The sequence below is a fragment of the Ixodes scapularis genome, unplaced genomic scaffold (assembly GCF_016920785.2).
Source record: "Ixodes scapularis isolate PalLabHiFi unplaced genomic scaffold, ASM1692078v2 PGA_scaffold2__306_contigs__length_199485367, whole genome shotgun sequence".
NCBI lineage: Eukaryota > Metazoa > Arthropoda > Arachnida > Ixodida > Ixodidae > Ixodes > Ixodes scapularis.
The window spans coordinates 152161780-152233868 of NW_024609857.1; the positions used below are offsets into that span (position 1 = coordinate 152161780).

A 72089-nucleotide genomic window follows, 5' to 3' on the forward strand; every position below is an offset into this window, starting at 1 on the left:
AAAAGCGCCAGGACCGGACGGTTTGGGCGCCGAGTTTTACAAAGAGTTTAAAGAACAACTTGCCCCATTTTTGCACTGCGTCTTTCGTGAAGCGTACAGACTTAATGTTTTGCCTCCATCGTTTTTATGCACGCACACCATTTTCATACCGAAGAGTGACGACCCTATAAAACTTCGTTACGTTGGTTCGTACCGCCCGATCACACTAACGAACGTTGATTATAAAATTCTGATGAAGGTCTTAGCGGAACGTTTGCAAAGCGTTATAGGAGTTATCGTCGGCCCACACCAGACGTGTGGAATAAGAGGGAGAAGCATAGTTACAAACATACATGTCGCCCGCAGTATTTTGGAGTGCTGCGACGCTATGGTGCGAAGGGTTGCTATGTTACAGGTAGATTTAGAAAAAGCCTTCGACCGCGTGTCGCACGAAATTCTTTTTTCACTTTTAAGCTATGTTAATTTAGGCTCTGTTCTGTGTAATGGCGTGCGCATGGCGTACAAAAATTCTGCGACTAGACTGGTGGTAAACAAGTCTGTCAGCGAGCGCATTCGGCTTTTTTCTTCAGTGCGACAAGGCTGTCCACTTTCGCCTTTGCTGTTTTGTATTTTTCTTGAGCCGTTTTGTTTAAGTATTATTCGGAGTGAGTTCATCCGGGGGTTTCAGTTACAAGCTATTGAAGTGCGTATTTTGTCGTACGCGGACGATGTGGCGATTTTTTGTGTGGACAAAGAAAGTGTCATCAAAGCCATAGAGCTGTCGGAAATGTTTTGTGACAATACATGTAGTTCTGTTAATTGGGAAAAGTGTTTGGGGTTGTGGCACGGCAATTGGCCTTCAACGCCGGTTGTCTTTGAACGTGTTGTATGGACCGAATCGCCGCCTCGCTATCTTGGGGTTCCCCTCGAGTACTACCGCACCAACGACGAGTATTGGCGCGGTCAAGTTGAAGCTTTACGCGAAAAGGCGACCAAGTTGAAAGGTGGGGGGTTATCAATCTTCGCTCGCGCAGCTGTCTGCAATGCGTTTCTTGCAGCCAAAGTGTGGTACATCTTGCAGGTGCTGCACTGCTCGCGAATCAATGTACAACGTATGCACCGTGTCTTTGCAGTTTTTATTTGGTGCTCTGTATGGGAGCGTACGAGCCGCACTAATCTTTTTCGTAGTCTCAAAGCCGGTGGTCTCGGCCTGTCTCATTTGTTTGTGAGGCAGTTGGTCAGTAGATTTATTTTTCTCCGCGACCAAAAAGACCCTTTTTTGCGAACCATCATTCAAGTTCGGCTAAGCAGAGCGATTCCTAGTTTTGTTGTTTCATCGAGCGAGGACTTCAGTGCCTGTGTGCGGGGTTTTTTGAAAGAAGTTGTGGGGGCGTATTGTTTTTTAGTCACTCGTTTCTCGCTTGAATACTTGTCCGAAGTGTCACGTAAACGACTAACGACAGATTTGATTGATGTACTTTTTCCCATTCCCATGTATCGTTTTTTGTATAGTGCAGGCCCAGGGCAGGACGTGTTAAAACGTGTCAAAAGAATGCTGGTGCCCCCGAACGTGAAAACCTTCTTTTTCAAGCTGCACAGTCAGACGCTTCCAGTCAAAGCCTGGTTGGTCGAAAAAGGCCTGCCAGTTGCATGGTCTGACAACTGCATCCTTTGCAAAAAGCAAGAGACCGTTGAACACGTCTTTCTAGACTGTTGGGACGCTGTCTTTTTTTTGGGATGTCCTCCAAAAGACCCTCAAAAAAGACCTCCCATTAACGCCACATGGCATACGCTACTTAGCTGTAGAAGATGAAAATGGTGTTCCTTTGGACATGCTCCTGCTGCTCGGCCTGCACAGCATATGGCGATGCCGCATGGCTGTGCGACACGCAGATGTTGATGTGCGTCCTGTTTATAAATACTATGTAGTGCACATGTGCTTCTTGAAGGAAATGTTCAAACCACTGCAACCACCCCCAGAGTGGTTGCCTCTTCTTGATGGGCTCTCTGCCCTCAAGGACTTTTAACAGTTCCCGACGTCAGCCAAGTCGGCTGAGGTCTCTTAGTGTCTTATGTGCGTGTGCATGTTCAACTTGTGCGTTTGACCTACATCATGCAATAAAGAAAAAAAAAAAAAAGCCTAGTGTGCTAACGCGCTATCTTGCAGAGCGTGCGGACGTTGGTTAGAATCCCGGAAACACTCTTTTCTCATGTGTTTTTTTTTTTGTATTAGTTTTTATTATTTTAAATATTTTTTTACCTTTTGTATGAGTTTTTATTACTTTAAATATTTTTTTCTCGCCTTTTTGTATTAGTTTTTATTATTTTAAATATGTTTTTCTCACCTTCTTGTATTAGCTTTTATATTTTTAAATATTTTTTCTCCCCTTTCTGTATTAGATTTTATTATTTTAAATATTTTCTATGTTTTTGCAGTCGTCGGCACCGTTCTTAATGGGTAATAATCACGGAGAAGGTGAAAACAAAAAGTGCGAGCCTAAGTTTGAATCGTTGCAAAGCACAAACCGTGGCCCTCTTGTTTTGCCGGGATAATTCATAACCGTAGGCAAACAGTACAAGTCCTTTCAAAGAAGAAAGAAATGTAATAATAATGAGCATATTGCGAGCAAAATGGGAAAATGTGTAAGTGGTAAAACTGCCACAGTAATGCAGCTGAAGTTTGTCTGAAAGCGGCCATCTTCACCCACTGTCGAATCAAAAATACCGTCATTTTAAGGCAGTATTTTAGCTGAGCTCATAGCGCGCTACGTATTAAGCACATCTCTTAATATTCTGACTTCCGGAAAGTAGTATTTAATTTGTTCTCGTAGATCAGTGCTATCCCCCGCGTGCCGCCAGGTTTTATTTATACAGGTTGCGCTCCGCAGTTTTACTTTTTTATTAGGCCTAGACACGTTTTTACTCCTGAGATTCAAGTGCAGCACGGATAATTAAACTAGCTTTCAGAAATGGCATCGTTCAACCTTGTAACAATCATTTTTCGTAGCGTCAAGGGGTCACATTCACAAACCCGGCAGTGTGAACATCCACAATGCAGTGGTGTTTCTCGCTTTTTTGCGTTAAAAAAATAAGTTTCTATATTCGCGTTCCTCTGGAACGGTATGTCGTATAACATAAGTTATCAAAGCGACAAATATCGTTTGGCTATGGGAACATTCGAAATATTTCTGTTAGATAATCGTAACTACCACAGAAAGCAGTTGATTCCTGTCTGAAATAGCATATTTTCGCACTCAATTTAGTAGCGTCATAAGCAATAAACACATCTCTTACTTTTCTAGTCTCTGGAAAGTAATGTTTATTATTGTTTTTGTAACTCAAAGCGCATGCTCAATCATGCCACGTTTTTTGTTTTTTTTCTTCATTTTTAGCCTCCGTTATACCGTTTTTATTTTTTATCAGGGCCAAACACCTGCGTATACCACCGGACCTTAAGTATAGTACATCAAATTAAACTAGCTTCCTAAAAAAAGTAATGTTCGGCGTTGTAAAATTTATTTTTCGTGGCGTAGGCGGTCATATTCTCAAATCCTCTGCAGCTAATTTTCTTCACCGTATTGTTTTTTCTTGCGTTTTCGCGATAAAACACGTCAGCCTTGCCATGCTGGGATAAAATACCCTAGCGTCGGCAGTCATTTAGGAAGGATTGATCAACGCAAACATTTCCACTCGCTATCCATGAATTGCCACAGTTTGTCAGAATTTCAATGACTTGACTTCATAGTGAAAAAGGCGAAAAAAATAAAACGATGCCGGTCAGTAAACGGATCTTCCATGACGGGGCTCGCCAGCTTGAACACCAAAGCGCCGATGCCGGCCAGTCACTGAACTTCCATGTAAATACTGGCCATCAAAGGATATATTAGCTTTCACTTCACAAAATAATTTTAATTTTTGTGATTGTCTTCTGTTCAGATAAATTCTGGATCACGGTTAATATGAAACATACACTTAACGCCAATGTCAAACCTGTCACATTGTTTTTTCTTTCTGTGTTGTCTCAAAATCGTCACTGGCGACGTTTCAGACTAAATGAATACCAGGTTTTCTTTTCCGCCAGCTCTGCATGACAGTCAATTTACCTCGTTTCTTCATACTGGCTACTGCATGTCAGGAACATTGGTGGTTTTGATAGAACCGAATTGGATGGACATCTGAGAATTCTAACTCATTAGTTATTACACTGAAGGCGACACGTATTGACACATGTAGCGATGTAGGAGTGTGATAGATTTAGAAATAGACTTTTTTTTTTTTTATAAGCACGACTACTGATTCTGACCAAGTATCCTTAATCCTAAAGTTAGATTGAACGGAAATTGTATTACCAGAAGCACCACTCGCTGAAAGTAACTCTGTCAAATTGCCACAATATTTCAAGATCCGTCCTCCAAGTCATACCTGAGAAAAAAAAAAAATTTTATTTTTCGGCTAATATTGGTTAAAACCAGTTACCGGTAAATACTTTACGGTTACGCTTACGGTTACGTTTTATTGTTTTTTTTAATTTCAAATAACAATTTTCTTCCTGTTACGGTTAATGAAAATTTTCGTTCCTAAATGGTTTTCGGTTTCGGTTACGGTTTAAATCCCTGCTTTGCGTACCTATATTGATAAAAGCCCATGAAACATGCATGTGCACCATAATAGAATGTTCAGCATGCAGGCATAAACAAGGAGACCGCAGGAAAGCTGTCAAAGATACTGAAATGACACTTTCCGATTGTGTGTACATCTAGCTGTGGCATCGAATTAGTTCTTGTTTTTGTTTGTTTTTATGTGGAGAAAACTATATAAAAAAGGTTATTTGACAGTTATCAAGCAATTATTTAAAAAATAATAAAAAAATAACAAAACGTAGTTTAAGCTTAATAATGAACAAGTATTGCGGAGTGCATAAAAATGCTAGACGGAATCAGATGGCGATGACTTGCACAAAAATCGCCGTGATGTCGCCTTTTTGGCGCCGCATATCGGCTGACTGTCTTCTGCAGTCTAAGCTTTGATCGACGCAGCAGCCCGTACGTACGGTATCGGGATGGATTGTTTGCAACTCGATATTTCAACCATACGCTTGAAAGTCTTCGGCATCAGGCGGCTGATCCGATTTCCTTTGGAACAAGATATGGCAAAGTATGGTTTGTGCAAAGCGGATATTTTCAGTCTAGACTTTGTCCAATTTGTTTTTTAACCGAATTTGACAAGGAATGGTTTGTTCGAACCGCATATTGTGTGTCTGGAATTCCTTCAATTGTACTTTGAACCGGACTCCAAAAATCACGGTCTGTTCGAACCAATTAGGAAAATCACGGTTTGTGTGAACCGGAATTTGACTGTCTGGAATTCCTCCAATTTGACTTTGAAGCGGATTGGGAAAATCACGCTTTGTGCGAACTGGAATCTGTCTGTCCGGAATTCCTCCAATTTGACTTTAAACCGGATTAGGAAATTCACGGTTAGAGCGAACCGGAATTTGCCTGTCCGGAATTCCTCCAATTGGACTTTGAACCGGATTAGGAAAATCACGGTATGAGCGAACCGGAATTCGCCTCTCCGGAATTCCTCCAATTTGACTTTGAACCGGATTTGAAAATTCACGGTTTGTGCGAACCGGAAGCCGCCTCTCCGGTGTGACTCCGGTTTGATCTTAGTCCGGATTTCACTTTCCGGACTGATTTCAAGACGTTATTTTTGCTAGGGTCAACAACCTTCTCTCCCCCCCCCCTCCTTTTTTTTCTCGCTCAGAAAAAAAGAAAAGAAAAAGAAGGGAGATCATTTAATGGTGCGACTTTTGCCGACGGTGCACGCGCGCAAAAGTACATGTCAATCGCAAAAGTGTTATTTATAAGATAAAGTACACAGGAAAGTGATTGTCGCTTTAGATGTCATTATAATTGGTTTTAGTAGTGCACCCATACAGTAGCCTAACCACATAGTTTTAACCCAACTACGTGAAAACGATCAGTTCTTTTGTTGACCCGTTCAAGACAGGCAGTTGTTGAAATATTTTAGCAAAGCGAAAACCGGGTATCGGCGCAAATGATAATCTACACGCAAACCCGAGCCCCTGAGACTTCAACAGTGCCTCCGGTATATGTGTGCGTGTGTTCACCTCGATTAGAGAAGTCATTCCAGATATAGTCACGGCAGTCCGGAAAGTCGAAGTGCTTCCGTCGCATTCCAATTAATGCTCGGAGCCTTTATTCTTGGCTGTAGGTATAGGTTAGGTTAGCTCGCACCTCACGCGTGAACCTAAGAACAAACGATTCCGTCAAAGCATTTTATGCTGCACAGGTTACGCCACCTCAGCTTATCGGATATCAGTGATACATTACAATAGACTTGAGTAGCTCTTGCTGTGTTGCAACTTACAAGCACAGGTAGAGAATTAAAGAAAAAAATATTATCTTCTTTTTTTATTTAAAACGAGCTTGCGAGAGCACGGTTATGGTCTCATCTCATATGTTGCGCTGTAGTACAGCATGGCGGCACCGCTGATTCAGATACTTTGGAGTTACTAGCGCATCGTAAAACCTCGTTGTCATCGGCGGCTTCCTGAACAAGGTTGCGGCATGACAGTAATATATTATATTGCGCCTACATTGCACTGTTTGCAACAGCAGACTGATATTTCATTATCGACAAGCAAACTCTACCTGCAAAAATTAAATGTAATACGAAGAGAATGCCCATAGTTTTAGTAATCAGTAAAGGCCCGTTCACACTCTTGCAACCGAGTACGACCGAGAAAGACCAGACCGGTTTTTAAGCCTTTTGCGACTTCTTAAGACCGGATGCGATGCAGCGGAGCTGGTCCTAAGAGATCACAAGAGGCTTAAAAACCGGTTTGGTCTCTCTCGGTCGTACTCGGTCGCAAGAGTGTGAACGGGCCTTAATTTGTAATGTGATATAATTAAATTTTAGTGATTTTTAAGAAAGGAATCGGTAATGTAAAACAGTTAGTTTTGGAAAATGCTTTTGCCATCTCTCGCCTAGAAATCTCAAGAGGGCGACTGTACTAAAGTGATTAACCATTTCGAGAAGAGATAATGAGTTGAGAAAAATTAACGCAATATTGCGTTTGACGGGTGAACTTGTACTTTAAACTTTCGTTTACGGAAAGGTGGAGTTCTAGTCACCGGTGTGGCCACGTGCAATATGACGTCTAAACGCGGCACTGGTCACTAGTAGGATCTCAAAACGCAATATAAAAATGCAAGGAACCGAAAAAAAAAAAGAAAAAAAAAAGGCTCTGCTTCGTATTATGGATTTTTGCAGATCTCAATATTTGGAGTTTCGGTCAAATTTCAAAACAAAAACAACGGTCTGACAGCCCCCAGCACTGTTTATTTCAACGTGTGTCCCATTTAGGCAACACCAGGTGGGTTGGGGTAAGAGCACCGGACATGTTAGAGTACGCACGCTGGCATGAATTCCCGTCCCGTAAACACTTTTTGTAAGGCTCGCCACTTCCTCTTCAAGTACCCAGGGTCACAATACACTCTGTAGTACCGTATTTTTCGGTCTATATAAGTTTAAAAGTTGGAAATTCACCCGATGCGGACTATCTACAGGTGCGGACAATACAATGATGTAATTTTTCTAGATCCTTCACTATGACAATCGTGAAGGATTTTATGAGTAACGGACTATACTAATGTTGATTTACGTACGATAAAGCTTCATCGTGAGCTAATACAGTAGGTGTTTGTCAAGGTCTGCTGAGTATGATACTTTTTACGTTCGGACTAGGTGCTAAGTGCGGGCTTTGCACTGGGTGCCGTTTGTGTAGCGGGTGCGGACTATCTAAGCAAGCACTTTTATTTTTGACGCAAAATATTTCCGGGTCCGGGCTATAGTCCGGAAAATGCGGTAGTTCCTTCGAACTCTAGGGTTCTTGGACGATGGCCCTTAGCCTATGCCCATCCTCACATGGCCTTGGGTCACTTTACATGGACGGCAGAAGCAGTCAAATGCTCGGAGTAGCCAAGCATGCTTATCGCAAAACAAAACAAAAATTCAGAGACAAAACCGAGAGGCTAGGCTCTGAAATGCTGCAGAAAGGAGAGTTCGGTTTCGGGCGCTTCTCTGGTATCGCCGGAGGAAAGGGGTCGCTGTGCCTCCCGCCGCAAATCGCCCATTATGCGCTTAGCTTGGCTTATCTGGCCCCGAGATGCAACAACAGAAGGAGTCTCCCCGCCGTCAAGTCAACTGTGGGAGAGGAGGAAATAAGAAGTGTGGCGAGGGGAACTTTTTTCTGGTTGAAAAATATTCTGCAGGTTGGTCTTTGAGCGCCGCGTGGTGGGAAGTTTTGAAACTAGCCCGAATGTCCCGGAATCTTGGCCTTGTATGGTTAGAAATCGCGTCCAGAGCGGAAATGACAGGGTCTTTCTGATCTAGAGTGTTGCTGACGAATACTAAGTCCAACGTAGACCTGGCGGAACCACACACGCGAGTTTCACACTTCATTAGCTGGGTCACGTTGTGAAAAAAAGCCATGTCAACCAAAGGTTCAGTCTGTGACGAAAGCGGAACTGGGTAGGTGGACGACCAATCAATATCAGGCGTGTTGAAGTCCCCTGCAAGGATCAGGTTCTGCTCCCCTAAATTATTGTTCGTAACGTACTCGTTTAACTTGATAAAGAATGAAGAATCAGAGTTAGGGGGGCGATAGCATGCTCCTATTACTATAGTTAATTCTCCCAGACCTGTCTTAACCCATAGGCATTCCAGATCGGGAATGTCAGCTAGTCTGGTTACGAGAAGTTCGTCCCTAAGGATTACTGCAACACCTCCCCCTCGTCTGTCACAGTCTTTTCGCAGCATCCGGTATCCCGGTGGAACTATTTCATGGTCTGCAATGTCATGGTTCAGCCAGGTCTCCGTGAAAACAATAACATGAGGCGAGTAAGCCAAAATGAGGCTCTCGAGGTCAACAACCTTGTTTACCACACTTCGTGCATTAATGTTTAATAAAATGAATTCATGGTTACAGCCAGCTACCTCCGAGCCCGGCCTTTTTTCTGGTAACGCTCGTTGTCACGCATTGCCCTCAGCGTCATTGATAGGTAGGGACGGTGACGCGTGGCACATGTATCTGCTCTGGGTATTTTCGTCCCAGCTATAGGTGGTAGTGTTGACCTTAAGTTTATCATAGAGCAACTTTACTTTGGCTCCTTGCTTCTTTCCTCTGCCGCACTGTCCCAAAGATTCTTACGAATCTCAAGAAGTCTTTTTGAGTAGTCATCAGATACACTTATCTTACTGCCTTTCAACTTGTGACAGTTTTTCATTTATTGCGGCCTTTTCTTTGTGGTCTTTGAAAGTTATTATGACCGGACGATCCCTGTTAGGCTGCTTCATACCCAACCTGCGCATTCTTTCAATAGTCTCTGCCATAGCACCCAGAATACCCCGAAAGATGTTTTCATTAATATTGTTTAGCAAAGTATGTTCTGTTTTGTGCTCCGTCTCTTTTATGCCTCTAACTATAAGGTTATTTTTCCGAAAGCGATTTTCTAGGTTATCAAATTTTATCGTAAGGGACTTCATTTGTGAGTGAAGATTGCAGACTTCATTTTCCAATGCTTGGACTGTTTTACGTGTTTCACCTACATCAGAGAGCTTGCCTTCAATAGTGCAGAGTCTGGTTTTGAGCTGCTTGAACGACGCGTTAGCAGAGTTCTGTTTTTCTCTAACTTCCGCTACTGTTTTAAGGATGTCCTGCTGCCTGTCGACCACCTTGTTAAGAATCCCTTTCTGGGACTCTATCATTTTTTTCATTTCGCTGAACATTTCCTCAGTAGTTGGTCCAGGGTTCCCCTCGACATCTCCCGAAAGGCACAGCAGTAGTTTGATAACAGAAACACAGTCGCAGGCACATTGAAAAACCGTATGTGGGCACAGCAGAACAACAAGACCGAGTTCATCAGAACAGTAACAAGATTTTCTGTCACCAACCTGAACGATAAGAATCGGCAGCATTTTAGACGACATGATCGCGGGGCTTTCGCCGCTCCCTTTGAAGCTTGCAGTTGCAGTAGCTGTTCTTATGTCCGTCGCTGGAGGCCTCATTCGTAGATCCCCCGCCAGAGTGCGCTTCAACAGTGTTTCCCAGTCGCCATCGCGCATGCGTGCAGGGAATGACGTTGTTGATGCGTTGATAGGAACCATCGATAAGCTTGTCATCTCCGCTGGGACCGTCCCGTCGAAGATTAGGTTTTCGCTGGACACAGCAAAGATTCCGCCCAGCAGCACCTGAACGATAAGAATCGGCAGCATTTTAGACGACAGGATCGGGGGGCTTTCGCCGCGCCCACTGCTTATACTTTGCTTATATACAAGTCCCATCACATCAACTTATCTGTGTCTGGCAGCAATTAGTTCCGCGAAAACGTCTTTCCTGGTACAAAACATAGATATCTCCAGTGGCATCTGCCTTTAAGTAAGTCTGAGCAACAACGCAACCTCACGGATAAATTGTCGGTGTGAATGCAAGCAATTCAGAGAGCTATAGTCAAGAGCTACTTGTATTTACGCCACAAATCAATCTGAAATTATGGTATATCTCACCTATGAATGTTGCGAATGAAATCATCCTGTGTATCCATACAGATGATTCCTGACACAAAGACACACCACGTGCACGGCACGACTTGCTGTTGAAGCGCACACAGACAGAAGTTGGAATACGGCACAAATGTTTCGACTGAAATTCACTACGTATCCCGGCACGTGCACACTCGTGTATCCATCTTCACAAACGTCGAGAAGCCATTGTTAACAAATAGAGACGTTCTCGAATGGTGGCGGTGGCGGCCACCGCCACCGGCCGCCGGGGCCATGTCCTTCCCTCTCCGCCATCTTTGCATCCCGACTCGCAAGCACTGAGGCCTTCCAGTCTAGGAGGTGTTGGCACATGCGCGAGAAAGAAAAGCGGAAAAGAGGACCGTTAAACCTCGCTTGACAAAAACTCGCCTCGCGCCGTAAATATAACGAACTCAACTCTGTTACGTCACGGCGCGGTAGTGGCGCTTCGGGCGCACTTCCGGTCTGGGGCTGTGGGCGGAAGTCCCCATGTGAGACGTATATTCCTGCGTTGTTCTGAAAGGAACCAGACAAAGATGAAAGCCGTTTACAACTCCCTGTAACGCCGAACTAGAGCGCAGCTCTTGAGGAGGAGGAGGGAAGGGTACTGAGATTCACGTGTTATCGGGGGGAGGGGTGGTCAGGTAACCTTGTAGGGGTCACGACCCCCTCGCCAAGGTCACGTGGGGGTCACGTGACCTGGGGGTGTCACGTGACCATGGGGGTCACGTGACCTCGGGGGTCACATGACCTGAAGAGAAAATTTTCCGCTAGATTTAGCGGGGAAATTTTTCCGCTAGATTTAGCGGGGAAAATATTCCGCTAAATTTAGCGGGGAAATTTTTCCCCTAGATTTAGCGGGGAAATCTTTCCGCTAAATTTAGCGGGGACATTTTTCCGCTAAATTTAGCGGGGAAATTTTTCCACTAGATTTAACGGAGAAATTTACCCATAATGCACCGCGCGGTTACGCCGACGGCGACGGCGACGGCGACGCCGACGCCGACGCCGCTTAAGCCGGAAACGGGCGCCTAAGAGCTGCGCTCTAAAAAGTGAAAGCCGTTTACAGCTCCCTGTAACGCCGAATTGGAGCGCAGCTCTTGAGGAGGAGGAGGGAAGGATACTGAGGGGAGGGTAGACCCCTCCTCGTCCTCCTTCTCCTCTCCTCAATCTTTAATATGCTCCGGGGGGGTCACCTGACCTCGGGGGGAGGAGGTCACGTGACCTCAGGGGGAGGGGCTCACGTGACCTCGGGAAGGGGGGCCACGTGACCTGGGGGCCACGTGATCTCGGGGGGTCACGTGACCTCGGGGGGACACGAGACCTTGGGAGTCACGTGACCTTGGGAGGGATCCCGTGAACTGGGGGTCACGTGAACTGGGGGGTCACGTGACCTAGGTGGTCACGTGACCTTGGGGTGACCTTGGGAAGGGTCACGTGACCTCGGGGGTCACGTGACCTTAGGGTGACCTTGGGGAGTCACGTGTCCTGGGGTCACGTGACCTTGGGGTGACCTTGTTACGCCGACGGTGACGCCGCTCAAGCCGGAAACGGGCGCCTAAGAGCTGCGCTCTAAAACCTGCCCTTTTGTCAAAAACACCGCGACGGTCTGTACCAAAAGAGTCGAGAAAGGTTTGAAGGTCAGTTTTCATGTGCTCGATTCGTCCGAGAACGTAGATATGTGCCGTGAAAAGAGAAAACCAGACGCCGTCGGACCACGATTGTTTGTGCTGGAAGCACTTTGGGTTCAATTCACGGATACCTGTGGTCATCACATTTATTAGTTTTATTCCAACACGAACGCCAGAAACCGTCAAGTTTCACGCACCACCTGCGGACTGAGTTCAGTGCGTCTTCTAGTTCAAACGGCCGCCTGATCGTTCGACCTGCCGTCTGCTCTTTCAAACGTTTCTGCTTGTCGTCTGCTCTTTTAGACGACACCGGTCCGTAGACCGAATGTTGGCACGGTGCTTCCGATAAGGAGTCAGTGCAGGCCTCAAAAGATTTAAGTTTGAAGGTTGGTAAGCAGGTTCGATGTAAACAGTAGATACTAGGAGATGTTGATCATTATTACCAGTGGCCGTCACCGACTTGTAATGCCTGATTCACTTGGTCCGATTCTGCTTGCGATTTTCAGAATCGACGTCGACGATCTCAGCCACGGTTCACGCTTTTGCAGCCCGAGCGACGTCGCAACTGAAAATTGTGAGCGAAATTTCATCATGCGAATCAGACTTTAGCGTATATTCTGCGGCGTCCACGTGGAAGGAATCGCCGCATGTCACATTATTCACGAGAAGTTTTGCGGTGCAACGAGCCTCGTTGATTTCGATGAGGCCTCTCAAGTAGTCAGACATTGCCAGGAAGACGAAGAATCAACAATTCGAACCGGGAAAAGGGCGGGAGGATTCACACGGACAGCCGACAACATCGCATTTCATTATAGGTTTGTTTACGAGCGACGGCGAGCAATTCTTGCCCACACTCCATCCCGCATGCGCGGCGCCGGTGGCAACTGCTAGGGGCGCTCCAGTTTGTCCGTAAACATGAGTTGGTGTACAGCTTTAAAACTTTGTTTTCGTTGTAAATTCATTTTATGATATCCTTTTTCCATCCAGTCTGTTTATTTTTTTCCCCATTGCATATGTCCTTTAAATGAACGCTGTGTCTAAACATACGTCAGACGTATCCCGATCCCAGCGTATAAAGATACGTCGGCCGTACCCGGAACCTGGAGTCTAAAGATACGTCGGACGTATCCGGATCCCAGAATCTGAAGATACGTCGGACGTAGCCGGTGAATGGCCACCGGTCCGTCGGATGCACCCGCTCCACGCTCGCGAGTGTCGCTTTCTCGCACTTTCAATTACGACTACTAGAATAAAAAAAAGGTTTTATCAACTCAAGCTTAAATCAATCCATTCCAATCCAGTTCGAGTAGCCGCAAGCCATCGAGCTCTGGCGCCTGTCTCTCCATGGAGCCTCGCTTCGCCTCCTAGCCTGCGTGCTTAAAGGGACGGTGAACCGAAATTTGGATCTAAACACAAACAAACAATGCAGGAGCTGCAGACGGGATGCTACAATCCCTAGAACGTTACTCGTAAGGCGATATCTCGAATGGAGGGCCGTATTTTTGGAAAAAGATGTCCAGATTGAACCAGGTCGACGAGGCGCGTGACGTCAAGATATCTCGTTTCCTCCTCTCTTCGCTTCGCCCCCTCTAGGTGGCGAAGCAGAGAAGACGCGAGGCCGTCCAATCGCTCTGGTGGACCACTCCTTGGACGAACAGAGCGTCACAAAAGTATGTTCCTCCCTTGAGCAACCGAGCCCTGGGCCGGTTTGCTCATCTTCCGGCTGCGGAGGCGGCTGCGGCCAGGAGGGATTTTTCTGTCACATGACCAGCTCCATGGGGACAAGAAAGTTCCTAGCGTCCCTTCCTAATGGCGGAGAAATCCGTGTCGCTTCGACTACAAAAGTCTAATTTCGCTTTCAGAAACTGACTGCACAGGCTTTCAACTGAGGTCCAATTGACCGCCCCATCATACGTTAGGAGCGGCAGGTAAAGTTACGACCAGGGAACGTAAATATAAACCAAAATAAAGGAAAAATCACGCAAAACAAAAGCGGTGGTTGTTTATTTATATATACGTGCCAGCGAAGTCTTCAGCATCGGGCCGCGTAGCTACTTTTAACTGCATAAGCATCACAGCGAGGAAGAGAAAAGCGTTTTTAATGAACCTATTTTTGTCTCCTAGAGACAAAAATATTCTCTCCAGAAAAGGCGAAGACGTTCGTGGGGTTTTTGGCCACATTTTCTGGTGCGCCCACACGCTAACAGCGAATCACGCCGGCGGCACCGCCGTCCTTATTAGGAAGGACACCAGCATCCGGATGATCGACCCCCAGTTGTGTGCCGACGGACGCTTCGTGCTCGTTGACTGCATCGTCGGGAATCGGCTAACGCGGCTTGTCTCCGTCTATGCACCGAACAACCCGGCCGAGCGCAAGGATTTCTTCCTAAGGCTGCGTCTTCTCCCGGACACTCCGGCGGCGCTCGTGGTTGGCGGGGACTTTAACTGCGTCCTGGACGGCCGTGACAGGGTCCGAGGATCGGCGGTCCCTAGAGCTGACATGGGGGCGGGTGCGCTGCGAGACGCTGCGCGCGACTTCGACCTCATGGACGTGACGGAGATGCTCGACACCTTTTCTTCGCGGTTCACGAGGTGGACGGGAACGTCGCAGGCGAGGCTCGACCGTGTCTACGTCTCCGGAGAGCTGTCCGGGGGGGTTGCGACGTACGACGCCAAATTGTGGCCTTTTCCGATCATGGCTTTGTTTCCACCGTGATGAAATTCGGCGGAGTGGGGGGTGACCAAGCGCGGCGCGACGCACCGTGGAAAATGAACGTCGGCCTACTGGACAGCGAAGAGTTCATCGAGGAGGCGCGGCGTGCTCTCCAGAACCTGGAGGAGGGCGGCGCGGACGCGGTCTCGTGGGAGGAGTTCAAGATCAAGCTCCGGGATGCCGCGTGCGCGCTCGGCCGCCGCAGGGGCACAGATGAACGTAAAGCTCGGATTCACCTCACGAACACCCTCAAGGCACTACTGGAGGAGGAGGAGAGCAGTCCAGGATCCTTCTGTGACGACATCAAGCTCTGCAAAGAGCACCTGCGGGCCATGCTGAAGGAGCGCTACAAGGGAGCCCAGGTGAGGAGCATAGTCGAGACACTCGAGGGAGAGACGCAGCCCTCAAAGATCTTCCGTACACACGAGCGGCAAAGGGCGACAGAGAACACTATCAAGGAGCTGCGGCAAGGAGCTCGTGTTTTCACCTTAAGGGAAGACATTGCGGGCGTCTTCGAGACGTCCTTCAGGGAGCTCTTCCGGGAGGAGAGGCTTGACGATGTCGCCTTCGAGCCCTTTCTCCGGGGATCTCCTTCGGTTCCTGAGGAAGCAATTGACATTTTGAGCTGTCCAATCCGGGAGGCCGAGATCCTACATGCAATCAAGCACCTGTCCCGTAACAAGGCTCCCGGCCCGGACGGCATCGGGTCAGAGTTTTACCAAATCTTTTCTGACGCTCTGTGCCCCATCTTGGCTCGAGTCTTCAATGACATCCGCAGACGAAAGCTACTTCCTCCGACCATGCGGCAAAGCTTCATGGTACTCATCCAGAAGAAATCTAAAAAGGGCAATATTTCCGAGGTCGGGGACTTTCGGCCCATCAGTCTTCTTTGCTCTGATCATAAACTCTTGGCCAAGATCCTCGCAAGGCGACTTGACACAGGGCTCAAGTCCATCATAGGGCCCCATCAGACATACGGCCTTCGCGGGAGGAAAATATTCAGGAGCCTCCACATCATGCGGGCGATCGGCGAGGCGACGGCGGAGGGTCACCAGCCCCTGGCGGTCCTGCAGCTGGACCTGGGGCAGGCCTTCGACCGGGTGTCCCACAGGTTCCTCCTGGCGGCGCTGGATCGATTCGGCGTGGGGGAGGAGCTGCGGGAGTGGATCGCGCTCTGCTACCGAGACATCTCCACGCGCCTTCTCATCAACGGTCAGAGGGGAGGTCCCATCTCCATCGGGAGGTCAGTTCGGCAGTGCTGCCCCCTCTCGCCCATCCTCTTCGCGCTGCAGTTGGAGCCACTCTGCCGGGCAGTCAATGCGGACCCATCCATCTCAGGTCTACGGCTTGGGGACGAAGACGTCCGCGTGCTGGCCTTCGCAGTCGACGTCTCGTTTATCTGCTCGCCCAAGGTGCAGGTGCAGACCATCCTGCGACACGTGGACCGATTCTGCGCTGCCTCAGGGGCCATGATCAACCGACAGAAGTCGGCGGGGGCGTGGCTCGGTGCATGGGCGACTACGCCAAATACTTTCGGAGGTATAGGATGGAGCACTTCGCTCGACGGCTACCTCGGTGTGCCGGTGGACCCGCAGCGATCAATGGCCGCAGTGTGGAGACCGACCGCCAACTCCGTTGCCGCCAAGCTGTCGCCCTGGCGGTGCAGAGGCTTGTCTTTCTTCAGCCGGGCTCACGTGTGCAACACAGTCAGCTACCCCGCCGTGCTGTACAAGGCTCAGGCCGTCTGCTGCCCGGGCAGCCAGGCCGGAAAGGTACACCGGAGCTGGGCCATGTTCGTGTGGAAGACCGCCATGGAAAACACACGAAGGAACAACCTCTTTCTGCACCAAGAGAGCGGCGGTCTGGGCCTCGTTAACATCGTGCTCAAGCTGCACGTGCAGCGTTTTCTGCTTTTCCGGGATGCAAGGACCCGACATTCATCGCCGTGCTGCACCACCTTGGATTCCCACATCTCGGAAATCGGATAGTGAGCACGAGTGGCCGCACGACCAAGGGAGCCGCCCTGCGGTCCTACAAGGAAATCGCCAGCTCCATCGAGTTTCTGCAGGCCCAATTTTCCTGGGAGTACCTGGCGACCGTCGGAAAGAGGCGGCTGTACTGGGATGCCGTTTCCGCATCCTTCCCGCCACCGCTCTACAGACAACCACCAACGCCCGACGACGCGGCGCGACTTTACAAACTCGTGCGAATCCTTCCCGTCCCTGTGGCGACAAGGGACTTCTTCGTCCGGATGCATATGGAGGTTCTTCCAGTTAAAACCTGGCTCCATCACAAGGGGTTCTTCGCGCCGGGGTCCCTAAACTGCGACCTTTGCGGGGCGCCCGAGACCCGCCAGTACGTCCTAGTAGAGTGTAGTAACGCCTACCTCTTTTGGGACGAGATGAGGACGACGTTTGAGCTCAGGGACTCCTTCGAATTGGAGTGGAGCGCTTTCAAGTATCTGCAACTCGAGGAGAGGGATAAGACGGAGGTGGCGCACGTGATGGTGCTGCTGGGCCTGCACGCCATCTGGCAGTCGCGTACCGCAATGGTGCAATGTCATCTCGACGCGCGTCCAACCTGGAGCTACTTCGTGTCCACGTTGGGGTGGGTGCTCTCGGTGACGTCGCGGCAGGCGAACGCGGGTGATTGGGAGTGCATCGAGCGACAACTCGAGGAAGGGCGTCGCCGCTGTGTGCAACGACGTACGTCAGGCGTGGGAAACTGGCGAGTTCCTGTGAACTGTAGGCGCGTTGGCGTTGGCTGAGGTGCGCGGTGCGCGAAAGTGGACCATGGCTCTTCCCCCTTAGAATTATGCGTCTATATTGTTCGATCCATTAATTCTTGTTTCGTACACATTGCATAACCTCTGACGCGGTCTCATACTGTATCGTTTACGTTTCCTCTCAATCGTTTCCGCACAGTCTGGTCTAAGCACTTTAGGTTTGTGTGACAGCTATTTACCGCACGGAGATAGTGTATTATTTCTTTTTTTCTGATTTCAGAGTATCTGTTTTCTCATTCGTCTACAGTTTGTATAACGTTTCTATACGAGCTATCCACCTGTCATTTTCTGAATTATTTTTCAATTTGACCTTGTATAATGTTTGCGGAACCTACTGCAAGGATGTCTGTAAATAACATGTAAATACACTTGTTTCGTTTTGCCAAAAAAAAAAAAATCGGCCGCGTAGTTGAGCGGTTAGAGCGCTGGGACTTGTCGTCGCGTTGAGAAAGTTCCGGGTTCGAATCTCGGTGGACACTTTTTATTTTTTTTTTTAGTATTGCGCGTTTTTTTTTTATTTTTTAAGTGTGATCTTTTTTACTAATCATCCACTAGGAGTACTGCGCCTTACACGGTTTTTAATGTTTGCCCCACCTGTTGGGTCGACAAACCGGAAGAAAAAAAAGAATACGGTAAGCCAAGTTAACGCCCTACTACAATCGTTTCATAATGTTCATTGAAAGGAAACCAAGACCAAGCGATGTTGACGCGCAAATACGAACGTTTCATAATGTTCGTTAAAAGGACACGAAGGTTACAGCATCGGTATGACTTTCACACAAACGGGTTCAAAACAAGCATCCTTTCCCAGCAAGTACAATTTTATGTGTTTTTAAATATACAACGCTCTTGCTACGGCTGTTTTCAATAACAGGAGGCGCTCATTTAGTACAAATACACACTGCAGTCGTGTCAATTAAAATAAATATATATATTCTCCGAAATATACACACACACAAAAAAAATAACAGCCGTGGATGCATTGATTGAGCGAAATCCTACAAGCAAGGCAGCAAGTCAAACGTCTGACGAAGTCGTAAAACCGAAATAAAAAAGATTATACTTTTACTTACTTGCATTGAATGTGATAAAAGTTATATTTTTACTCTTTACACCTCGCTTTGGCAATCGTTTTGGAATATTAACAAATTACTTGTTGAATTTTAGTATGAATAGCAGACGATCACAACCGAATGCAAAAATGAGTCAGGCGTCGACATCGCAAACCATCTCTCAAACGCAAACACCTAAAATGACTTTGGATCAACAAATGGAATTAATTAGAGCAATTGGAGAACGAAAACAACAAATTCTAGAGAAATTCAGCAGCACAGTTACCTGGCGAACGAAGGGACAGGCATGGGAAGATATTGTCAATGACATAAGCTTCCCGCGGGGTGCACGGCAGCTGCAGGAGGCATGTCGGAAGTTGGTAAAGAAAGCCAGAGACATGTATGCGCTCTTCCGAGCGCATGAACAACGAACTGGTGAGTCAGAACTGCCCCCCCCCCCCCCCCCCCCTCAAGAATGTTATAGAGCTCATAGGGCCTTGTCTACATTCATAGTTGGAGTGCAGTCAGGCAAAGTGTAGAACTTTAACCTGCGATAAAGCAAATTTCACTAGAAAAAAAAAAGCACGGTAATACCAACAACCGTAGGATATAAAATCAAATACGCGCCATAGTGAGTAACAAGCCCATGAAAATTTAATTTGCTCATTACGCTTCACCATAGGCACTTTAATATAGCAAAATATGTGGAGGGCTAGTACTAGGAAACGATGTGTTGTGTCTACTGGGAGAAAACTATAGTCGATGACAGGTCAAGAATAAAGGGAGAGAGAAAGGAAGGGTGGGGAAAGGAATCAGGGGGCTCCATAGAGGAGACGAGGTTTCCCCCCGGGGGCTCTCTCTAGATTGCTTTCTCCTTCCCACCTTTCATTTTCCTCTGCTTTCGCTCTTGACCTATCATCGACTGTTGTCTTTACACTTAGAACACTCCTCTGCCTTAACTCAACAGGTGCTGGCCCCAACCCGCATGTAGTGACGCCCATCTTCCAGGCTGTGCTGGACGTCATTGGGCAGGACTCGCCGAATTTCGGTGGCCTGGATGACGTCATTGTCGGCGACACCGAGACGTATGCAACTAGCGTTCATTCAATCTTCAGTAAAATCAAGCTGCTCACTGAGGCTCAGTTGCCAATATCTCTATTTTCAGTCATCTTTTCTGGATAAGTCCTGAATTTCTGGATGCACAGTGGAGCTTATCACCTGCAAAAGTGTTTAATTGGTATTTTCTATGTAATCTTCCGTGCTTTTTCTTTTTTCTTAACTCGAAAGGTAGCTGAAAAACAGCGGAAACAGAAAGTCATAAAATATGTATTTATCAGTTTGGGAACATGGTGGACATAAACGTTTTAATTCAACAAATGAGAAGCCTTTTTTCTTTTGTGGTTGCACAGTCGATGTAGCAATCCAGGAGAATTTGAAGTTGTGGAAAGCTTGCGAAAAGGGCTGTTTGCACTTTTATAGTGTGTGAGTGCACATATATTGTAAAAAAAAACAGAAAGAAGGACAGCCGATACACTCGTGAGTTATTTGAACAAAAAAAATTATATTATTTCTTACTTATACATGCTGCTAAAGAAATTACCTCCAGCCGCACATCGCCTAGTGAGGATGAGAGTATAGTAAGGTAAAGTTCAGTAATCTTTTCACACCGACCAAAATGTATTCGAGGTGAGAGTAGAGTGAAGGAACCGATTATTAACAGATGTTTCTCAAATGACACTGGCTTCACTATGAACAGGCGGCACAAAACTGCGACCGAGATAAGTCCTTACTACTTTTCCCAATACTGCGTAAACATACCTAACACAAAAATGGGCTGCAGGAAACTGTGAATTATTTTAACAACGCGAAATGTGTGCCTTTTCAGCACTCGGCTAAAATCAACATCCATATGGTTCTGTAGAGTATTGGCCCTGCTGAAGTTCTGCTGCCACCGGACGAACGGGCTGCAAGGCAGGAGGCTGGTCAGCCCGGAAACCTTGGCCTTAGGGCAGACGAGCCCCTCCCTCCTCCAGGCATCCGACCAACTCGCTGGTGCAGGACGGCTGCGCGTCGTTTCCAGCGGCGAAGTGAGGAACTACAAGAGTGTGAAGCAGAGAATATTGAGCTTGACAAAGCAGCCGCTAAGAGGGCACTGGATGCCGCTGAAGCAGTAATCTCAGCCGCCGCGGCGGCGAAAAACTATTACGAGGAGGCTGCGATTGCGCAACGGATGGCTCGGGCGGAAAAGGCAGAGTTATTTAAGTTAAAAAAGCTCAAGCTCGAGCAAGAAATTAAGAAACTTGAAGCTTGAAACTTGAACATGACAACTAACAAAAAGCCTTTTTTCGTAGTGGCAGCCGTCAGGGCCGGCTATATATACACCCACAAGAGCTCTGGGCAAACTCCGGCCATGCCCCTCATCCCCCCCCCCCCCCCCCCCCCCACCACACTCCACCTTTTTATATACGCCCCTATTTGAAGCTTACTTTCTGAATGGCGTAGAAGTAAAAATTCTGTTGCAAATCAGCGCTGTGTCTGTGTGTTTCCTTTTAGTGGTCCTTCGTCTTTAGCGCTGTTTTAACCCATTCCATCATCTCCTATCTACTAGGTACGACATCACGTTGTTAGTAAACATGCAGTAGTGGACGGTGGTGGCCCAACAGGAGCGTCTTGTCAGACGAGAACCACATTCCAAACACGAACGGCGATTGAGCATATGTGCCGAGAAAGTGAGGGAGAGAGGGAGACGAGAGGGATCGTCAGAACGCTAACCTCCGATACGAATGATCAGTGGGTAGACTCAAAGCTAAATGCCTTTGTCTCCACTGCGCTCGCCGAACGCGTTCGAATACGAAAGCCACACGCCTGACGTCGGCGTTCCGCGTTTTTAACGCGTTCGACGAGCATAATGGAGACAAAGGCAGCTAGCTTTGAGTCTACCCACTAATCATTCGTATCAGAGCTTGACGTTCTGACGACCGCTCTCGTCTCCTTCTCTCCCTCAGTTTCTCGGCGCATAGCGTCGTGTCGGGCACTAAGCTCAAATAATTAAAAAAAAAAAATTGAAAGGAGGGGCGCGGCGGCGCCTTCCTATTCATGGCGCCTTGACCGCCCAGGTAGCCCACCCCTAGGGCCGGCGCTGGCAGCAGTTATTACGTATATGTATAGCAATGCTACGCGACTTGCTGCCAGACATAACTGTTAAATAAAAACACTGTGATATTATTTTAGAACTTTTTTGGCAATGTGACATTGGTGTTATGTTTGATGCAGTATCTTGTAGTCTTTCAGTATGCAAATAAAAATGCTGCTGTTTTTATTTATCCTCTTGTCACATTCCTACTGTTCTCTTTGAGACAACGTTAAAATACATTATGCGAAAGAGGTACAGTTAACAAGTTCAAATAACAAAGATGAATCATTCACTTTAGAACATAATGTCTGCGAGTGCCTGTCACGCAATTTAGAATAAGTCTACTTACATTCACGAAAAAAACCAGGCCACAATAGCAGCTCGGGCTGCCACGCTGTCTGGCCGTATATTGCTTCTATGGGATCGGTGGGGACCTCACTTGGCAGGGAAGTGCTGGGAAGGCTGCACGGAAACCATTTGGCGAGGTTGTGGAGGATGCAGCAGGCCACCACGATGTCGCAGCATCTCTTGGGTAGCATCCGGAGCTCAGCGTGCAGGCAGTTAAAAATTCTTTTAAATTGGCCAATGGTCCTGCAAAAGTGGCCGGATGAAGCAGTATGTATAATGAACTACAGGGGCCAACATTTTAATTGGAGGGCACTTCTGATTGCTCCTCGCATCGTTGTATCAAAACAAAGGTAAATTTTGAAGAATGAGCAAATGGCACCCCCTGCACTTTTGCACAAACATAGTCATTTTTTTTAAAACCTATGCATAATTTGCTAGATATAAACTTGTTAGGCTGATTAGATTATCCTCAATATATGCGAAAAGAGTGTAAAAATTTTAATAATTGGACGCCAAAGAATGGTTTCTCTCAATCGCATTCCGCACCATAAATAACCAAAGATAATATTCGAGCTAAAAGCTACGTTGTAAAAAAAGTGGAAATGAATGTAACGTGCACTTTTTTAGTTGATATAGTTAACTTTTAGCCAATTTTAAGCGGGGAACAAGGCAAAAGAATAAGACTAAATTATTTTAAGGTTTCATTTTTATTTAATTAGTGCCGTCATCAACTTTGTTTATGTATTTTTCACATTCATATTAGATACACTTAGCTGTCTTTTTGTCAGCATTCATCCTACCAATGTCTGACAAATGCTTTAGGTTTCTATGTGACTAAGATATAAATGGTTTGAACCACTTAGATGGCGATAATGGACAAATCATATTAATGTATGTGCTTACCTTTCTACGATACACCTGGGCGTGATGTGAGCTTTGTTGTATTCCTCCTCTGGCGATGACGAGGGCACCAGGAAGGGTGTCATGAGCCATGGCTCGCACGCATATCCGCTGTCGCCCAGCAGCAAGCCGTCGTAGGTTCCATTGGATAGCTTTACGGAAAGGGCGCTCTTCTTGAAGATCTTGGAGTCATTTGCACTGCCAGGCCACCTTGCTACCACATGGCGAATTTGGTATGCAGCGTCCACCACTAGGTGCACGTTGATGGAGTGGTAGCCATGGCGGTTGACGTGCGCTTCTTCGTGGTCCGACGGTCCTTGAATCCGAATGTGCGTACCATCCACAGCACCCAAAACGGAAGGGAAGCCCGCCACCTCAAAGAACTGCTGCAGCACTTCAGCCGCCTCAGCTTCATTTGGCCACCTGCATTGAAACATTTGCCGTCTGCTCTGGAATCTGTGCACTGAAATTATTGTCACATACACCCACTTTGTGAAGAGTTCCAAGAAGCACTTTTTCGAATACGACCAATCACTGTTTCGAAATACCAAAGTATATCCATTGTGTGGACTCCTTTTAAAAATAATAATTGTTGTGGTAGATCAAAAAATGCTTCATTCGTCATTGTTCAAATTATCGAGAAGTACGAGCTCATAACACAGCGAGTACTTGTAAAGGAATGCATTTTCTAACATTGTAGAGAGGGAAGTACAGCTGAGAAACTTTATATTGGCCAAAAGTTGTTCCTTCTGTTTTTTTGTTTTTTTAGTGGGAATTAAAACATAATCATATTGGTGTTTGAAAGGGGAAAAATAACATTTTGTTTCTAGGGCTCTGTGATCGCCAATTTGTTTTATTATTTCCTCCAGGTATTAGGACCGATTGCGAAAATATTAAGGGTTTACAATTATGAATGCTTCAACACTTTCCACTTCGGTTAGTATTGCTCTCGTCATTCATACACTAAAGGCTCGTTCGCACACTTGCAACCGAGTAGGACCTTCTGAGGTAAGACCGCGTTTTGAGCCTCTTGCGACGGCTTTGGACCTGCTCCGCAGCAGCGCATCTGGTCCTACGCCATTGAAAGGGGCTTAAAAATCGGTCTTGTCTCACTCGGTCGTATACTGGGTCGCAAGTATGCGAACGCGCCTTTACACTCGCTTGTGTGGGCAATCTTAAAGAAACACTGACAGGGTATTTATGCTGGCCGAGGTTTTTAGTTGTACGTGACATGTGAGAGCCCAACTGCCCAGAAAAGAATTTGTGGCTCGGAATTCGGTTTCTTTCCGCCCGAAAACCGCCGATCGAAAACTGGACTATTCGAGTCGCGCTCACTCTCTTCAGCGCGAAACATATGTAGGACGAAACCGTCCGATCCCACTTGCGAGCAGCCGAAATGACCTTTGGGGGCGAGGGTTTTCGTAGCACCGGCAAGCGCTGAAAACCCTCGCCTCCGAGCGTCATATCGCCTGATCGGACGTCAGATCGGACGGTTTCGTCGTACATGTGTTTCGCGCTTTCTCCGCGGTCACATGCCGTTTTCTGTAGTTTAGACACAACCACCAGATATGATCAAAGTCGTAAGTCATCGAAGGCACAGACTGAATATTAAAACTAGAAAAGAAATATGAAACGCATTTTTTGTGTCTTGTAAACAACAACATTTACATTGATTAAAAAAAAAAAGTTACACAGCCATTTAGTTGCATTGCCGTCTAGTTTGAACTAGGGAGCCTTCAAAAAGGCTCCCTAGTTTGAACCAGATGGCTGTGCATCTAGCCATCTCGTTTGTAGGAGATGGCTAGATGCACAGCGAGAAATATAGAGGAGGAGAGAGTTGACTTACGCCAAACTTCTCCTCCTCTGCATTTCTCCTTCCTCCCCAGTTCGGTTTCGGTTTCGAGCAGGTTTTTTTTTTTTTTACTTAAAAATATACGTGATGCTGTAGCAAAATATTGATTGTGTAGTATTCTGACACCATCAAGAATCGCCTGGCAAAGCAAAAAAAATATTCTTGAAGTGTGTCACTTTGGCACCACTGAACACATAATCCTCCATCAAGTTACCTGGCATGACATCAAATAAACAGGTAAATCAAGGACTTTATTATAGCCGGGTTAAACGCCACTAAGGGTATAAATATGTTGCCACTTATCGTATGAACCTCTCTGCACGACGGGCTAGTGCTGCAGTCACCTTCCTGACTATCCGCGATGCAGTGGATACGTGGACGTGCACGTAGTCGCCAGCCGTGATGAGAAAGTTCCCGGTAGCGAAAAACTGAAGCGCAACAATCACCTGCAGCTCCGTAGAAACGACTTGACTGCGGCGCGTCTGTGGTTCCAGGTCTGGCCGAAGTAGCTCTAACAGATACATGATGCCGTCGTACCCGAAGCGGAATCGCTGCTGCAGCTCGAACTCGTCGAACACGTCGAGAGGATTAAGGCGCTCTCGGAATACGCGTTCCCTGCCTAGCATCAGAATGCCATACTGCCGAAACATCCGTTCTCGCCGAGCAAGGTGTCTCGACCTAGATGACATGTCTCTATGTTGGCACACACAGACAGAGAGCGTTGATAAGTCCGTAAATCAGTCGTATAGTCAGTCCGTCGGTCGGTCGGTGAGTATGTCGGTGGAACGGTTTAGCAATCGGTCAAGAAACGGTTGAAAGAAATGCAGGTGCGGCAGAACCGAAAATGGCACAAAACACGCAACAGGTAGGGTAGCCAGACGTTTTGGGACGCAAAAGTACAGTCTCTGCGTTTAGAACTATTAAAATAGATGTTGAGCAAGAAACAAAGACTCAGACATAGCAAGGACGGTTTGTAAAAATTATCACAGGCAAAAAAACACAAAAAACAACGCGCAGAATAAAAAAAAAGAAAAAAAAAATTCTCTCCCAGATTTGAACCCGGAACTTTGACGCCGCGATGGCAAGTCCCGGCGCTCTAACCGTTCAACTACAGCAGATTTTTTTTTCATCCTTTTTCAAGCAGTTGTTTATTTACAGGTTAAAAACATAACTTACATAAGTAGCAAGAATGAAGGAAATGAGGTATATGCATATGTTAGAGCAGAAAAAGAACGTTACATAAGTTAGACATTGCACTAAATGACCGAGGTGCAAAGCAAATCAGTTAAAGGTTACAACATTGTTAAAGAGTGCAGTAAACTCGGCTCTGGATGTATATTGCACTCAAAGATGTTAAAAGTGTATTAGAGTGAGGCATGTGCGAAGGCGACGGATAGTCTTCCTGAAGCATGAAAATTTAGTGCTACCTTCTGACCTTTCAGCAGAGTGTCTCTCAGATCTTTTTTCTATTTCCACTGGTTCTAATATTCTAATAGTTCACTCCAATTTGCTAGCAAAGTGTCGCCACGCAGGTTTAGGGTTCAGTGTGCACACTGTCATGTCTACTCTTGACCGCCATAGCGCATGTAGGCCTAAAACCATGATTATCTCAGTCAGGTCAGTCAGCGTCCTTTGGTCGTGCCGCCGTAGGAATTTCAAAGTACACCAACTAATCTGTAAGTCCAGATCAAAGAAAGACTGTAGTTCGGCCCAAAATATTTCTGCATTGGAACAAAAAATAAACACATGCTCGAGTGTTTCTTCTTTACCACATAAATCACAATCGCGTGACCATGGCACAAAGAAACCCTTGGCCTGCTGCCACACTTTGACGGGAAGGACTTCCGTACGGAACTTGAAAAAGAAGTATTTCGATGATGTGGCGACTGGCAAACGTTTTAGACGATGAAATACGTCACTGTCGGTTGGCTGGTTTGTCAAGGGTCTGTAAAGGGGAGGAGGAATCAGCGCGGAGACTGTAGCCCAATACAGTTGCTTACGGTTGCTTTCCAGAAGAAAGTCCCACGAAAAAGTGTTTTGCAGCAGTCGGATTGACTGGGCGATCTCTTTGTAAAAGAAAAGCACTCGAGAAAAGGGTGTAGGGGTAGCAGTGGTGACTTGCCATGCCAAAAGTTGCGACGCACCAAGGTGGTGAAACGCAGACAGTATGAAGGGGTCCTGCTGATCTCGGAAGAAGAGGAAACGATGAATGACAAGCTTTAGGCCGACATTGATGAGAACTAAGCCTCCTTTTGCAAGACTTAGAAAGAGGTTTTGACGTCGCATTCACTCCATGGACGATTTCCATATAAATACAGCCCAGGAACGCTGAACTCTGTCTGCCGTGGTAGTAGAGAAGGGCATCACTTGCGCAGAATAGAGGATGGCTGGATATGATATGGCGTTGCACAAGTAGCTTCTTGTAAAAAAAGAAATGTGCCGGGATTTCCATGGAAATAGCTTCGCTCCTTGTGCTCCGATGCGCTTCTTCCATAAGGACGCCGCACCTCCACGAAGGTCTAAGTTGGTCCCCAAGTAGGTCGTCACTGATTCTGACCACTGATTACCCATAAACTTAGAAGGTTTGGTTCCCCAGTCTCCGAGCCAGGCACCGCAAGACTTTTTTCGATTCAAAGAAGAGCCGGAATATTTGCTATAGCTCTCTACAGGTTCAAGAGCAATCTGCACTTCTTTCTTGGATGAACATACAAAGGTAATGTCATCGGCATATGCCAGAAACTTCAGGACGTGTTCGGAAAACTGGAATCCAGCGATCGAAGTATTGTGAAGTGCAGTGCGACAGAGTGGTTCCAAATATAAAGAAAACAGAAGGGGCGAAAGCGGGCAGCCCTGCCGTATTGATCTGCGCACAAAAATAGAGGTTCCTACATTCCCATTGATGACGAGTTTCATTGTGATGTCCGTGTAAATTATTGAAATTCATTTCTCAATGTAATCTCCCAGTTCACAGTGTCGTATAAGGGAAAATAGAAATTTCTGGTCGACTCTGTCGAATGCTTTACTTAGGTCTAGCTGAAGCGCAGCTAGGTGTGCATAACCTTGTTCTGCAGCTTCGCACATGATGCGCATCCGGTGAAGGTTGTGTGTGATGAAACGACCTTTGAAGCCGTAGCTCTGGTGGTCTCCAACGATATGACGAAGTCCTATCTCGAGTCGTCGTGCCAGTATTCTTGTAAGAATTTTATAATCTGTACAAAGTAAGCTGATGGGACGAAAATCGGATACTTCTGAAGCTCCCTCATTAGGGGCTTTCTTGAGTATTAATACTACGTGACTTTTCCTCATTGACGGTGGCAGGAGCTCTCGTTTCCTGATGTCTTCAAATACGTGCACGAGAGAAGCGCCAATAATAGCCGCAAATGTTTTATAAAATTCAGCACCAATGCCATCAGGACCAGGACTCTTGTTTGTGGGGAGCTCTTTTATCACTCGCTGTATCTCTCTCGGTGTTATGGGAGAGTTTATTATTTCTCTCGCTTCTTCTGGAACCTTAGGGAATAAGGAGAGCACCTTCTCTGGAATAGCCGACAAGGTTTCCGTCCTTGCAAAGAGGTCTCCATAAAAGCTTTCAAACGCAGCGCATATCTCTGATTGTGTAGAGGCTATTGAATCTTTATGATGAACCACGGTGATAGCATTACGCTTGCGTCGTAGTCTTTCGAATGTGTGAAAAACTTTAGATGGCTGTTCCTCGTGTTCTAGTGTCAGCTCTCGACTTCGAATGAGCGCTCCCCAGTGTCGTTGTTCAATAAGTTGTTGCAATTGTTTGTTTATGTTCTTAATATCTTCAAAAAGTACGCCTGGGCGTCGTTCTTCTTCAGTGACGAGGGATCGTAAAGCATTTACGAGAGCTAGTTCTTTGGACTTTTTTCGTGCACTCTCTACAGAGCTTCGGATGACCGCTTGCACTTTCACATAAGATTTGAATGCTTACCATTTGCAAGCGTCGATCGGCTCACTTTCGGCTTGAACGGTTAGCTCCTTACGAATTTGTTCGCGAAATACTTCATCTTCCAAAATTGTATTGTTCATCTTTCAAGATTCAATTCCTGAACTACGTATGAAGCGATCTGTCTCTTTTAAACGAGATGGACACTAGCGCATGGTCTGAGAGGTGAGTGGGATTCGTAGTATATTGAATCTTGTCACTGGGGATTTCACCTGAGATGTAAATTCTATCAAGCCGCGCATGAGAAGCACCTTGCCAATGGGTGAATTTGGGATCAAAACATTTTATGTCTTCTGTCGCGTCCTTGAGGTCGAAGTCATGAAGAATGTTTTTCAACTCCACTATGCTTCCATCACTTTTCCATCCAGAAGTTGTGCAATCGTTCCGCGACACTACGCAATTAAAGTCCCCCGCTAAGATAACTTTACTTGGGGTGTCTAAAGTTAAACGTAAGCTTTTGAAAAACGTTAAACGATCAGAAGAGTTGTTTGGTGCGTAGATGGAAACTATTCCGACTAATTCTTCGCCAACCAAAACGTCTATGGCAGCTGTGCGACCATCTGTTGCTAGCTCACAATCAACGAAACTGCAGTGACGTGAGGCTTTTCACAGAAAAATAGCGGTCCCAACACTTATGGCAAGAGGATGGACCGTGATGGAAGTAGTTGACAAGATCAATTTCTTGCTCTCTAGTTGAGATTTTGGTTTCCTGTAGACATATTATATCAATTTTGTGTTGATAAAGAATCTCTTTTAGCCATATCTTACGGCGTTGACTTATAAGGCTGGCTACGTTAAAAGTCCCGATTGTAAAAGCACCATAAGGATCGTCGTTCATTGAACGTATTAGGTGATGGAGCAAAGTAAAACGTCTCTTACTGACTCTTCGGGTCCTCGTGGCCGGACAGGATGGGATCCTGCTCGGTGATGGGAGATTTGGGAGATAGAAATTTTGTTCTCCTCTTTCTTCTCCTCTTTGACTCTGCCCGCTCCCATTGAGCTGTTGAGCCAGGATCTACGGTGCACAGAATTTCTTCCCCCTTTCTTTTCCCGAGCATTTCTTTGTCGCTGGTTTTGTCCATTTCGGATGCCTCTTCCTCAGGTTGCATTGACTCTTCAGCTTGGTCTTCAGGAACGAGAGCACTGAACGAGTTGGTGATGACAATATTGCTCACTGTCTCCGTTGCAGAGCATGACGACGCCGACCTGTCTTCGCACTTCTCAGTCCGCGAGGCTGCCTCGACGCAGGCTGTCCTGTGAGCGGTGCTGACTTCTGCCGAAACCTCTGCTTTTGCTGTTTCTTCTGCGTCCATCAAGTAGTCTGCAGGAATCTGGAGAGATGCAGTCGTTCGGTTGGCGTACGTTGGGACACAGTCTTCGAGATCATGGCCGAATTTTCGACATGCGCTACACCAGGGAGCGCGGCACTGGCCTCGGACGTGTCCGACTTGCCTGCATCGCAGACATTGCGGTGCTCTGCCAGGGACGGAGACAAGGACGGTTGTTCTCAAAATCCTGAGCTGATGCGGCAAGCTGTCCGCAGTAACACCTTCGTTCAATTGATAGTATTCTTGTGGTCGTCTCCACATCCTCGAAGCCGGAGTAGTGCCACTTGTCTCGAACGATGCTTTTTATTTTTCCAAACGTAGAAAAAAAGCTGCCCACGTTTGCATCTGGGACGGTAGTTGGAACCCAGTGCACCTTCATGGACAGCGCAGTCTTGCTCCCGTCTATTATCAAACATCTCTTGTTCTTTACATGGATCTCTCGGAGCTGCAGCAGTCTTTCTTTTTCCTTGGCAGAACGCACTGTGAGCAGCCACACATGATTGTATTGGAAGGCCCCAAGCGAAGCTAGCTCATTTGGGTTGATGATTTTCTTCAAAGCAGGACCGAAATCCTCGATGCGGTATGGCCGGGCTGATGGGTCCCCATGAAGAATCAGTGAATTTTCAAGCAGCTTACCGTTGGGAAGGGGTGGCAGTAAAATCTTGTATACCGTTGTACTTGGTGCAGAGGGGGCAGAAGCAGAAATAGTTTCAAAATATTCCCGGCTAGGCTTAGCCATTGAGATTTCCTTTACGGAGCCCATTTCCAACGCATCCATTCAGCTCGTTGTCTTCTTCGGACTCCTCTCGACTACAGCAGACGCTGCTCGTGCCGGCGCTGGCACCATATATATATAAATACACAACCACCGCTTTTGTTTTGCGTGATTTTTCCTTTATTTTGGTTTATATTTACGTTCCCTGGCCGTAACTTTACCTGCCGCTCCTAACGTATGATGGGGCGGTCAATTGGGCCTCAGTTGAAAGCCTGTGCAGTCAGTTTCTGCGAGCGAAATTAGACCTTTGTACTCGAAGCGACACGGATTTCTCCGCCATTATGAAGGGACGCTAGGTACTTTCTTGTCCCCATGGAGCCGGTCACGTGACAGAAAAATCCCTCCCGGCCGCAGCCGCGTCCGCAGCCGCAAGATGAGCAAACCGGCCCTGGCGCTCCCCCCCACGCGCTGTTATGCAAGGGCCTTTTGAAGAAAAAAAGCACATAAAGGAATTCTTCAAGTGTGCAACCCTCCACCTGAAAAAACTATAATGAGACATTCAAACCTTAATCCAGTGTACATTTTCAGTGTGATTTACTATTTATTTTATTTATCTGAGTGCGGGTACAGTGAGCCTCAATAGTATGGGTAAAAGCTTTTTTTTCTGTTATCCGGGTTTCATAAACCGAATCAAGCATTATTATTATTATTATGATTATTATTATTATTATTATTATTATTATTATTATCATCGCCCACGACAAAAGTGTTACGATCACAAAGAGGGTACACGTGCTTCGCACGTGTGACCAATTCTTCCATTGGAAATTATTATTCTATATGTAGCAGAACCACAATAGGATAGTCTAGTCTGGTATACGTAGCTTGCACGAGACGTCAAAGCAGTTCTACTTGCTGGTGGCAGAATGCATTGGAAGCTGAGCTGACTCGTTTCTAGTTTGTATTAGTACAGTTTTGCATTTCCAGAATCATTAATGGCGAAAAAACCGAAAGCTGCTCGGCAGTGCTCGCTCTTCGTCGATTTTTTACGTCAGCAGGCGCAAGTAAAGGAACGTATCATACAAACGCAGAAAGCGGTAGGAAGGAACCGTGACCCGCCAATCCTTTTTCACACAGTGCATGCTTCGCACGTCTGTGCGAAACGAAACTTCGAACGCCAGCGAAGGAAACGACCGGAAACGTCACACGACGGTTCATGTTTCGTCAGTTTCATACCCTCTTTCGAACATTGCTCTCGAAACTCAACAGTTCAGTCCGTCGAGCTCGGGGACGGCAACACGTCATACTACTTGGTGCCCCGAACACCAGAATGCGAATCGCGGCTACATCCACAGACTCAGGTCCCGGGTACGTCCAACGTAGCTTTAGACTCTGGGATCCGGATACGTCCGACGTACCTTCAGACACAGCGTTTTACGCAAACATCATAGAGTGAATTTCAGAACTAGTCTGACTAAATACACGTAAATCTAAGAAATATTAGGTTCCGGCAATCCTCTTAAATAAAATACGCAAACAATATTTGCTTAAATAGTCTCGAGGAAGAGTCATAAAACTATTACGGCTTTAGCCTTCTTGTTAGTCAACTCGCGGAGGAATAAAGAAGTCCCCGGAGTCGAAGAAAAAAAAAAGGATGCTCGTTGCGACTGATCACACTGCGGCTTTTCTTTGACTCGTGCAGTCACGTTTTCTTAAAAACTTGAAACATATAAAGTCTGACATAACTTGAACAAGAAAGAAAAACCAAGCAAGAAAGACATCCAAAAAGCGAAGTCATTTCTAAAATTCGCTAAAAGTTAAAATATATCAATCCCGAACTTAAGATTGTTGATTTCAACTTTGAGGTAATTTTATTAGTTAGATGCAGCATACAACTTTGGATGTTATGTATGTAAAAAACAAAATGACAAACGTTCGGAAAAAAAAAAAAAGACACTTACCGACTTTCCAACGTAGAACTCTAAGGGCCGGTTGCACCAACGCCGCTTATCTTAACCCAAAGCGGCACTTTCCTAAGCCGGCTTAGCGCCCTAAACCGAGCTCAGGTAAGCACGGGTTTAAATTCCGGTTGCACCAACGTTAAGCCGGCTTTACAGACGCGCCCCTAGCTAAACGCTGGATTTGCGTAGGGAATCTAGGGACAAACAGAGCGAACTAGGGAACGTTCAGAGGGACGAATACGATTGGTGGAGAGGAATCACGTGATGTAAAAAAAAGAAAAAAAAAAACTGCCGCAGTAGTTGTCGTCGGCGTCTGCTTTTCGCTGTATTTCTTCGGTGAGTAACAAATTAAAGGTCGCCAAATTCAATCATTTTTTCGTTTAACTTTCAATAACAGAAGTCAAAGCTTCAAATAAACACGAATGCTCTTAACATCTTTGATTGTGTGTTTAATATCGGCTGATAACAGGTTATTTTGACAGTGGTAGTAGTTTTCGTGCTCACATTTTGAGGCGAAGGAGCCATCGGGGGCCCCAAATCTCACCGAACGCGAGAAGGACACTACTCGCTACATCGCTGAAGACAAAACATCATGGATATAAGTAGGCAGGTAAGATGACTACTAAAATCAAGTCAAACCTGAGACCGATGAAGTTCAAAACAGTGACGAACTCGCCACGGCAGCTGCGAAAATGCCCGGAAATCGTCGAATAGAAGTCGTCGAGAGGTCAGGTCACGAGACCTTGCATCGACGGTACTCGTTGCTATCAGCAAGGTGGCAGAACTGCACTGTACCGTCGTTGAACATCCGCTGCAGCCTCAAACGGACTTCAGTTTCACACTGTCGAGTTCAGAAAAAAAAAAAAAACTCCCACTAGTACATCACATCGTGCCGATAAGAACAGTCGTATCTTCGCATCGCCTGCCCCAGCCTGCCCTGATACAGCAATGAACGAATCTAGCATAGTAGTCGTTACGATTTGTCGTCGCCACGAATGAAAGATATAAAGCAAAAATATTCCTAAAAAATCGCGATCACCAAAAAAGTAACGGTTATGGAACGATACAGTTTTCTGAAGCCAAGATTCTACTCGCGAGGTTAGGAAAATTCACTGAAGATTGTCTCAAAACTCAGAAAACGAAAGAAATTGAATTTTCGTCGTTCTATTACTTAAAAGCGCCACAATCTAATGCGAACGGCAGAGGTGTCGACAATCAGCTGATCGCCGAGATCATGTTTCAACGCGCTGATCGAATTGAAGGATACAAGCTGCAAGTGTAAATAAACAAGGTGGTAAATAACAATACGTTACGGTTATGCGAAAATTAGTGAGTACATACGAATAAGCTCGTTGACAGAAGAACCAACGGGAAGACAGACGTGAGCCCCGTGAGCCCCACAGACACACAGATCCGTACGTATCTCGGTTAGGGCTAACACGCCCTGAGAGTGGAGAGCCAACTTGAAAACAGGGGTCGATAAACACTTCACGCGACAATATTTTGCATCCTTGTCACAATCGAAGGTCATTTTGTCGAGACTTTCACGCTGATGTAGCCTAAAACACTTTGCACAACCAATTTCGTCCACCGCGTCGACCGCGACAAACCAGCCGCCATGTTTTTAATCCAGGATTAAGAAACAACCAAAAGCAAAGCGCCCAATGTTGAGCGCTTAAGTTAAGCGTAGTTTAGTGCTAGGTTTAGCGATAAGCGAGTTTGGTGCAACAGGACGAAACCGAAACTAAGCTTAGGTTCCCGGCTAATCTCCGCTTTGCGCTAAGCGGCGTTGGTGCAACCGGCCCTAAGTGATTTGACTGAGTCTTAAAGGGACACTGACACCCCCCAAAAAATTGTTTTTATTTTTTGCCAGGCGCTTTATTATGGTGTCGGAGGACTACCCAATTAATATTTTGCATCAGAGTAGCGTATTTTTTTAATAAAGCCAAAAGACGCAACTGCTCGAAACCGAAACCGAAACCCGACGGAGGTCGGAGAAGTGGAGAGAAGAGAGTGACTGGCGGAAGTCACGTGGCTACACCCGACCGTGCGTTTTTTGTTTTTTTTCTACTCTCCGTAGCAGACGACACGACATGCGGCGTGCGATTCTTTAGCAGTTATGTTTGTTCCGCTCGTTGTTCTGTACTCCAAGATGAGTTGCTTTGTACATTGAGGAGTTGGAGATGAGTAGTGAGTGCCCGTGGTGAATTTCCATGATCGGCTCCGAAAAGAATACACCCAAGATGTTGCGTGAAGAGGTGGCTCACATGTCCTGCATCCGAAAAAAAAAAAGTGGCATTGTGCGACAGAGTTTCCAAAAGATCAGCGGGATCGGGACCAATGGCTGGCTGCAATTCCTGTAGAACATTTACGGGCACCTCGGAAAGCGGACGCTACCTGATTTATATGCTCCTTGCATTTTGTAGAAAGTGATTACATTGAGTTCGCAGGTGTCAAAACGGAAATCTGATACCATTTAATTCAGCGAAGTATCGTCCACAACATTTGCTTGTTATTTTTGTTCGCTTCTTCAGTGATGATTGTAAAAAAAAGAAAAAGATATGTAAACATCAAAAAATGTTTGAAAAAACAAAAAAAAACAAAAAAACTTCACGGGGGATCGAACCCGGTCCTATCGCGTGTGAAGCCGACGCCTTCCCCACTGAGCTACTGAGGCTTTTTTTTTTTTTTTTTCTTTATTACATGGAAGAAGAAATTATGGGATCACAACGTTGTCGTTCAGGGTACACTCTACAAAATCATACTACACATGTTAAAACTCTCTAATGTCTACAAGACTGTTAAACAGAGGCATCCAATCAGGAACTACAGTTTGGATATCATACACGCTTCTGACGCGGATAACAAGTTGAATGAAATGCAGGCGTACTGTTTTTGGATGATAATTCTCATTCCTTATGTCAAGGCGGGACTTCCACATGCTATACAACGCTAGGAGCATTACAATGTCATACGGAAAGTTATCATAAGATGATACAGGCAGGAAACGAATTGAATAGGGTGTAATATCAATATCCTTTTTTAAAGTGCGCTGTAGAATATCCCAGAAGAAAATGGCATCCCAACAGTGAATAAAAATGTGTTCAATGGTTTCAGGCGTTTTACATAATGTACAGTTTGTTGACCACGGGACGAATATTCCTTTCTCTCGTAGCCACACCTTCGTGGGTAACACGTAACAATGCAATTTGAAAAAGAAAGTTTTCGCTGCAGGGGGGATGGGCATCTTCTTTACCCGGCGCAGTACATCCCGTTGGGAAACATTGCTAAACATTGAGCGGTAAATTGGCATTGGAAATAGGGTTTTCACAAGATCCCTTGTCAACTTTTTACGTGAAACAGTCACTAAGTATTCTTTTGAAAACCTTACTGATAAAAACTGAAAAGCATCGACTACTTCTTTAAGATATCCTACTAACAAACAGGTTTGGTCTCCCACGGTGGATACGATAAAGTCAGGTAGGTAATATGCGAGCCTATCCTGAATGACTTCACGAAGAAAAGGGTGCTTCTGGTCCCGTAGGAAAAGAAAACGTGAAACCAACTGACGTATAAATAAATGGGGAAGGCCGAGTCCACCATCTGATACACGACAGAACAAATTGTCACGACGCATGGGTTCCCAAGTGGACTTCCATACTAAAACAGCAAAAACCCTGAGTAATTTTTGAATACTAGTTCGTGTACAGTGCAATACCTGCAAGACATACCATACTTTAGCCGCCAGAAACATATTACAGATGGTCGAAAGTGCAAACACTGACAAATTCTTTTGTGACCAGTTATTGGCTCGTTGTTTCAATTCAGTCGCAACTCCGGACCAGTAGGACGTGCTATTTCGGTAGTGTTTCAATGGTACCCCTAGATAGTTACACGGAGTGCAGCTCCAATCTATGCCTTCGTATTGCTTGGGCGTTGTCGCCCAGGTCCCATGCCAGAATCCGCGACACTTATCTAGATTTACCGAGGCTCCAGTGGCCTCACAAAATCTGCGAGTGAGATCCATGGCATGGGTCACGCTTTTCTTATCATTACAGAAGTATGCGACATCGTCAGCATATGCTAGAACTTTAATTTCAGTGTAACTCAAAGTAAAGCCTTGTATTTTTCTACTTCTTATTATACTTTGGCACAAAGGTTCTAGATATAGAGTGAAAAGTAATGGAGATAATGGACAGCCCTGTCGAACTGAAGAACAAATTGGAATGCTTTCTGTAACTTTGTTATTTATGATTAAGCGTGTACAACGTTTGTGTACGACATTTTAACGCCATGAAGTATCATATCACCAACGCCAATGTGCGACAAAATCATAAAAAGAACATTGTGACTAACACGGTCAAATGCTTTTGCGAGATCAACTTGCAGCATCGCTACCTGAGAGCTGCTGTTGGTGACACACTCTAATACGCTTCTGGCAATATGAATATTTGTCTGAATGGACCTTCCACGAATTCCACACGTCTGGTGATCCCCTACTAACTCGCAAATGACGCGCTGCAGTCTATTTGTCAGTATTTTAGCAAATATTTTATAGTCCACATTGCATAATGTGATTGGTCGATAGCCAGTCACTTGTGAAAGTTTGTTTTGGTCATCTGTCTTTGGAATAAGAATAGTGTGTGTATGCAGAAATGAGGGCGGAAGACTTTTGTTTCTGTAGGCCTCTTGAAAAATCTCCTGCAAGATGGGACATAAAGTGTTTTTGCGAAGTTTATAAAATTCTGCAGTAATACCATCCGGTCCTGGGGTTTTGTTTGTTGGAAGGGCATCCACAGCGTTTTCTACCTCAGCTAAACTGATCGGTTCTTCCAATTCTTTTGTGTGTTTTTTATCTAACTGTGGAAGCAATGTTACAAGCTCCTTTAGATATTCTATATCTGTAGAGGCAATCTTTTTGCCGAATATATTTTTGTAATGTTCAGAAAAAGCTTCGACTATAGCTTCGCTATTTCTAATAATCATGTTGTTTTGCCTTATCTCTTGAATTTCTTTAGTCATCGCATACCTTTTCTCCTCCCCTATTACCTTCTTTGTTGGCTGTTCTCCTAAAAAATATTTTACAGCACGAGAACGTATAACAGCGCCTTGATAACGCTCTTGGTGAAATTTATCAAGCTCGGCTTTTATGCGGATAATATCTTCCAAACCCTGTCCAGAGTTTTGACATTCAAGTTGAACCAAGGCACGTAAATTACTTATCAACGTCCTCTCGGTCTCAGACTTCTGGAATTTTAATACACTAGCTCTCTCAATTGCCATCTGTTTAAATTCTTGTTTGAAAAGCTCCCATTTAACAGATATATGTTCAGTTGTTCTTCCTATTCGCTCAAAAAGATCGGTCACAGCTGCGACAAAGTTTTCATCTTTTAACAGTTGGTTATTAAGTTTCCATACTTTCCAGTTTATACACTTTTTTCTTCGTTTCCTTCCAATTGTTATTGATACCATGCAATGGTCTGTGAAGAAAACTGGATCTACGGCATAACCATTTAAATTGTCAATAAGGTCTACTGAGCAGTAAATCCTATCAAGTCTTGCGTTTGATGTGTTTTGAAAATGGGTATATGGTAAGTGTTTTTCCTTTAGCTGAAATGCTGCAACATCGAAAATATTAGACTCGTCCACAATGTCCTGTAGCAGTCGTTCACTTTTGTCAATTCGAAGTTTATATGGAGCTCTGTCTGCTCCGTCGCAAACGCAGTTAAAGTCTCCAAGCAGAACTACCATTCTATCACAAAGTAAATAAGGTCGCAGGTGATCAAAAAAAGTTACTCTAGCATTCACGTCATTCGGCGCATAGACACATATCACTCTCCACATTATGTCGGAAACTCGGAAGTCGCACATAATGAAGCGCCCGCAAAGGTCTGTCATGACAGCTAAATCAGACAAATGAAAAGACTTTCTAATAAACAATAAACATCCGGCAGAGAGACCTACAGCATGGCTGACGCATACCTCGTAGTCATACAGGAAATGTTGTATGGCCTGTTCTACCTGTTCTACCGTTGACAGTTTTGTTTCCTGTACGGCTAGAAAGTCTACCTCTTTGTCTTCAAGTAGACGTTTCAAATGATATTGTTTCTTTCGGGAGTTAAATCCTCTTACGTTTAGGGTAACAATACGAAGGCTATCACTTAAAGGCAATGGAAGGGGAGGAGGGGGGTGTGGATAGGATAGAGGAGGGGGAGGTGGAAGGGCAAGGGGAGGGGGGTGGGTGAGGTTTGGTCATGTACTCTAGTGTGCAAGAGAGGTTTTTCGCTTACTCGCGATGGTGTCAGGCGGGTGTTTTTTCCTCTTGGTGTCACTATTGTCCTTGCACGTGCTGGGGCTTAGGTCCATTGCTGACGGGTCACTTTTGTTGTCAAACGTTGTAAGTCCGTCTGCAGACACCGCTGACTGTTACGGTGCCTCCGTTTCCGGTGTTGACAAGGTGTCCTTGATTGGTCCTTCCTGGGAAAATTCTTTCACGGCTTCTGTCGATGTTGTGTCTTGGAGTACCTCCGAAGCTTCTTTTTCAACTTGCGTTTCGCTCTCGCCGGAACTCTGAGGCAGTGCCTCTCTGGGCTGCGCTTGAGTGGAGAGAACATCTCCGCTAGCATCCACGACCTCGAAAATATCCATCAAAAGTTCCGGGTTGGCGTCAGGGTCGTTTCCAGAACCTCGTACTACAGTTGCATAGCTTGAAAAGCACTCGTCGCTCTCATGCCCAAATCGATTACAACGTGCGCATTTTGGAGTACGGCACTGTCGTCGAATATGACCGACCTTCTTGCATCGTAGACACAAGGGTGGTCGTCCCGACATCACCAGAAGGGATTGTATGCCGGAAACCTTCAGTAGGTGAGGGATGTCTTCCGACGTCACGGTGTCGTGCAGCGTTAGGCAGACCTCCCTGTTCAGCGTCTCCATGTTCTCCATTCCTGGCACGCGCCACTTTTCTCGCGCCATGCTTCGAACCGTGCCGAACGGTGCTAAGGCTTCAACGACCTTTTTATCTTCTAAGTATGACGGCAGCCAGAGAAGCTTGAGCTTCACGTCCTTTGAGTTTGGGTCGATGATTAAACACTTTTTCCCTTTCACGCTGAGTTCTTTCGCGGTTGTCAACTTTTCGGTGGCTTCTGGACTAGCCAGCGTCGCCATCCACACATGGCTCATCTGAAACTGCCCGAGAGACACCACTTCGTTGAGGTCGACGACTCCTCTAAGTCCATCGCGAAAGTCAACTGCACGGTAGGGCCGACCCGTGAGGTCAGCGTGGAGGAAGACCGAGTTTACGCACAAGGCCCCAGATGGAAAACGTGGAAGTATAATCTTATACTCATCTTGGCCGGTTGCCGGAATGGGAACGTCTCTTGGGGCCACGGGTGCCGCTGCAGGGTTCACCCAGTACATCTTGTGATTTTCGTTACCAGTATAAGAAGCAGAGGTAGATGGGTTTCCTCGGCCTGAGGCCGATTGTTGATTTTCAACGGAGAACATGAAAGCACGACCGTTCGAAACGGCGTCTTCTTCTTTTTCCTGCTACTGAGGCATCTCTTTTCTGGCGGATCTCTTTCCTTAGTAATAATTCAGCAACGTAGAAAAATGTTTGAACAGCAGTAGAGGCTTTAATACACGACGTTTCGGGAAGAGACTTCCCTTCTACACACTTGAAGAAGGGAAGTCTCTTCCCGAAACGTCGTGTATTAAAGCCTCTACTGCTGTTCAAACATTTTTCTACGTTTACGACTTTCTTGCTGAAGACTTGTTCATTAATACAGTTAATAATTCAGCCGGTAAGCTGTAAGTTGGAAAGTTTGCTGTCGATTTTTCTCTAGCAAAAGCACTCCCGGGTCGGAGTCGGGAAGCACCACGCTTTGGGGACATTTGCACCTAGTAAAGAAATCGTACGCGTGCATATTCAACTCGAAGTAGACACGTCGTGCTTGACGTTTGCGCAAGCATTATCTTCAGCCACGAGAAGGCAGCGACGGCTCGGCGACGTCTTCGTACAAATCGGCTTGGTGGCCGGGCGTGTCGTACGGGATGAATACCAATTCTTTTGATCAGTCCCAAATTTTCCTTTTAACGGTAGACAGAATTCGCCGGTACCGCGAACGACAGTTCTGAAATAGAGGTCCCACGCCCGTCGTCCGCTGCCATCGCCGTCCCCGCGAGTCCCACGATACGCGAAACGACGAACGCACAGAATGCTTCCGGTTGTCTGTGGAACTTTTTTTTTCAATCATCGTATTTACAGCTTTTAGAGCGCAGCTCTTAGGGGCCCGTTCCCGGCTTGAGCGGCGTCGCCGTCGGCGTCGGCGTCGCCGTCGCCGTCGCCGTCGGCGTCGGCGTAACCAAGGTCATCCCAAGGTCACGTGACCCCCAAGGTCATCTCAAGGTCACGTGACCCCACGTGACCCCCTGAAGGTCACGTGACCCCTCGAGGTCACGTGACCCCTTCCAAGGTCATCTCAAGGTCACGTGACCCCAAGATGACCCCACGTGACCCTTTGAAGGTCACGTGACCCCCAAGTCACGTGACCCCTCTGAGGTCGCGTGACCCCCGAGGTCACGTGGTCGCCTCCCCAAGGTCACGTGACCCCCGAGGTCACGTGACCCCCAAGGTCACGTGACCCCTTTCAAGGTCATCTCAAGGTCACGTGACCCCACGTGACCCCCAGGTCACGTGCCCCTCTGAGGTCACGTGACCCCCCGAGGTCACGTGATCCCTCCAGGTCACGTGACCCCAAGGTCACGTGGGGGTCACCTTTGGGGTCATGTGGCCTTGAGGTCACCCCCAGGTCACGCCTCCCCGAGGTCACGTGACCCCCTCCCCGAAGTCACGTGACACCCCCCCGGAGCATATTAAAGAATGAGGGGAGGAGGAGGAGAAGGGGGAGGGGTCTACCCTCCCCTCAGTACCCTTCACTCCACATCATCACTGATGACGTCACCGGCATCCACATCGTCATCGTCATCATCATTGATGACGTCACCGGCATCCGCATCGTCATCGTCATCATCACTGATGACGTCACCGGCATCCCCATCGTCATCGTCATCATCACATGTCACCGGCATCCATATCGTCATCGTCATCATCACTGATGACGTCACCGGCATCCACATTGTCATCGTCATCATCACTGATGACGTCACCGGCATCCACATCGTCATCGTCATCATCACTGACGACGTCACCGGCATCCGCATCGTCATCGTCATCATCACTGATGACGTCATCAGTGACGTCACTGATGTCGTCACCGGCATCCGCATCGTCATCATCACTGATGACGTCATCAGCGACGTCACTGATGACGTCACCGACATTCGCATCGTCATCGTCATCATCACTGGTGAAGCCATCAGTGACGTCACTAATGACGTCATCGGTACCCGCTTCGTCATCGTCACGGATGACGTCATCAGTGACGTCAGTGATGACATCATCGGCATTGGGGGTCACGTGACCCCCAAGGTCACGTGACCCCCCCCCTGGTTAGTTTACCCCCCCCCCCCCCGTGCCCTTCCCTCCTCCTCCTCAAGAGCTGCGCTCTAATTCGGCGTTACAGGGAGTTGTAAGCGGCTTTCATTTTTTAGAAGCCACAAAAAATGGGTTTCATGTTTTTTAGAGCGCAGCTCTTAGGGGCCCGTTTCCGGCTTGAGCGGCGTCGCCGTCGCCGTCGCCGTCGCCGTCGCCGTCGGCGTCGCCGTCGGCGTAACCGCGCGGTGCATCATGGGAAATGTCCCATAATGCACCGCGCGAGCCCCCCACCGGGGTCACGTGACCTCGTGGGGGGTCACGTGACCCCCCGAAGTCACGTGACTCCCCCCTCCTCGAGGTCACGTGACCCCCCGAGGTCACGTGACCCCCGCCGATGTCGCGTGACCCCCCGATGACGTCATCGTCACTGATGACGTCACCGGCATCCACATCGTCATCGTCATCATCACTGATGACGTCATCGGCATCCACATCGTCATCGTCATCAACACTGATGTCGTCATCGGCATCCACATCGTCATCGTCATCATCACTGATGACGTCACCGGTATCCACATCGTCATCGTCATCATCACTGATGACGTCACCAGCATCCGCATCGTCATCGTCATCATCACTGATGACGTCACCGGCATCCACATCGTCATCGTCATCATCACTGATGACGTCACCGGCATCCACATCGTCATCGTCATCATCACTGATGACGTCACCGGCATCCACATCGTCATCGTCATCATCACTGATGACGTCACCGGCATCCATATTGTCATCGTCATCATCACTGATGACGTCATCGGCATCCACATCGTCATCGTCATCATCACTGATGACGTCACCGGCATCCACATCGTCATCGTCATCATCACTGATGACGTCACCAGCATCCACATCGTCATCGTCATCATCACTGATGACGTCACCGGCATCCACATCGTCATCGTCATCATCACTGATGACGTCACCGGCATCCGCATCGTCATCGTCATCATCACTGATGACGTTACCGACATCCGCATCGTCATCGTCGTCGTCATCATCACTGATGACGTCATCAGCGACGTCACTGATGACGTCACCGACAATCGCATCGTCATGGTCATCATCACTGGTGAAGTCATCAGTGACGTCACTAATGACGTCATCGGTACCCGCATCGTCATCGTCACTGATGACGTCATCAGTGACGTCAGTGATGACATCATCGGCATTGGGGGTCACGTGACCCCCCCCCCCTGGTTAGTTTAACCCCCCCCCCCCAGTGCCCTTCCCTCCTCCTCCTCAAGAGCTGCGCTCCAATTCGGCGTTACAGGGAGTTGTAAGCGGCTTTCATTTTTTTTCTATTTTTAATACTGAGTGTGTGCCTTCAGTGACCAACGACTTTGATTAAATTTGGTGGTCGCATCGATACCTCAGAAAACGGCCCGTGACCGCGAAAAAGAGAGTGAGCGAGACTCGAACCGGCCAGTTCTTGATCGGCGGTTTTCGGGTGGAAAGAAACCGAATTTCGAGCCGCAAATTCTGTTCTGGGTAGTTGAGCTCTCATATGTCACGCACAACTAAAAACCTCGGCGAGCATAAATACCCTGTCAGTGTCCCTTTAACAGAAACTGGAAGATGCTGGGCAGAGACGGATCGCTCAGAGGAATCCGGTGAGGATGATGCGTCCGTTGAATGATCGACTTCTCGATGCTGGGGGTCATACATTCCGATGCTGATACATCTGTTGGCCCCAAATCGCTATTTTTTTAATTTTTTAATTACGGAAGTAGTAGGTAAGCACGGAATTTGGCTGCCGCTTCAATGAAGCGGCCTTAGTGATATAGCTCATCGCGGACTCTTGAATTTACGCACCGATCAGTCTTAGAAGGGTCATTCCACGCCAAACGATCCAGCCCGTAAATCAACCACCACGGATTTGGTTTTAAAAAATTGTAGGCGCGTAAATCGACGTAAAAGTAATCCTCCCAATATATTTTTGCAGTAAAATTTTTTTTGCTCCTTTGGCGACCGCTTGGTTACCCCGAAGCACTGGCTTCAAAGGCTATATACGGCATTTTTTTTTCTGGTAGTTTTGAAAGTAGGCTGTAAAACAACACTGTTTTAGTAACTAAATAGGTTCCTCTAAATGCCCAAATAGTTACTTGCATGTAATTTCAAGCTTTTCTGGCAATTTCGTGACAGTAACAATAGCCTAAAATGCCGATATTCACATTTTGTTTCTCGTAAAAGGGCAAAAGTATCAGGCATAAATTTTATTTGTTTTCATAGCACGTAGATAGAAGTTCATTATAAAAATATTTTTCGTATAATATTTGTTGCGGTGTTTCGACCAAAAAATCGCCAATCTTGAAAATAGCGCAAAAAGAGCAACTTTCACTTAAGAATAATGGTGTGAGGTGGTCGGTCTAAAAATATATTCACAATGGCAATACATCATTTAGAACCCAGACATCAAATAAGCAGTGTTAGAAAAAAGTGTTATTTCTTAAACGCGAAAAAATAATTTTTGAAATCCAGGCCAACTCAGCTCGTCGGCCCCAAGGCGGGCACTCAAGCTGATGATGGGATCTTCGGAATACTTGCTCTATCTAGCCTTCTCGGACGCAGTCAATTTGAGGACGCGACGCCGTCGTGACGTTCACTGTTCTTGAAAGAGAAGTGAAGCCGACGTTCATTTCGGTCAATGAGGTTGGCTCGAAGTAATGGAGTCCTCTAGTCCCGCGGATAGGTAGAGCGGCATTGAACCGGGATAATAATATCTCTCGCCGCACCTGAACATCACTTTCCGGCACCCAGATCGCTCGAATTTGTGTCAGGTTGTCGCGTGCCCAGTTGAAGAGATTTAGTGGTGTTAAAATTTGTCCGCTGAATGCTCTTTGTAGGCTTGACTTCGCAGCCAGTCTTTTCACAGTTCCGCCCACTCCATCACAGGCACTTTTTCCATGCGATGTAGCAAAAAAGTTCCATGTTGCACTGAGGTTGTAGTCTTCCACGTGATGACAGAGGTTTACAAAGTTCTTTTTGTTTTTGTATTGAGACGCCGCACCGTCTGAGAAGTAATGAATGTGTTCTATGTGAGGCAGTTGGGCTTCCAAGTCATCCAGGAACATTTTCTGGAAAGTCGACAGCGTTGCAGTGGTATGGTCCAAACAGTCCGATTTCATTGCGTATGATATGACGTGGAGCTCGTCTTGACGATCTGGTGGACGGAAATATACGACGACGGGATGAACTGTAGCTTGGGTATTGTCCCAATGATATGATTGTGGAGCGTCCTGAACAAGATAGCTGTAGTTTTCAGCAAAATCTAGCAGCACAATTGCATCTGCGGGCGTAAGACGCATTTTTAAGTCGCGTAGATGACGCGCCTGGACCCTGCTCACGAAGTGACGCGTCTTTAGTTCTTTCAGCATCTCTAGAAACCGCTCGGAGAATTCTTCTGGCGTGATAACTATCGTTTCGAGTTTGCACCGTGCTCCACTGACCCATTGACACACGGTAACGTTGCTCACTAAGTCGGGGTCAAGGGCTGCGGAGTTCATAAGCAAAGCTGCGACGTGCGTAGTGCCTGGGCATTGCTTACACGTGCCTAGCATGCAGTCTTCATTGTTTAAGTCACACACTGTCATTCCAACCAAAGAATCAACTGTGTGCTCCAGACCTGAGGAGTGAAGAAGTAACTTCAGGTTCTGGTGATAAAGGCAAACGCAGGCTGAGTGCGTTCCTGAAGCTCCAGCAAGCAGACAGTACTTGGGCCGTAGAGCAGCGAACTTTGAGAATCCGCATTTCACTCCGTTGTTGCACTTCTTCCATTCCTGATATGCTTCCTTCAGGTTCATTAAAAGCAATCGTTTTTGGCTCCCACGAACGACGTCTTTTTTGCCCGGAAGGCAGATGGAAATAAGTTCGTCTTCATAAAAGTTTCTGACAGAGCTTTTAGTGGATTCGTCTAGTGGTCTGTTCACCCTTTTGGTTGAGCAACTCAAGATGCCCTTCTCTTTTTTCATTGACATGGCAAGGCGAACCTGTCTTTCAGAGGCACCAAAATACTGCGCGATCCGTTTTCGCGACCACGAGCTCGGGGCCAGGGTCAAAAGCGAAATCTTCTTTGATCGGTCTTTTTCTTCGCCAAAGCGCTTCTTGACGTCTTCCATGAGCCGTCTGTAGTCGTCTGTCCGGAACTCATAACTAGGTCTTGGTCTAGATATCGACGAGACGTTAACGTCCGCAGTGTTGGTCAGGTTACAGACATTTCGGCTTCGACTGTCCAGCGTCGTTTGCATATCCGTATTTGTTTGTCCGCACTTCCGCCTCATGGACAGGGGAATTTTCCCAACTGCTGAAAATTTGAGACTCAAAGATGAAGGAAATGCTTCTTCCTGGTTGCTAATTTCAGAGGAGGTCATCTCTTCAGTAAGCGTGTGAGTAGTCTGCTTGAACCTCACGCCCATTTGGAAGCAGCGAACTTTGCAACCGGGGCACAACCTTTCTCCAGGAACAAGCTTCAATGACGGTAGAGCTATCGCAAGCTCTAGTGATATAACTGATGTCCCACGCCGGCTCCTGGTGTGTTCAAGGAACGGGTCCATACAGAACTTGGAAGCCAGAAGTGTGGTATACTTCTTTACGTAAGTATGATAATGATGAGCGCATATTGTGTTCAGCCCGTCTTCGTCTTTGTTTGCACGCAGAGCCAAAAGGCGTTGTTCTCTTTCTGTCACAGTTGAAATTCTAACGAGGAACTTCCTGTTGACATGCGTCGTTTTATGGCACCCTTTTGGCCCCAATGAACACGGCACAAGATGGTCTTCTGAAAAAAAGATGCATTGTTTGCTCAGTGCACCCAAATAGCTTAATTTCACCTGCTTTTTTGGAATTACTGTAACAATTACGAGGCTAAAACCTCGCTATTAGAACGTTTAAAAGCAATAACTAGTAACAAATATTGCCTACAACCCACCTTCAGATTCCCTGGCATGATCCGTGGAAGCCAGATTACCGGCGTTATTAGGTTCCATGGAAAAGGTTTGTTCAATTTACACCCATTACATGTGAACGCACGCCGCTGGGCGATTACCAGACAATGTCAAAACCACTTTTTAAACTCTGCTGTCTCTTTTTCGCGCCTATTTAGCGAACCCGTCTGCTTTGCGCGCTCGCGTAGCGAACCCGAACCCGTCTCCTTTGCGCGCTTGCGTAGCGAACCCGTCTGCTTTGCGCGCTTGCGTAGTGAACCCGTCTGCTTTGCACGCTTGCGTAGCGAACCCGTCTGCTCTGCGCGCTTGCGTAGCGAACCCGTCTGCTATGCGCGCTCGCGTAGCGAACCCGTCTGCTCTGTTGCCCGGTGTCGTCGTCGCTGCAGTACGCCGCTGTCCGACGTCTCTGGACAGGCACGCGACCGGTGCAACGACCGACATCGAAAAATTATTTTTTCGCGTTTAAGAAATAACACTTTTTTCTAACATTGCTTATTTGATGTCTGGGTTCTAAATGATGCATTGCCGTTGACAATATATTTTTAGACCGACCACCTCACATCGTTATTCTTAAGTGAATGTTGCTCTTTTTGCGCTATTTTCAAGATTGGCGATTTTTTGGTCGGAACACCGCAACAAATATTATACGAAAAATATTTTTTTTAATGAACTTCAATCTAAGTGCTATGAATACAAGTGAAATTTATGCCTGATACTTTTGCCCTTTTACGAGGAAAAAAATGTGAATATCGGCATTTTAGGCTATTTTAGTGCCCCGGAATTACAAGAAAAGGTTGAAATTACATGCAAGTAACTATTTGGGCATTTAGAGGGACCTATTTAGTTAATAAAAACAGTGTTATTTTACAACCTACTTTCAAAACTGCCAGGAAAAAAAAATGCCGTATATAGCCCTTGAAGCCAGTTCTTCGGGGTAACCAAGGGGTCGCCAAAAGAGCAAAAGAAATTTTACTGCAAAAGTATATTGGGAGGATTACTTTTACGTCGATTTACGTGCCTACAATTTTTTAATACCAAATCTGTGATGGTCGATTTAGGGGCTGGATCGTTTGGCGTGGAATGACCCAGAAATTATTTGTTAAGCTTACATCGTGGCATGGGTGCGCAATCAGCAGTACTAGTAGAGTAGATGCTCTGAGATGAAAATCGGCAGTGTGTTGTGTAGATCGAAGCCCGCGGATGTCGCTGCCGATGTGAGGGGGGTGGCGCACCTAATTCTATCGCTTCTGTGAAGTGCACGAAAAGACGGCCTGGCAGAAAGGAGAAAATAAATAGAAAGAAAGAGAACGAGACAGGAGCGAGAAAGAGTAAGAAAATGCACAATGTGAGAAAGGGAAATAAAGAAAGAGAGAGAAACGTAAAAAGAACACGGAAGGAAAACTTCACGGCTCCTCCCTCTCTGGGGGCGGCCAACCGACCATTTGAAAACACCCAACAGTGTAAGAGCCTACAGGGGGACCCCCGTCTGATAGTCGACTGGGGGACGGTCAACAAGCTCATTAAAACGGATTAGAATTGTCAGGTAAAAGCATACTATTCCTTTTTTTTCTTCTTTTTTTTTTTGCGTCGAAGCGTAGCTGTATCGTCGGAAGGATCACCCCAGGCGGCGAGGGAGCCCGGGGGGGAGACGCGCGAGCTGACTGGGATTGGGGAAAGTGTCACGAGAATGTCGCTCTCAGGGGCACGCCCTGGTTCCATCCGGCAGCCTCCCATGGGAGGCTGCCGGATGTGGTTTCGAGTCGTAAACCGTGCAAAACATATCGGCTTTGCTCTCATTGTGTGAGCGGGCCGGGTTCGTGGGAGCACCATGCATCTTCACGGCGCTTTCTGGTGATGTCTAGGGTGCCTTCATGTGCGCCTAGTGATGTCCATCGAGGAAAGCGAGGGGTATTTTATTTTGGTTGTCCGCTTAACCGCTCATTCACACTGGAAGCGGATCCGCGTTCGCAAAGCGGTTGCGAACGCGGTTGTATAAAGATCCTGTGCAATTGCACGCGGACTCGATGACATCAAGTACGCGTGCAATTGTACTGGATTTTTATACAACCACGTTCGCAACCGCTTTGCGAACGCGGATCCGCTTCCAGTGTGAATGAGTGGTAAGAGAGCGTGTTGTTGCTCTGCTCGTATGCTTTTATGACCGACTGGAATATACATTAAAAACAAAAATTTGCTGAACTCAATAAAGCCTACGATTCGCGTTACACTATACAGAACCGTTCGTGTGGAAGCGGCTTGTTAAAACTCCCCAATGGCGGCTCTGCTGCCTCCTCATCGCGCGTTCCTCCCATGTTCCCTCTGCTGCCCTCTATTGGCGTGCCTCTTCTCGAATTCCTAAGCGCCAAAGACACATTTGGGAACACTTGCTTGCCATATAGGGATTTGTTCAGCGCCTATTAGAGCTAGTCATGCGCACTCCTCCTCTTTTCGACAATGATGTAGAAAAGAACCTTTCGATCTTTCTCTAAAGCACTTGTATCATAACTCTAAGAAAATGTTTACGGCTTTTTAACTTAATTCTTTTTATCGTGCTCTTAAATGCATGTTCCAATTTCCTCCCCATTACATTTCTTGTCGAACTGAGAGGAAACCGCTCAGCTCCTCTTCAATGGCAATAGCCACCGACTCTTAAAAAAAAAATAGCTAGGCTGTTTTGCAAATGTAAATTTTTCTATAGAGTTAATGATAATGTAGGTTGTTTTTTTATAAACTTGTATTTCAAAAAGATGACACCGAGAGAACACGTACGCACAAACAGACATGAAGTAAAACTAATGTACAATTCTGGGCAAACAAGTTGAGGAAAACCTACTAGGCTGTTTTCCTAACAAGTCTTTATTGTTGTGTCTTTTTGGCACTTTTTTTTTTCTATTCTACCACTTTCCTGAAGTTATTGGAACTAATAAAATAAATAAAATAATAAAACTGAAAAATTATGAACGAGATTTCAAAACGGAACCAAACGCTCGTTTACTCGTGGGCGTCGGTCAATAATGGGTTCCATCTCCCAACACAGTTCGATAATCGTGATGAAGGAAAACGATTGTAGAGCTCAGGTGGACGCGTTGTTTACTGCCCACAAAGCGGGATGTCACACACGCGGAGCAACTTCAACTTTGGTGGTCGACTAGTGTGTGGACACCTCATCCTACCCGACTAGCATGCTAGCGCAGAAGCCCACTGGCCACTTCATCGAGCCGTGTTTTACGATGTTGCAGAGAACAGCCAGCGTCTCGGACTCTGTCAGGATGTTCCACGTAGCTGGACCTTCGATGAACTCCAGTGGAGACAACTTCAGGAATCTGAGCTCTGGCAGGAATGGCCTCATGGTCCACTGGAGAACGGAGTTGGAAGGCACGCCAGTCCCTGTTCGACAACGCGCAATCGCCCAAGCGTAGACACACTTGATAACGTTGTATTCCGCGACGGACAGCCGAGGGTTCTTCAGTAATCCGAGGACGGTCTCCTTCGACGCGGCAATGAACGCCTTCGACTCCAGGACTTGAAGACCCCTGAGTTGCAGAAACCTGTTGATAAGGTCGTCGAAGTTTGGAAGGTTGCCGATCTTTGCAGCGTATTCCAAGACGTAGCACACGTCGGTTGCCTACATCCGCATTCTAATGAACAGGTGGCATTTTTCCACGAGCTCTGACTCCATGTACTTCTCGGCGGCTGTTCGCGTGTGCAGTGCTTCCATCATGCTGACAAAGGTGGCCTCCCGGCTGCAGAGGTACCTGGAAGTAATGCGAATCGGAGTACGTGGTAAGAGGAAACGGAGGGTGATGAACTTAATAATGATCTTGCCATATTATACATTCGGCAGGTATCCAGAAGTGCTGGCGGGAGAGCACATACATTGATGGAGATAAGAAATGTTGATGTATACCTATAGACCAACCCGTTGCTTTACAAACAAGTCCGCGTTTGCCCACCACACGTGTGAGCATTGCGCTTGCTCAGAAACCAGATTGGTGGGAAGGGAAGCGTCTGCGAATGCGCCGACAGCAGCGCCTCCCCAGTGACGGGACGTTAGGGCCGCGTGTTTTCTAAGCAGCGTGGAAACTAACGCCTTTGAAAGGGTAACTCCGGGTACTATTATATATCAAGAAAACAACGCAATTCTCTTTAGTGTCGCCATAAAAAGACACCATACGTCGTTTCACTTTACGTGTTACCGCAGCGAAGGCTAGGAGCTGCCCGGACACTTCCAGGTTATTTAGGCTCGCCAAGGTTTGTATTTGTACATTACTCATAAAAGTCCGGCTCGAAATTCGTTTTTTTTTTCGGCCGAAAACCACCGACCCAGAACTGGCCGGTATGAGTCGCGCACACTCTTTCTCGTGGTCATGTGCCGTTCTCTATGGTTTGAACTTTGGACACACACACTAAATATGATCAAAGTCGACGGTCATCGAAGGCGAACATTCCACATTAAAAATTAAAAAAATATATGATACCAATTTTTGTGGCTCTTAAAAAAATGCAAATACGTCGATTGAAAAAAAAAAGTTGCACAAAGAACCGTAAGCACACTGCGCTCGTGCGATTAACGAATGGAATGCTTTGTCTAGCGACACTGTAACCCTTCCGTCACTTGATATTTTTGTTGAGGCGGTCGCTTCTGCCCCAAAAAAGTGCTCGTAAGCACATCGCACCAAGTCCATATGTCCCCTGCTATGGCTCACAGATGTGGGCCGCAGTATTCCTTAAATAAAACAAGTTCTCCGCGTACAGTTCTCAAGATGGCGTCGAATCGCGGAGTCACGGGTTGGACGTCTGAACGAAGCGGGCTAAGCGATGGCGGCGGACGACGGGCGTGGGACCTCTACTTCAGAACTCTTGATTCGCGGCACCGGCAAATCTGTATAGCTTTCAACGAAAAAAAAAAAATTGAAGACATCTACAATTCTCTGTAATGCGAAATTAGAGCGCAGCTTATGAGGAGGAGGGAAGGGTATGCTCCTCCTCCGTACCCTCCCCTCCACCGCCTCTTTTCCACCTCCCGTTATATTTCCCCGCTAAATTTAGCGAAAAATTTTCTGCTAAATTCAGCGGGTTAAGTTTCCCCGCTAAATCTAGTGGAGAAACTGAATTTAATCATGGGTGACGTGACACGAAGTCGTGCGACGTCATTTTCCCCGCTAGATTTAGCGGGAAAATTGACATCACGTGATCTCATTGCCAATTCAATTTCCCGCTAAATAAAGCAGGACGGTTACGCCGACGCCGAGTCCGCGACACGCGCGCCTAACTAAACGCTGCGCTCTAAACTCGTTTACCGATCAAAACAATTAGGGCTTAGGCCGTATGACAGGCCCGACCACCAAGCTGATTTGCACGAAGACTTCGCCGTGTCGTCGCTCCCTCTCCCGGCTGAAGACATCGCGCTCGTCTTACGAACGAGAATTGGTAAGAGCTTGAAAACGATGCAAACGTCGAAGTGCTTGACTCGGTCTTTGTGCGACGTGCGAGTTTTTCGTCTGCTTCGCACGGCCGAAAAAAACGAAGGAATAAAAAAAGAAAATGCGGTCGGGCGTACCCATTTTTGTAGGCGTTACCTAAAAAACAATAACGAAATAGGTTACTCGTCACTTGCTAATAAAAGGAACGCGTTAGCGACTTACCTGAAATGAAAAGGAACGCTTTACCGACAAAAAGGTTACTCTTTCGCTACTTTTTAATTGCGAGCTAAAACGTTTACTATTTCCGCAAATACAAAGTTGTGTGGCACCAGAAGCTACCGCGAAAGCTCACCATCCCCACAAGACACGGAGGAAGTGCGTCCATTTGCAAACGAGTTTGCAAAGAAATCTTCCTCTACTGCTGCGTTCGCTTTTGAGGGGGAAGCGGGCTTTTGATGATACGAGTCATCAGAATAAAGTGTAATGAGTGGAGGAGGGCTTTGTGGAAGAAGTTTCTCCTGGTATCTTAACCCGCAACAGACGATGAGAAACGGGGAGAGGGAGAAGCGAGCGTGCGGGCGGCGTCAGAACGCAGAGCTTCGGTTGGAGTGATTATAGGGAATAGGCTTAAACACGGGTGCCTTTGTCTCCACTGCACTGGTCGAACGCGTTCCAATAAGAAAGCAAAATACCGCGGACGGCTGCGTTCCGAGTTGTAACGCGTTCGATGAGTGCTATGAAGACGAACTCAGGAAGCTTTAGGTTTACCCATAGGCGTAAAGTTCTCGATTTCCCGGGGGGCCCGTCCGCCCGCCGTTTGGGACGTCTTTTTCGAGACACGTCCCAAACGTGTGAAATCCCCTGGATAACGTAGGATAAACTGTAGAAGAACTTGTAGTTGGGCTAGTTGGTAAACGTTGGTATTCATGTTACAAGGCGCAAAAACACGGACACAAGAGAGAAAGAGTGGCGCCTGTTTGTCTCTTTCTCTCTTGCGTCCGTGTTTTTGCGCCTTGTAACATGAATACCAACGTAGGATAAGCATGCGGACGGCATGACACCTACACAAATGTCGGCTCTTGTGGCCCTATAATTTAGCTGTCATTGCAGTTGCGATCAGTGAAGTCCGTGGTTCGAGCGCACTGGCCGTAATGAATTCTTTCAACATTTGGGAAAACAAAATCGGGCTTACAAAACGTGTTATGTCGTCTACTTCCGTAGGCTGCATGCAGGTCCGCTAGAGGTGCTACTGTCGTCATTCGCAACTACTTGCAATGGCTTTTGAAGGAATTCCCAGCATTAGCTTTTATCGTATTTGCGAATACTACGTACGGTCTTCGAACAGGACTGCGCGAATAGTTAAAAAAAAAATGTATCCACTCACCAGCACGCCAAGCTGGTGAGTGGATGAAATATTATTTATCCATTGGGCGCCAGCCATCGATATTTGCGGGCACCAGGGCGCGCGGATGAGATTAATGAGGTGCACCCGGAGGTTTCGGAAGCGATGGTACTTGCTTTTCCGAAGAGCTCGGGAGAAGGAAAGGGGAGGAGGGTGCCCGGCATCGCTCTTCGTTGTCGGCGCCTATGGGTCTACCCACTAATCCCTCCAACCAGAGCCCGGCGTTCTGACGCCTCCGAGCGTGTCATCCAAGTTTATTTCGTGCAAAACTGGTTCTGTTTTTTTACTTTATACTTTAGCGAGACGTTGATGTTTATATTAATTTGCTTCCTTTAAATTTTAAGTTTTTCGAAATTCGGAGGTTAATTTTGCTGCGTTCTCAATTTCCTCACATTAAAAAAAAAAAAAAAAAAAAAAAAACAGAAGATATCCGGACCTCCAGTGTTTTTGAAACTTGCAAACAACGCTTCCCTCACTAGATGTTCATCCTTCAAAATAAATAGAAATGTTGACAAGTCTCAAATGTTACCGGGCCACTTCATTGTCGCTAAAATAAAGATTCTAGAAATTGACTGGGCAAACAATTCACCTTGATGGGAATACACCAATCCTCGCGGCACAGCGAGGGCACTAAAAGGACGCACAGACCGCAGAATTTTATTCTAAAAGTTGCGAACGGCCCCTGAAAGGCACGAACGGTAAACAGATTTGCGGATAGCCCATATGACCTGCACATTAGTATATACGTGGACAGATGAAGCGTTTGGGTAGATAAATACGTGTGAGGATTAAGATTATGATGGTTAGCATAAGGAGTATTATCGTTTACTTGAGGAGAGCAGAAAATCCATCCGGATGCCAGTCGGCGACGCGAACTTGGTCCTTCTCGGGGAGACTTCCGTAGAAGATGGTCTCGAAGACTTCGTTGCGCATGGCGAGAACCATCTTGTGGGCCCTGAAGCTCTTGGGCGGGTCCGAGTCATGCCCCACCAGAAACTCAACGTCGGTGTGCCTGCCCTCTGTGAAGAAATGGAGGTCGTTTCTCTTTGGTGCTGCGACCTCGACTGGTTTCGCCATCTGAAACGACATTGTGCAGCCACGTACGAGTTAAAAATGTGCTTGCAGCGCCTTCCACAGCTTCCACCAGCCAGTGTTCCTGAGCAATGCGCAAATAATTCGCTACCTAGGCGCACGTTTCGCTCACGTGAGTGGTGATCGGTGGACACGACAGGCTAAGCGCAGACGAAGCACACCTTAATCCAAGCTGGCGCAGCAATGGAGGGATCCCCCATCGCGAGTCCCGGGCCGCAACAACGTCTTTTTCTTCCACAATCGTATACATGTCACGACCGTGCTGTCACCTCCCGGAGGGCCGAGTTTGAGCGGCGCCTCGTGGCGAAGCCTGAAACTCGGTTTCGTTTTTTTTTTTTTTCTTTTTTTTTTCGTATATTCCGCGCTGCGCCAGGTTGTGTTGGCCTCTGTGATGTTGGCGGCGCACGGGGGCAGCCAATACCATCTGGTGTTGGCTGCACTAACTAAAATAAAGAACAAATTGGACTCCTTCAGTATCCTTTACACAGAGAACAACATTGTACAGCCTGAACGCGCCTAAAACCAGAAAGCGCGATCAGATGGCGCGCACCCATGGATAACACAAGAATCCGACGAGGTACGAGGACCGAGTTTTTGTGCCGCCTTGTGAGAACGCCTCTCAATAGGTGGCGCTAAAACTCGGCCCTCAGCCGGGAGCAAGCTCTCCAATAGGGAGCGCTCAGATGACGTGGTCGTAAGTATAGAGTTGACCGTGATACATGTGACGTGACACGCCATGGATAGTGCAGTCTAGAGCTGTTGAAGTATATTATAGCTCTCAACTAGTCTAACCTGAAAAAAAAAATAATTAGCGTAGCTTATTTAGTGGCACTACTGCAGACCCTCCCTCCGTGTTCGCGGAGCGTTTCGATGCAGTGGCATGTACACTTACGCTTCGGTCCCACTTTGGGGGGTCCGCAAAAATCGGTTTCGCAACGTATCGAGCTAAGATTTACTAGAGAGGTGCAATTAAATGGAACTGTGCATCAATTTCAGGGTTTTGCTTAAATAATTGTGGAAGTTGAGGCCTGACACTTCTGAAGTGAACTACAGAAAACAGATTTTGTCTAGATACCCTAGTTTTTATTTAAAAAAATAAAAGAGATCCAGGTTTTGGCCACCTCTCAACTCGTGCATCGTCTTCCGGGTCACGTGCGCAGTGACGTCGAGGGGTAGGCGCGGGGTCCCGGTAAAGTTCTCTCTCTAGAGCCATCAGTGAGCAATCCGCTCGCGACCGCGTGCTGGCGGGCGCAGCGCGAACAATATGGTGAAAGGAGGAAGTTTCATCCAAGTCCGGCCATACCCGTCTGGCCCTGTCCCCCTCCCCCTCCGGCTTCTGGCGGCTATTCGCGGTAGCAGACAGAGCTGACGGTTTTGTTGACCTAGGATGGATGGCGCCAGTAAAACTCCGTATAATAAAAGTTTTGTCGATGATACCAGGTTTTTGACGCATTTATATTTATGTTGGAACGACAAGGTTTATAGAAAAGTTACCTTGTACCAAGCAGGTATTCGCGCAACTTGCTATCTGTCTACTAGACTCCCATTGACATCATGCCGCGTGTTTCTCATGGTCGCCACCCGCGCCTGCAGGTCGGGGAATATTCAAATTTTTGCCTCGCTATTACGCGGCGGAATCGCAACATTTCGATGAAAGGAGGTGTGTTTTCTGTCATTTGTGACAAGGTGAACAACGCCAAAAGTAGAAGATGCCTATTCTTTCAACGTTAAAATCGTTGCACAACTCCTTTAAACTGAGACTGCAGCCAGAGCTAAGCACGAGAGCTCGAAGTCGCTGCTTTGAAGCTTTCTTCCGCAGAACGAGCGCTCGCGCTAGAAATGCGCGTCTCAAAGCCCGGAGCGCGGTCTAGCTCGCGCTTGTAGCTTTGGCTGCAGCTTCAAAGAGCCAAAACATCAAAATTAACCAAGCTCGATTACTCGTGAAACGCTCATAGGTCGCCTAGTATACATACCAAGGTTCCCGACTAGAGAGCACTATTATTTAAAGTATTGAATTCTTCAGTGTCAATCGTTTCCATCTGAAGACTAGACAACATTGGCGGAATTCTGACGCAACCAGCCCATAGGAGTCACATAATGGTGTTTGAAACCACGTGACCACGGTTGTTATGATACCCTTAGTTGAGCGCTCTATAATTCTTGTTCAGCTCTGTTGACCGCGTGTTGACGGCGTGGTTCCAGTGTTCTACACTGTAGTTCTTCTGCAATGTGCATTCCGCACCATCAAGATTGTCGCTCTATATCAGCCCAATAATCTGAGCTTGTTCTGAGCATAAGCTTTGAACATCGCCTTCAATTATGGAGTGCGGTGAATACCCCTTAGTACTGTCACTCGTCAACAAGCACCATTGGAGACGTTGCAGCGAAGCCGTTTTCAGGAGCGTCATCGCCCATCTCATCGTCGTCTTCCGTGGCGCTCTCCCCGCTGTCAGTGGAGCTGATCGCCAGCGAATCAAAGTCAAAATGACCAGCTTCAGACAGCTCTTAGTTATAATCACTGACATCGCTGTCAGGCACGCCGGAGTCTTCGAAAGCAGAAGACTCGGGCGAACCGAGCGGCGACATCATTGGCCCGACCAGGAGGGGAAATGGACACGGCGGGGAAATGGGAAAACAAAGCCGGCGAAGCGGCCGAAAACCGAGAGGGCCGAGAGCACCAAGTTTGGGAGAGCGTTAAGTAAATGGATTGAGTGCGCCGCCCCGCCGGAACAGTGTACCGCCGGGACACTATGAATTAATAAAATACATAAAGAGATGAGGCAGATTACATCACCATGCATGCATGGCTGCCTTCTTCAGTGGATGATCTCAGGGTCCTACAATTGAATCTACTTTCTCCATGACACTATTGCGTTCCTGGCACATCAAATTTGGTGCACGTTGTCACGGACCAAGGTGAAGAGAGGTGTTAAAAAATGAACTGGAAGAAAAAGGTCTAATCGGCCAACCTGTGTCAAACAAAATTAAGGACGAGCGTCCATACAGCAGAAAAGCGGGCGGCGATTTGGCGGCGAAACAGGAAGCGAGAGCGAGACTGCCCTTACAAAAATCTGTAGTTAAATTCTTTTAAATTTCTGCTGAAAATGTTCTGAAATCGTATTGAAATGCTTTTAAACATTTTGTGTTTTTTTTTAGATTTGATTTTATCAACTTACTTTGCTCCTAGTTAAAATTGGTCAATTAATTTTTTTTTAGAATTCCTTCTTACATAAATGTTGTTGAATTCCTTTTTGAAGGAACCGCAGATTAACGTAAAAAAAAAGACACTAGAATTCTTTTTTTAATATGTATATTCTGGATTTTGTTAGGAAATAGTTTCCCTTCGGGACATATATCCCACAAATAAACATTAGAAACAAACACAAACGCCCTGCGCGAGGGTGTCAGCAAGACGCGACTATGTTATGTGGGCTGCACCATCCACGTGGCTCTGTAACGTTCGATTTTGCCCGTGCCACTTTCGAATCTGTCGTCATTTGTTGATCCGCGATAACAAAATTTCTAAGAAAGGAAAAATTAATATAAATAAAAATATATTATGCAGCTCGTGGCCGCAGTGTCCCACTAAACATACCTTTTAGCTTTAATATTTGCATGCACGTATGTTTCACTTTACGTGATAGCGAAGCCAAAGCTACTTGCCAGCATGTTCCCCTGAACGATGCTCGCACTGCACGAGCGAGCGTGCTTGGCAGGGACACTGAAAGCTCGGAGCTCGCTCTTGTAGCCTCCGCAACGCTGCCACTTAGAATAGATCCGTTGCTCTGGGGCAGGGGGCGCGAGCGCGTCCGCAAGACGCGACCATGTTATGCTGGCAGCACTATCCAGGCGGCGCTGTAACGTTCGATTTTGCACGTGCCACGTTCGAATGCAAGCATCTGTCAGCATCTGTGGACGCGCGATAAAAAAACGTCTAAAAATGAAAAAAATAAAATAAAAAAAAGAATCATGCAGCTCGTGGCCTCAGCGTCCCATTCAGCATTATCATTATATTGCGTTCTTTCATAGCTACCATGAGCCCGTATGTTTCACTTTACGTGATAGCGAAGCTGATGCTACATGTTCTCCCGAACGATGCTCGCACTGCACGAGTGCGCGCGCTTGGAAGGGACACTCCAAGCTCTGAGCTCGCTCTTTTAGGCTCTGCTACACTGTAGCTCTGCTACGCTGGCACTTAGAATGGAACGAAGTAGAAAAAACTGTAGTGGGGAAGCGTGATGACGCACGTTCTAAACGCGAGCCAAATATTCTATTTTGCTCGCCTGGAGCGCTGCTCAAAACTTGAGAACTACGGGCAGTTTGTCGAACGTGCACGAAGGAAAAACGCCGAGCGCTGACAAAATGTCTCCGACATTCAGCGATATAACGCCAGCACATTTTAAGTTCGGTGAAATATTTGGCCGACGTCCGCGAGAGGCAAGGATCGCAATCTTTCTCGCTAAGCCTAACAGTCCAACACAAATGAAAAAAAAAAAAAAAAAAACAACTTAGGCGTTCGAGGCAATGGGACTTACTTTTCTCGTTTGCACAAACGTTCCGCTCAACAGGGAACAGGGAACGTTCTCAGCCACGGAGTCGCCTGACCCAACCGCTGCCACAATACTCTGCCTCCTTCGTCGACTCGTTCTAGCGTTCCACTCAACCAGGGCCGGCTTGCTACAAACATGAGAAAGAAAGCAATGCCAAAGCCAGCGCACGAGATGAGCGGGACAAAAGCCGCGTCTCAAGACGCTCGCGCTCCCCACCTTTTGCACTGCTTCCTTTCACCCATGTCTCAGCTGAGACGCTGTTCTAACAAGGAGGAGGAGAGCCCGCAAGCAGCTTTATTCAGCGCTCAAAATGAAAGAGGGGACGCGCGCCTGTACCCTCCACTGCATTGTCAAGAAAAGTTTTCGCCGAGTATAGGCTATAGGTATAGGCTATCTGTGGCCGATAAAGAAAAAGAAAACCGAAACAGGCACGCGGTAGCAGTAGGTGACAGCATCAGAAAACCTCGCGATAACGTGTTTTTCTTTTTTTTTTTTTTTTTGTAATATAGAATATGGCGTTTTCAATTTCGCTGAATATTTTTCAAGAAAAATATTCAAAATAAAATAAAATAATAAATTTTTAATATCCAACATCAATTAAACTCTAGTTATGTAAATCGTTATTTTATTCTCATTTAAATGATTTCCTTAGTCTGGAGCATAGAGTTATTATAATGTACGCTAGAGGTTCAAGTGGCGCTAGTGTGCTGACGCAAATTGAAGCAGACAGCAACCAGTCGGAAATTGACTTGTGTAAATATTGCTTTTATTGTAAATTAAAGAATAAATAAAGTTGAAAGAGGGATGCAAGACGCATTGTTAGTCACCCATGGAGGGGTCTGGTTCAAGTGTTCAAGTGGCGCTAGTGTGCTGACGCAAATTGAAGCAGACACCAACCAGTCGGAAATTGACTTCCGGTAATGGTAAACTATGGGAAAAAGCGGGAGCATTTTCTCGCTGCGCTCGATGACAAGAGCAAATATACCGAATATTTGGTACGTACTAGGCACATTGGAACATTCCTCAGTCACGCAGACGAAATAATTTGTCAGTGACGGCGTTTTTATTTCAAATTCGTGGCATGAAAAACGGTGCTAAAACCGTTTCGTACATGTATTTGTGCGCACTGTCGGACACTGTTAGCGCGAACACGGCGTCGGCGCTTTCCGCCATGGGGGATATCCGTGTCAAACGACCGAAGGACATGTGGAAAACCAAGAGCGACGGCAAAAATTACGCAGTAACACTGGATAAGTAACTATGCAGGCGATCAAAATAAATTGAAAGCCACGTAATATAGTCCGATTTGCAATAAATAATTACTGCTTTATTCTTTCTGCTCGTGAATATGTGCGAAGATGCATGTTCTGGGTTCAAATCATCAACCGCACGCTCCAAATCTTTACAAATAGGGAGAAGTCAGAGAACGGGTGCTCGATAAAAACTGCCTGACATAGGAAATAATAAGAAGACAGACCTTTCGTAGCCCACGTACTTTATTTTTACATTCGAATGTTCTTTAACCGATCGTAAAGATGCCACGACGAAGTCATATTCATAGAGCGACAGGACGGGCATATTAGCAATATATAAGCGCCACCGGAATGCTAGCGAACCTTGAACACACTCTACATTCCTTTCGATCGTTTTTTAGCTCAGAATCCTCGCTCGTTTTTACGTACCTGTCATGGAACAGAGGTTTGGGTATGAAATATAGCGAAGCGCAACATCGTTGAGTGGTAAAGAAAAATGCTGTAATTAAAGCAATTACAGTTTTACAATATTAATAAAGGTACATACCATCCGGTACAACCAAAATAATAAAAGTTATTCATGTTATTTTCCGGCGAAGAGACACAATTCACACGCGTTTTCCCATAGGAATGCACAGGAGCACCGCAAAAGTGGACTGGTTGCTGTCTGCTTCAATTTGCCTCCCGGAAGTCGCATAGTAAAGTTGACATTTGGGCTAGTTGGTAGTCTAACATATTGAGGTATTTAGCGCACAAGGTAGGAAGAAGAAGGACAAGACAGAAAAGAGCGCTACTCACAAAAAAAAAAAAAATGAGCCAAATTTGCAATAGTGTGAATGCGCATGCTGAGGGTACCACAAAACCCACGTGCACCAAGAAGCATGCAAACGAATTCCTACCATGCGCTTCGGGCGTCGTGTATAAGATACCTCTTTCGTGTGGCAAGAGCTACATAGGCCAAACGGGCAGATGCCTCAATGACCGCCTCCGGGAGCATGATTACTCCTTGAAGGCTACAGTGGGCGGAAATCTTCCTCTCCATTGCAGGGAATGCACATGCAGACCATTATTCCGTGAGACCAACATCCTGGGGAAGAACAAAGACAAATTGACCCGCGAGGTATTGGAGGCCTTCTACATCCTTCGCGAGGACAGGAACTGTATTAGCGTTGAATCCGTTACGCTAACAAACAAGGAAAGGAAATTCCTTGAACAAACAATGAAGGGCCCGCACGAGCCTGGATGAACTAGCCGCTATCATTCACGGGGCTGTGGCAGGTGCACGAGTCCGCGGCGGATTATTTAGGTGTTTTCTTTCTCTTCCCTTTTTATTAGTAAACGTAGTTGTGAGTAGCGCTCTTTTCTGTCTTGTCCTTCTTCTTCCTACCTTGTGCGCTAAATACCTCAATATGTAAGTCGCATAGACACTAGCGCCAGTTGAACCTCTAGCGTGCATTATAATAACTCTATGGTCTGGAGTACAACTACAATAACAAACTTGCAGAAAGTACACTTAATTAAAAAAAAGAATGCTACGAACAATTACGAATGTAACATATTTGTCGAATACAGAAAACTTGTTCAAATTTATATTACACTTAGTATCAAAAGTATGTATAGCTAAAGACCATAGAGTTATTACAATAAACGCTAGAGGCTCAGCTGGCGCTAGTGTGCTGTTGCATTTTGAAGCAGACAGCAAGCAGTCAGAAATTGACTTCCGGTAATGCATTTCTATGGGAAAAAGCGAGTGCATTTTCTCTCTGCGCTCGATTATAAGAGCAAATATCACGAATAATTTGTATAATCGTTCTGTTAAGAACGACAAATAAAGCAGTCCGTACACTTGGATGGGATTAGATCAACTGCCGTTGTCGTCGTCTTTATTCGTGTTGCTCGTGCATCGTTCATACCGATACATCCTCTTTTCTCCAGATTTTTTTTTTTTTTTTTTTTTTTTTTTTTTTTTTTAATGAGGATACAAAGAAACAAGCAAAAGCATTAGAGAAGGAAGAACGGAAGAAAACAGAAAACAAAAAAAAAGTGAAAAAAAAACAAAAAAAAACTACGCAATCTGCTGAAATGTTTCATCATAGCTTAGTCTACGTGGAGGTCGTCTTGTTCTGCGTGACGTGCCTGAGGCGCGCCCATTGGGCCTTTGAGTTTGCTGGACGTACTCATGCGGCGTCCGAGCTTCGTGCTCATCTGTATTGTCTGGTCCAGGTGATTCCGATAGTTCTCATCTTCCACTTCTGAGTCGTCGTCATTGTCATCGTCATTTGTTCCTTGAGCGTATTTTTCACATGTTTTCAAAAGATGTAGCCTGTTGCGGCAGAACGTCCTGCCATCTTCTGTGATGACGCTGTATGACCTTGGGGCTACGTATGATTGCACCCTGGCTTTTGTGACCCATTTTCCGTTATTTAGAATCCGCACAGTGTCTCCTGCCTGCAACCGTCCTACATGTCCTTTTTGAAGGTTCTGTGCATGTTTTTGTACAGGCGGGGCTGGTTCACTGGAGAAGTCTGGCACAAGTGTTCGAATTCCGCGACCCATAAGAAGCTCTGATGGTGAGCGACCGCCCTCCAGCGGAGCCGTGCGGTAGCTGAGAAGACCCAGCCAGAAATCCTCCCTGGTAGCCTGCGCCTTTTGGAGCAGCCGCTTGACCACCTGGACGCCCTTCTCCGCTAGGCCGTGGGAACGGGGATACCGAGGGCTTGACACTGTATGGATAAAGTCATACCGCGCAGCAAAGTCTTTAAATTCTTTCGCAGAAAACTGTGGGCCTCCGTCAGTGCAGACCTCTAACGGTATTCCATGACGCGAAAAAATCGCAGAAAGTTTGGCTATCACGCCATTAGCAGTTACGTCATGTAGCTCCTCCACTTCCGGAAAATTGGAGTACGCATCATAAACAACTAGGTAATGTCTTCGAGCCAGTTCGAACAAATATGCCCCAACTCGGCCCCAAGGATTTTCCGGTACCTCACGTGTATGCAAAGGTTCATTTTGCTGTCTGTATGCGAAGACTTGGCAAGTCTCACATTGCCTGATTAGTTCAGTGATGTCCGCATTCATTCCTGGCCAATAAACAAGGCTTCTTGCGCTTGCTATGCACTTGTTGAGACCTAAGTGACCGTGATGTATTCGTTTAAGTATTTCTTTGCGCATTGCCGTAGGAATTACTACTTTGCTTCCTTTCAACAAGACTCCGTTGACCACGGAAAGCTCTGTCATGACGGCCTTTAACTCACCTAGGATTGGTTTTCCCGCTTCCAAACAGTTGATCGCTTCTTGCAGGACCGGATCATTTGATGTGGCGGTCTTTAGCTGCCCAAAGTCCGGCTGCCTAGCAGTGTTGAAAGCACCGCATTTGCATGTATCTCAACGTCGGTGGAGCTTTCTTCGAGTTGTGACTCGCAAGAGATGCGAGAAAGTGTGTCCGCGATCACCAGCTTCTCTCCCCGGGACAAACTGCAAATCAAATTCAAACTTCAGCAAACGAAGAAATAGTCTTTGCACCCTTGGTGGCAATTCACCCAAGTTTTTCTTTGCAACAGCGATTAAAGGTTGATGGTCGGTTTCAACTAATATTTTCCTTCCTAGTACAAACTTGTTAAACTTCTCGCACCCAAATACAATTCCTAATGCCTCCTTCCCAATCTGGGCATATCTACGCTCTGTGTCTGTAAGCACTCTTGAAGAATATGCCACCACTTTCCAATCTTGTCCATCATGCTGGAACAATGCAGTACCCAGAGCAAAGGCAGAAGCGTCTGTTGAGACCTTGGTAGGCCTAGCGGGATCAAAAATTGTCAACACCGGCGCTTCAGTCAACATTTTTCGTAACTACCGCCACTCACTTTCGTGCACCCCCAACCATTCAAAAACAGTGTCCTGCCTAATGAGTTTACGCAGGGACTCGGTCTGCGTTGACAGATGAGGCAAGCATTTGCCAAAGTAGTTGACAGCACCTAGCAACCTCTGAACTTCTTTTTTACTTGACGGAGTAGGGAGCGCTGCCACACACTTTACAAGGTCTGGATTTCGCTCAATGCCAGCAGCACTAATCTTATCCCCTAGATAGGTGATTTATTTTACCCCAAAGACACACTTTTCGAAGTTTAGGGTTAGTCCTTCAGCTTGTATGGCGGTGAGCACCCCGTGCAAGCGTTGGTCATGTTCTGCTCGTGTTGCACCCCAAATCAAGACATCGTCAATTTACACCCGGACGCCTGGAAGGCCATCCAGAAGGTAGCTCATGGTACGCTGAAACACTTCTGGAGCTGAAGCGAGTCCAAAAGGTAGTAGTAAAAATCGGTATCGCCCAAAAGGCGTACTAAAGGTGCATATTCGAGAAGTGCCGTCATCTTGCGGTATTTGATGAAAACCGCTGTTGGCGTCAAGCCTGCTGAAATACGCGGCATGCGCCAAGTCCGCTTCTTCCAACTTTGGTTTCCTGAATTGCGAGGACATCTATACCTTTGTCGATTAGGAGCCTCTTTACCTGTTATTGCTTGCGACGCGAGGCAAAGCCTCGAACGTTAAGTGTCGACAATTTCAGGTTTCCGACGTAAATAGACGCTCTCGCATGTCAGGGGCTCACCTCGTCTAGAGAACCGCACCAAGTACCGGCTCATAACCGCGTCAGCCGGTCGGCTTGTCCGGTTTTCTGGGTTCGGAAACACAAATCGGTAAGGGTCGAGGCTTTCTCCGCCTCGTTGTCACCGTCTTCACAGGCAGCTCCTCCGGGTTCGAGTCATAGCCAACCTTAACCGCGTCCGAGTCTGAATCCGAATCGAGTTCCCGTGGTCGTTTCGTGGCCAAAGCCCCGGCGTCGTCCATATCCACGTCGACGCTTAGCTGCGCCTCAGAAGACGTCGTTGGCTCGACGGCTCTCGCATCTTCCTCCTCCTTCCCCGGCGCAACGTTGCATGGTGTTGTCTGGTCGAGGCTCGTCTCGGCCACGGCAACTGGTGCGGCCTCCGTCACCTTCGGCAACTCTGCAGACGCTAGTGGGTCGGTGCCATCTTTAGCTCTCTCCTCATTGTCTTTGGCAGCTGTAGCGGCACTCGCGGCGACTTCCTCCGCGTCTGTCTCGTCCATGACGTGCTCGGTGTTTGTCTCGCCGCTTCGGGCACCTGCGGCGGCTGCATATGTCCTCACACATTAATCAGCGTCATAGCCGAAACGGTGGCACGACTCACACTTGGGCACGCGGCAGTCACGGCGGATGTGGCCGGTCCGCTGGCAGCGCAGGCAGAGTGGCGCCCTGCCCGGCGCCACAACGAGCGCCAGCCCTCCGGCGATGCGCAACTGATGCGGCAGGTCGTCCAGTGTAAGCCCAGGCTTGAGCCGAATGACAGCCGTTCGCGTCATCGACGCGCAGCCCAGAATGCCTTGCACTCGCCACTTCTCGGTGCCCACCTCGATTATAGTGCCGTACGGTGCCAACGCCGCCTTCACCTCGTCATCAGGAACATGGTACAGCATCCAGTGAAGCTTCAGGCGAATGTCTCGGTTTCCCGGGTCGATGACGAGGCATCGCCGCCCCTTGACGACGAGGTCGCCGGCGGCAAGGGCCTTCCGCTTTCCGTCGGGTGACTTGAAAGTCACAGCCCAGACGTGGTTCATCTGGTATGCTCCCAAAGCGGCGACTTCGGGGAGCATTTCCAGACGCTGCAGGGTGTCCCGGAAGTCCTCGACTCGGTACGGGCGGCCACGAACGTCAGCATGCAAAAATGCGGTGTTTAACACCGCAGAACCAGTCGGCAGGGGTGGCATAATAGTCGGGTAGTCAGTAGACGCTGCGTCTTCCCTGGCACCGCGGCCCGGCCGGGCCGCAAAAACCGCTCCGCTGGAGCTCATGATTCCACGTCCGCACGCACTGGTGTTCGAAAATGGAATGTGCCAAATGAACAAGGAGGAACTCGACCTCCTCCTTTCATCTGAACTGCCGTTCCTCCCTTCTCTGGGCAACTTGTCCGCAACAAGAAGGAACAGTCGCTGTTGCTACCTTTCTCCTCCTTTTTTTTTTTAGAGTGTACTTGAAAGGCAAAAACAAACACATCGAGGGGCTTTACTCGCAGCAACACACAGACCTTTGGAAAGGAAGTAGTTGATTGAAATTTGAAGGATCATCTTTTCGAAGAGCGAAAGATGTAAAACCAATGCCCACGATTTCATTTTAAAATGTGCGCCCCATCATTTTATAGTCTGTTGCAAGCTAAGAAAAAACCGGAAATGCCTCTCAGAGGAAAATGTAATCGTACGCCGAGAAACGCCAGCCAATCGTTTTCATGACGTCACGATTCCGTGGACCAATCGCGATCCTTTTGAAAAAAAAAAAAAGAAAAGCCCAACATGGCTGCTGGCCTTAGCAACGCGACGCTAGTTTCTCGTGACAATTATTCTGCTTTTTTGCACCGTGTTTTACGTGCCCGAGGTTACGCCACGAAATCTTAATGGTATCGGCTTGCGTTTGCAGCAGTTTTTGCGCGACAACGTGAGAATCCAGCGACGCTATCGCCAACGAAAATTTCTAAGCGGGCGCGAGGCTTAGCACTGCTGAGAGGTATGTTAGACGGTATGTTAGACAATATCTTGGACAGAAAATGAATTGGGGAGACGGTACATTGGACATGACTTTCTTTCTTTACTAAACACCTATTTCGTTGACAAAAACGTATTCTAAATTATTTAAATGTCCTGAATGAATTAAATAAATATTGTAGTAGTTTAAGACACGTTTCCTGGAGGAAGAAAAAGCAACGTTGCTAGCGAACTACTTTCTCGACGGCGGACGCACTTCAGATGGGCGCAATGCGCTTGTGGGTGGAGCTAAAAGATTGTTCTTAGGTTGCATCCGACTATAGTAAGAAACAGGAAGGTGAGTCAATCAAAATCAGGAAGGCGAGTCGAAATAAAGATTTGCACTAAATAGTGATAGTGATTTATTTCGGCTAAGAAGAGTGGCGGCACCGCAGACAGGGAGAGTCGCAAAGCCCCTTCATGTTTCAAAAGTAGCGCAAGGTGAGTCGATGCACGAGGCGCGTGCAACGTGCAGCCCTCGGGAGGATCATGGCGGCACAACGCAGCACAGAGCTAGATTTGAGACGCCATGAATTTCCCAGAAGTGGTGCGCGGCACGTGCCTCGAGCATTTCTAAAACAATGACTGGCGCCACTTTTCCCAGGATGGAGGGGCTTTAGAGAGTCGCCCATACCGTGAAGGCCCGCGGTGCCGCTTTCAACGGTGGTCAGGTAGTATTGTTCTTCATGAACTTGTTATAAGAAATGGTGATCATGGTTTAAATGGAGCTTGTGGACGAGGGTGAGGGGTTCATGTTGCGGTTCAAGGGGGTGAACAGCATTAAGCGGGTTTCATTTGCAGCGATTCCGCGGACAAAATCGCTGCCGCTAGCGGCGCGGCGGCACGGATCGCGAGGTTCCATTTCACATGAGCGTTTTCTGCCTTCGCGATGGCCAATGTTGCTTGTAGCAAGCAGATGCGCACAGTCGCTTACATAATAATAATAATAATAATAATAATAATAATAATAATAATAATAATAATAATAATAATGTTTATTTCCACCATGGGATGATGGTGGCGATCAGGAAAAAAAGCTGTGAGGTACAGAGCGCGACACTGTTAGCGCGAACAAGCGATCGCCGGTTTTTCCAGTTTTTCTCTTTGAAACCAAGGGATGTTATCCAAGTTATTATTGCTACGGAAAGAACTTACTTAGTTATATAATGTAAGCGAAAACATTTCGTGCTCTCTAATACTATTTACAGGAAGATTCAAGGAGAGGTCAGGCTCTTTAAATCGACCGCGAAATTCCGTTTCTTAACCTATCGCGCTTTGTGCAGCGTTGCCCACAGATGGTGAATTTTTTTTTTTTTTTGTAAAATATGCAAAGAGCGAATTTACCTGAGGAAAAAGTAAAGAAAGAAAAAGGCTTAGTTCCTAGGGAAACGCAGCGACGCCACTGGTCTTCAAACAACACGGCGCCGTTTCGCACGGGAGACAAGAGATGGCGCAACGAACGCCGCCAACAAACGAGCATACGGCGCCGAGAGCCGTTGTCTTTAGCAGACGATCTTTTTGACTCAAAAGCGGCGCGCGTTCCGCAGGCGGTGAGAGTCGCAGAAAAAAAAAAAACAGGCGCGGTAACAACAAAGAACTGCAGTTTCCTGTCTGCTAAAGACGCCGGCTTCCGGCGTCGTGTGCTCCTTCGTTGGCGGCAGTTGGCGTCGCGACCGCTTACGCCATCTCTTGTCTCCCGCGCGAAACGGCGCCGTGTTGCTTGAAGACCGGTGGCTTCGCTGCGTTTCCATAGGAGCTAAGCATTTTTCTTTCTTTACTTTTTCCTCAGGTAAGTTAGCTGTTTGCAAATTTTACAAAAAAAAGAAATGCACCATCTGTAGGCAACGCTGAACAAAGTCGTAGCGCGATAGGTTAAGAAACCGAATTTCGAGGTCGATTTAAAGAGCCTGGCCTCTCCTTGAATCAACCTGTAGAAGTAAAATGCAAAAATGCGCCGATGTCGTGTTCGCGCTAACAGTGTCGTGATGTGTACAGCTTGGCGGGTTCCTGACCGCCTACAGCAGCAGCGACAGAGTGGGGAAATAATACAGCAATCAAAAGAGAAACACATCGTCTTCTAACAAGAATTTTAATGCCTCAGTTTTCAGTTTCCCCTTTAATTTCACCTTAATAAAACAAAACAAAAGCTTTTAAAATACTAAATCACCTTAGTCTTACTTGTTTATGTTTTCGTGTTTTTTTTTTTTTTTCGAACTTCGTTCTCACCGAGGATGAAACCTCAGATCATCCTCGGCAGCGTCACCGGCAGCGCCTTCCTCGGATGTAGGCTCTAACTGATAAGGCCGACCCGAACCTCCTGGATGGCGTTGGAGTAGTCGGTATTTCCGAAATGGGGGTATGTGCTTATGATCCGGAGTACGTTTATCTATAGAGACTGGAAGAGTACCTTTGGTCCCATTTTTTTTTTTTAATTCTTTGAGTTGCGCGTTTCAAGGAAGCCGGCGCTTCGACACTTCACTGATAAGCAGTTTATTGAACTGGGCGCGATACATTTTGTCTTACCCAATTCACACGGCAGCGTAAAGGTACATTTAGCTTAGGTCCCTTAGCTGAAGGTACCTGTAGTAAACGGCGTTCTTGATCACACGATAAGTAAACGAAGCACTTTGATTTGGTGCCGATTGCATTCCTGCTAAACCGCGAGAAGAGCACGTGATAAACAATTATTCCTCGAAATTATTCCTCCATTTTCCCGCAAAGTTCCGACCGAAGTAGCTAAATAGTGCCCGGCAGAAAAAAAAAACCACGTAGGAGTCTGACGGTTACACCAGTCACGCCATCGAAAGGGATGGACGACGACAAGGATAAAAGGTCCTTGCGGGAGGGTCGGACGATTCGTCTACAACCTCGGAAAAAAGCTCCCAGTGGTCCATCGCGTTCGGGTTCGTAGCAGACATTTGTTTTCCACGAACCGCCGCTGCTACCTGCTAGATGGAGTATGCATCCTTCGTTAATGTATTATTCTATCACATTTGTCTTCACAATCATTTCATAATTTGCTAGTCATATATATTTAATTTGTTATAATGCATTAAACAAGATATGTTTATTTATCGGTGATTTTTATTTGGAGTTCGTGGGTCCGAGGCTACTCCCTGTAGCTGTAAAGGGAGCTCGGTGAGCTCCGTTTAACAACGGACCTCCCTTAGCGAAATGGACCTTTATGCGCCGTGTGATTCCGATCTCCGGCTCCCTTTACTACAGGTACCTTTGCCAAAGGTACTTTTACGCTGCCGTGTAAATTGGGTATTTGGTGTGGCGATCTGTGATGGAAAAGAGGAAAAGACACGTCAATGTAGCTCAGTTCTTCTTCTTATTTTGTTTTTGTCACTTGCGCTCGCACAAGCCGCTTCCAATTAGCGTCTCCAGCTCTCGCTACAATTCGTACTCAGGCGAAGAAAGTAAAAAGGAGCCGCGTTATTCATTGAGAAAACAAATTCCGAGGAAGGGGACAGTAGTCCCCCTCCTCTATATTCTCCTGAACAGTTCCGACGCGACTGCTGAAGCAAAGATGCTCGACCCGCTGGAAAAAAAGAAAGCGCAAACCAGTCGCTTGCGTACTTTCTCTGCTTGTCGGCTGCTTCAAGAACGTGAAAACGCCGCCGTCCAATAGGCTCCTTGCACAGGACGTCATTTCCGATACCCTCCAGAGAAGAGGGGAAGAAGGAGCTCCCCTCTTATCAGGATCCTCCTTTGTGCCTCCCGGATTAGCAAAGGCGTAGCTATTGTCCCCCCAGAAGATTATAGAAGATTAACCTGTCAGTCAAAATTCTTACAAAAGCAGCTTCCCTCTCCTCCTTTTACTTGGTGTGCAAAAGTATGCGATGTGACGTCAGTGCAAGGACCCTATAGGCTCCTTGCACATGACGTCATTTCCGATACCCTCCAGAGAAGAGGGGGAGAAGGAGCTCCCCTCTTATCAGGACCCTCCTTTGTGCCTTCCGGATTTGCACAGGCGTCGCTATTCTCCTCCCAGAAGATTATAGAAGATTAACCCGTCACTCAAAATTCTTACAAAAGCAGCTTCCCTCTCCTCCTTTTACTTGGTGTGCAAATGTGTGCGATGTGACGTCAATGCAAGGAGCCTATACTCCAGCTTCCGGAATGTTTCTCCTCCTGTCACGTGATTTCCCGCCGCGCTGTGAGTGGCCAGCGCGGAAGCTGCGGCCCTGCCGCGGCGAAAAATTTCCAACCTGGTGGAACCGTGCCGCTCAGCCGCTGCGGCTGGCCAGAGCGCCGTGACGGCAAAAATCGCGCCGTTCTAGGGCCAAAATCGCTGCATGTGA

The 72089-nt window shown here is 46.9% G+C and overlaps 2 protein-coding genes and 1 pseudogene across 2 annotated transcripts; all 3 read right to left on the minus strand.

Moving 5' to 3' along the window:
- Positions 1-23148: 23148 nt before the first annotated feature.
- On the minus strand, positions 23149-23586 carry LOC115330338 (putative nuclease HARBI1). The gene has a single exon (XM_040223042.1). It carries the CDS (start codon positions 23584-23586, stop codon positions 23149-23151), a length of 438 nt encoding a protein of 145 aa, XP_040078976.1.
- Positions 23587-35853: 12267 nt separating this feature from the next.
- LOC120850515 lies at positions 35854-36615 on the minus strand (the record flags this gene model as incomplete). The annotated part of the gene is made up of 1 exon (XM_040223037.3): positions 35854-36615. A coding segment is annotated over exon 1 (759 nt), but the record flags the coding sequence as incomplete, so codon positions are not given.
- Positions 36616-50656: 14041 nt separating this feature from the next.
- Positions 50657-55385, minus strand: LOC120850520 (annotated as a pseudogene).
- Positions 55386-72089: the final 16704 nt, after the last annotated feature.

Excerpts from the sequence above, each read along its gene's own strand:
- LOC115330338 (XM_040223042.1), bottom strand. The coding sequence starts at position 23,586 with ATGTTTCAATGCAGGTGGCCAAATGAAGCTGAGGCGGCTGAAGTGCTG.